The 72089-nt window shown below is 41.8% G+C and overlaps 2 protein-coding genes across 2 annotated transcripts in view; both read right to left on the bottom strand.

Moving 5' to 3' along the window:
- The window catches only part of LHX4 (LIM homeobox 4), a 59396-nt gene extending 58219 nt beyond the window's left edge, over positions 1–1177 (bottom strand). The window contains exon 1 of the mRNA XM_018569158.1: positions 1081–1177. Within this exon, the coding sequence (XP_018424660.1) occupies positions 1081–1156 (76 nt within the window). The 5' untranslated portion in view covers positions 1157–1177. The remainder of the gene's footprint in view (positions 1–1080) is intronic.
- An 18090-nt stretch (positions 1178–19267) lies between these two features.
- QSOX1 (quiescin sulfhydryl oxidase 1) lies at positions 19268–56026 on the bottom strand. The gene is made up of 11 exons (XM_018569155.1): positions 55711–56026; positions 34814–34920; positions 32486–32643; positions 30573–30663; positions 29647–29792; positions 28930–29058; positions 26716–26845; positions 24878–25000; positions 23077–23221; positions 21186–21362; positions 19268–20366 (listed from the first exon to the last, which is right to left on the bottom strand). Exons 1-11 carry the CDS (start codon positions 55949–55951, stop codon positions 19555–19557), a joined length of 2259 nt encoding a protein of 752 aa, XP_018424657.1. The 5' UTR covers positions 55952–56026; the 3' UTR covers positions 19268–19554.
- Between the last annotated feature and the right edge of the window lie 16063 nt (positions 56027–72089).

Below are 72089 nucleotides of genomic sequence, written 5' to 3'. Positions count from 1 at the left end.
ACAACAGAATACTTTAGACTCCAGCCAGAACAACTACAATTTAAGAAGAAGGAATATTAGGTATAACATCATCACAAACATTTCTGCAATGAAACCCGTGAGATCGTGCTCAGGATATAATAAAGTACATTAGCTAAAATAAACAAATTTCAGAACTCCAATGTTCTCAGAACTCCCATCAGCACCCTCTGTCCACCTACTGTATCTACCTTGAGGGGATGATGGGAGTCATGTTTTTTTGTCATCAGCTTTCCTCCGATGCTGGGGTTAATGACAAGAGAAGACAAAACCCCCGGACAGCATCCGATTCATCACCATGAAAAGTCATTCTCTAGATTGCTCTCTAAAGCTCCCTTATTCCTAAATGATGCTCCTATTACTCCAGTTACCGAGAGGCTGCAATGTACCAACAAGCAGAATTCAATTACAGCAACATGTTATGCTTTACAGGACAATAGACTTTATTGTCAACACCTTCACTTAACCCCTTCACTGCCATTGCACACAATGCCATGTCCTGACCTGCAGATTCGGTAAATCTGGTGACCACCTAAACACCGCCAGTCATTCCCCTCACATATCAATTACCCCTTCCTGGACCGATTTATCAATTCACTAAAAGAGTCATCACGAATGACAACAATAAACAGAATTTGTGAGGGTGCTATGCACACATAAGCATGTATTTCTGGCAGGATGGCTGCTTTGGGATGGAGCTGGAGAGCAGAGTACTGATGGGTGCAGCAGGTGACAGGGGACCAGGAAAGTTTGCAGTAAACTTTTTTTGTTTATGGATGGGGCAGTTGCTTTTTAGGGAGGCCCGTGCCCTTAGCCCTTGGCATCTTCCTTACCCCTAGTCCTCTCCATGATGCCCCAAGCACCCCCTGACCTCTGCCCTGTCCAGGATGTGACCCCTTCAGCTCTAATTAGAATATTGCATGTAATCTGCAGATAGGGAATTGGGAAGACTGCATCCCATCATGTCCCAGGGCTGTACATCACCCTCCCTGCACCATCCCGGCCCTCCATCCTGCCAGATCTCTTTATTATTAAATCAATGGGAGAAGAAAAACGCCTTACGTTGCATTGGCAGCCCGAGAATTTCTGGAAGCCCCTTGACAGGAGCGTCTGTGGCGAGTGCTGAGCTTTGCATCATTTTATTCGGGCGGTGTGAATAGGATGAAATTGGATGGGAAGGAATAAGATGGGATGTGGAGGGATCAGGCTGCTGTGCTAGGGATCGGTGCGGGGGACGATCGGCTGCTCCGGGCTCGGCATGAGTGGGCGGATGACAGGTGTCTGTCCCGGATGGTCCTGGAGAGGTGCTGCTGTCCCGGATCCCGGGCTCCTGCCTGGAGTGATGCTGCAGCACTTCCCAGCCTGAGTGCCGCTTACACCCCGGCCACTTTGATTCATTCACACTGCAGGAGCTGCTCTGACGTCACCGGGCGCCGGGTCACCACGCCCCCTCGCCAATCACACACCGAGAGGCGTTCTTCACATCCCCGAAAGTAAGTACTGGAGGTGGGCAGGAGCTACGTCGAGCGTGGCGGGGTTCATCAACACCACGCCCCCACGGGCTCCCAAGCGCAGCATCGGCAGCAGGTGTCAGAGATCCCGCCTTAACCCGCCGAGCCCCGACCAGCCTGTCGCTCTATGCATGGTCTCTGAGCCCCGGAACTGAGCGGATTCAGCCGTGAGGGCAGATTCATAGCGAATGGGCAGCGAATCCGAAACACTGCTTTCCATAGGTGACCCGGAGTAAACGCCATCGCACGCTTCCATGTGGTACAATGCAGCACTAAGACATGAGAATCATCTTTCCGATATGAGAATCACATTTCCGATATGAGAATCACCTTTCCGATATGAGAATTTCCCGACATCAGAATCACCTTTCTGACACCAGAATCACCTTTCCGACACCAGACATCAGAGTCACCTTCCCGACATCAGAATCACCTTTCCCACATCAGAACGAACGAATACTAAAAGTAGTAATAATGCTAAAATATTAGATACGAATACTAATAATAGAAAAATAAAATAATTTATTTGCTCATTAAAGAAAAAACATCCATTGACAAAGGCAGCATTTATATCAATTATAAAAAGTATTAATAATATCCCCCACCTAGGGTAGTATATGTGTATATATATATATACACCAATATGTATATATACTGTATGTATGTATAGAGATAGACCATGTTCATTTAGCTAGTAACTAAGTTTAAACTGTGTGTAATCCCCAACAGTGAACTTATTTGCTCCCTTTTGGTCTGTTACATACACCATTGAGTTTTGTTATATCTGTTCCATCACTGCAAACAAATACCTGCCCATCATGTCAGCAATTCAAATCTGTCCTGTGTCATCTCAAGGAGAATGATTAGCCCTCCCAGGTCTTATCTTTGGACTGCAGAATGATTAGCCTTTACCTTGTGGAGATGGCAGAGTAGGGGGGTCTGAGTAGTTTGGTGAGAGAACACTGGGCAGGGCTGACACCACTCAGTCCACAAAAATATCCTGAGTGGAATTGATCACAATAGTAGCAGAGACAATCTGGAGCAGCTATGAATAGTAACCAATCAGCTTCTCTCTTTCATTTTTAAAGATTAACTGAACAAACTGAAGAGAGAAGCTGATTGGTTACTATGGACGATTGCTCCAGATTCTGTCTGCTAAATCTCTTTAGGTTGAACTGGACAGACTTGTGTCTTTTTTTCAACCTGACTAACTATGTAACAGGACTTGGGAGCTGAGTGTATTCCTGGTAGATAAACAGGGAATTTTCTGTATACTTGCAGGATCTTTACATGGATTAAACACAGGGAAATGCGCATCTATTGCAGAGATGTACTATATATATATTTTTTTTTTATTTTGCCTTTAAAGTATAATTAAAGTAATATATCTAGAGCTAGTAAGCAGTAGATATTTGCCCCATGATTAAAAAAAATAAAGTAGGCATATACCTAACTACTTACCTGATCCAGTGCCGCTCGCTCCCGGCTGAAGAACACCTTCACCGCCTCCAAAACGTCTGTGAAGGAGGAAGTGTGGGGGCGCATGCGGAAAATTAAACTGAATGGATGCAGCTGGGTAGCAGGGAGCGCGTACGCTGGACAGTCTACGTGGGACACGAGGAGTCTGCGCTGAATCAGAGAGCGGCACCAGCGTCAGAGGGACTGTCAGAAAGGAATGGAAGGCAGAAGATGGTCGTAGCAAGAGGCATCAAATAAGGTAAGTGCTTACAGCAGCATGGAGGGGAGGGGGGTTGCCTTTCATGTCACTTTAAGCTTTGCATGAACAAGCACAATTCCTGTTTTAAAATCTAATTTGCACATGATTGGGTATACAATATGAACACAACTTCACCCCAAGTGAGCAGCCTCTACTCCTTTAGTAAATCATCATCACTAATACAAAGCACTGGGGTTAGAAGCAGAGTTTTATTACCTACATTTGCTAATCCACGTGGAAGCCACACTGTTGTGTCATGGCTCCTCTGATAAGTGTGGCCCCTAACCCTGAACTATCTGATTTTACTATGGGACCTATAAAGCAATATATACAAACAGAACAGGCTCACCCCGAGGCAGCTCCATGAAGAAGTGTGCATTTGTTCCTTTTTCCAAAAGGTGGAAATTTCCTTTAATATTAGTAATTAGTGATATTGGGGATTCTGTCCTGAAGGAATATGCAGCAAAAGCTTCAGGTGGAAGCTGCCCCATGCGGGTGCATACATGTTCCTGCTCAGTGATTCACAAAGCCAAGCCACTATTATTTTCAGAAGGTGATCAGGAATGGATTCCCCCTAAGTACAGGCTTCTGTTAAGCCCCCCTTACTGTCTTTTAATATCAGTTATTATTGATATTAGGGATTCTGTCTTGGAGTAATATGCAGCAGAAGCCTCTGATGGAAGCTGCCCCGGGTGCATACAGGTCCCAGACAGGTCCTTCTTAACTGAACTGACCGCCTCCTAGTATTAGGTGGTGGGTGGCTGGAGAGAAATATTTGATCTTGTGATGTAAATCAGGGAATAAACATTGTAAAAAGTTTCCATTGTCAATTTTGTACAGGATCTTGAAGTATACATTGTGACCACTGTAAGGGATCAGATGTTTTCATTGGGACTGTCTACAGGTGACAATGTTCTGTCACATTCACACACCATGTAATACTGCTATAATAGTGATAATGTGACTATGAATACGTCAGAAGCCTGTACAGTGAAGAAATAACTGTTCTGCATACTGGATTGTTATAAAGTGTATGTGACCTGAAAACATTTTATTTTAGCTTTTGGTAGAATGTGGAAGGGTTAGAACCTCTGTCAGCTATCTATTGTTGTCTTTGTCCATGCTGTGGAGATTCGCCCTCCTGATTGGTCCTGATGATCATTATCTCCTCTATGGAAAATGATGGGAAAGTCAACATTTTATGAGTTGTCACAAACAGGAAGTGAGGAGAAATGTTCCAATGGGGACACCGTCTAAAGGCTCTTACACACAGCAACAGAGGACCATACATGCTTGTGTTAATGCACCCAGGAGTCACGCGTCCTGTGCAGCCACGGCCAGCAGCTTGTAATAAATAAACGACAGGCTGACAGATGAGGCGTCTGTAGGAATCTTCCGGCACTTACAAACTTTATATCTGTACAAGGATGGATGCATGGCCCCGGACTCAGTCTGTCTGCTTCCCTGGCTGTGCGTCCGCCGTCCGTCCCTGTATGGATGTTAGCGGTTGGATGTGCAGTGAGATTTTTACAGCTGCTGCGTCTGTCAGTTTGACATTGAAATATTACAAGCTGCTGGCCGGGACTGCATGGGACAGATTAAAGAAGAACTCCGGGAAATGTAAAAATAAACCCTTGCAGATGGGCCACCCCTGCACTGCAAGGTTAAATGCCTCAGTAGGGGCCAGAACACAGAAGATATACTCACCTGATCCTCAGTCCTGCAGCAGAGAGAACTCCTCCCCTCTCCTCCTGCTCTCCCCCTCTACTCTAGCAGTGGTATGACCCTCTGTGTTCTCACATCTAATGCAGCTGCTTTGCGATCTTTAGATCCCTGAAGCCCAGGGGAAGAAGAGGCTGTGGGGACCAGTCTTGCAGCTAGGTGGACCGAGGATCAGGTCAGTATACCTTCTTTATTTTAGACCCCAGAGCTTCAGGAGTCTAGTTTGCACAGCACTTTACAATATAAGGAAGACATTACAATCACGATACAATTCAAGACAAGATGGTAAGAAGGGCCCTGCCCCTGAGGGCTTACAATCTAAAAGAAGCTAAGAGTATATCTTCTGTATTCCTGCAGAAAAACAAGCAGTTAACCCCTGCAGTGCGGGCGGATCACCACTGGAAGGGTTCATTTTTACATTTCCTGGAGTCCTTCTTTAATGTAAGGTGATCCCACAGATCAATGGCCCAGTGAGGACGCTTTAACAGTCTACAGTGTGTGCATCTTTCCCATTACTATAGAAATGGAAGATAACAGCTAGAACTGGCAGCATTATAAAACATTCAAGAACATCTTTCACTGATTTGACAACAAAAAATCATGAACCGTTCATTCTTATTAGCCACGATGAGTTAAAGCTTTACTGCAGGCAAATGTAAAAGACACAATTTAATGCGGCTCTGTATTCATTAGTACATTATCAGATTTAATTGTTTAATTGTAAGCAGTGTAAGTACCTAAATTTAACCTGGTATCGGCTTCCTGCAGTCCCCGTACAACCGAGCTCAGAGTGGGAGAAGGGGTAAAATCACAAGGAGCCAATCAGCTCTGAGAGCAGTGCAATGAGTAAGCTGATAGAAGGAAAGAGCAGAGTAACAGAGAGAGGAGTCTCATGATTCTCCTATCACTGTCCAATCACTGGCTGGGGTTGGACAAGACCTGTAAGTGATACTTATCTGCAGCAGAGGGAGATTTGCTCTTCCAGGCAGGGATGTGCTGTGTGTATTTCACTGCTTGCTTGGAGTTCAGCTTGGCCCATTTTTGCCCATGTGCTTTTTTTTTTACTACATAAAGGCCAATGTGTTGGCACAAAACTGTTCTATGCTTGTGGCAGCTCTGCAGACTGGCAGGAGTAGAAGTCTGTATATGATCCATGATGACAATACAACTGGCAGGTTACTATTAAACGCTGAAGCATCTAGATTCTAGGTGGATCTTCTCAGAAGAATAAAGTGTAGTTCACTTGTCAGACTTAGCTCTGCGTTTGCCTCTCTGGAAGGGTTAATGTATTCTCAAGGTCACACAATGGCAACCTTGAACTCTGGTGATTTGCCTTGTGTCAGTCTGCTGTGCAGCCTTGTCTGTCTCTTCCATCAAGTGACTGAGAAAGAACAAACGCCCCGTCCATTAACACAATTGTGTTTGGGGCGCAAAAGAGAGAGGAGGCAGAGAGATGGAAAGAGATGAAGGGAATAGACTCAGAATAGAGGAGGGAAGGGAGGAACGAGGGGACCAGGATATGAGGTGAAAAGAAGGGAAGAGAGAAAGGATTAAGAATAGGGAAAGAAAGACAATTGAGAAGTACCATTACTGGATTGACTCAGATAGATGATGGTTACAGAAGAGAGAAAGGCAGAGGGGAAGGGAAGCAGGAAAGCACAAAAAACTGGTAGAAATGGAATGAGTGTAATGTTAGTGTAATGGAATAAAAAAAGAGAAAAGGCAACTTGTTTATTGCTGCTACTTCCCAATGCTTCTGTTGAGTTCTGGAGATGTTTCATGGCCTTCCACTGAGAGCAGAAGGCTCTGTTTGGCCAGCCGGGAGAGTGCTGAAGGGTAATAGGTGACAATGGGGACTCGTCCAACAGAGCACCTTGAAATTCCTCTGAAAGTTCTAATTTCTTAAAGTCAATACTTACACAGGGCTAAGCACGCTCTACCCTGCCCCTGCGGGATAGTGTTTGAGGTTGGCCAATGGTCACTCAGGTACTGTACACTAAATTGTGTTAGTCAAGGGCGGAGTTGCATTGCAAAGAAGGAGCTCCCCTGGGAATCTAAGGCCTCAGATCGTGTATGCATAGGAGTTCCCCACAGGAAGAGTTTGAGAGGTGTGGAGACTCAAAGTAGGGACAAGTGAAGTAAGTACAGATGTTAAAATTTATAGATATTGATCCATTAAAATTTAAGTCCACGCAAAATGTATCAGCTTTTGGTTAATGCTGGAGAGTTAAACCACGTGGCACTTTCCTATCTTTCAGAGACTCTGTAGATGAGTACCTGGGTCTGCATGCCTGCTGTCCGTTACCCTAAGGAGAACTATGGGGAAAAACACTGACCCCATAGTTCTCCTGTAAGATTCTTACATTTGCATAAATGCGATGCATTTTGGTTCCACAAAGAAATGACACTAGTGATGCCAAACAGGCAATCAAGTCAAAGTTTGCTTTACTATTTTGTATGCAGGATATTTTATATGCGACTTAAAGTGAAGATAGGCATACAAAACTGTAGCTGTCCTCCCTCCCCTCCTTCCTAATCTAGGTTAATACTAAGACTGGAAATACAGAGCTTTCAGCTGCTTCAGGATTTCTTTATTTGCAAGCGGGTTGGTGTTACTGGGATAGAACCGCCATATGCAGGCAGAGACACTGATTGGCTACCTTTGCTTAATCATTGTCTTTAAGATGCCTGTTGGGGCCACAGCCGGATGGAACTTGAACCCACTAAAAGGTTAGAATTCCAGAGCTTTCTGTATAAATGCTGGTTATGGAGCAAAATGGAAAGGTCCTATCGCTGAAGCTGATTGACCTGTTTAAGATCCGCTTTAAAGAGAAGCTTGCTGTGAGATTGTACTAGCAGACTGTGATTGTGATGAATACCTAGATTCTGATGAATACATCCATATAAAATGCTGAAATTATTACATCTGGGAGCAAGAATATGGTAGTTCTAACATGATAATATATGAAATGACGGAGGGACCCCAGTGTAGAGCATAATGGCCACTCTATGTGGTCAGTGAGTATATACAGCAGCAGTTCTCCGTCACTGCTGGCCTCTGCTCCACAATAAAATCCGTATACTGCACAACAAATCGGATTGCTCCATCCAGCTCTTAATAGAGTTGATTAGCAGCCGCTCAGTTATCCCTATGTATCCACAGCAGGGCAGGAGCAGGATTACCCAGGATAACTTGTTCCATAATACCATCCAATTGGTTACATGAGGATTTAACAGATGGGCTCCTCTGTGAGTGCAAACAACGGATGCCCCCAGTACCCAGATTATCAGGGGCCAGAGATATGACTAGTGTAGACAGCTGGCACAGTGACATAAGGGGCTGCACCAGAATCACCAGCACAGATTGTAACACCAGGTAGAGTAATGCACTGCCATTCTGCTAAGTAAAATCATGTGCTGGAGCGAAGCCGACAACATGTCACCAGGAATACAGCATGTGACAGGATTACTATCTGCTGCAACACATATACACAGGAGGAGGAACACTTTACTGCACTTTCATTGTGATTATTAGATGCTATATCGTACACAAACACACCCCTGATATCATGATTTGGCTTCAATAGTACTGATTTTTAAAGCCTATCTCCAGTTAAAAAAAGCAATGGGGCTACCCCCATACTTCAAGGGTTAATTGCTCATTTAAGTCTGTGTAAAGGGCTTTTATTTACCTGCTCCCCTAGATGCACAGCCTCTTTCCCCCTCCACTGAGGTTGTTGGAGGCCCACTGATTTTAGGTGCGGACACAGAAGGACAGCCCACAAGCTGGAGCGAAGGGGCAAAGGTTGAGCGCCAAGTGCTGGGAGAGCGGCGATCAGGTAAGTAAAAGTCCTTTACACAGCTACTCTAGACATAAATGAGCAGTTAACCCTTTTAGTGCAGACGTAACTTCACAGCAAGGGGAGTTTTTTTATTTCCCTGAAGATAGGCTTTAAAGCTTATTCATAGTCCTGCTCACTAAACCCTTTGTCCTGAAATGAATTGTAAATTTTTCCCGACTTCTATTCTGCACATTTCCAGCATTCAGCTGAGGATGTCAGCAAATCTGTAAATGTGATGCTTGCATTGTAAGTTTTTTTTATTTTGTACCAGAGCTCATGTACAAACCACATCAAATTCAGGAAAGAACACAGATGTATATATGTGTACTGTACATAGTAAATCAAACTGAAGCATCATGAAGGTCATTGAGGAAGGCTTCCACTAGCACTAAATGAATCTAAACTACAATATAACCTAATTTCAGCAAAACAGGATTTCTTTTTCTCTCCCTTTTTTTTTTCTTCCTTCCTTTCTACCCATGAAATATCCATCAAACCCCTACCCTCATATTCACCAACTACCCAGCCCCCTAATAAACTACAACTAAACTTATTATTTTTCTTGGATATACATATAGCGTACACATGTATGGATAAATGTAGGCTACAGTAAAAGGTATTCATTTGATATGATGGCATACCATTGTACATAATCTGTATTTTTTGCACGTATTCAAAATATATAAGAAAACATTTTAAATGGTATACGGTAATAAACAAACCAAAAGGGAGCAAATAAAAAAAGGTAATATTTAGGGTTTATTTATACTGTAACCCAAAATTAGAACTCTTTTTATGGATGAAAGCCAATAGCCTTTATGCATAAATATTGCTAATAGCATTTCATATATTTATACACTATAATCTTTTGTGTATAATCATTGCTAATGTACTTAGAATATAAAACAGTGTGCATGATTGTTCCAGTAGTAACCATATGTGTGTATACAACATAGTCTGTGAGCATATTCATTGCCAAGAACATTGCATACTGTATTTCTATGCATACACATATATTTACAGAATAGTCTTTGTGCATATTCATCGCCAGCAGAATGGACAAAATAATGTGAACACCAGTATTATAGGGCTTTTCTTTTATATGTGTAAACTGCACTGAAAAAAAAACCCCTCAATTTATGATTGTCTTCTTTTTTCTTTTTTTTATGCTCCAGGGCATACGCAAAGCATGGCAAGTTTTTATCAATGAAGAAGAACAATGGGTGAAAACTGATATTGATTGACAGGGACCATCGAACACTAATAAGAATGGTGGTCTTATAACACAGGACTACTATAGCAAAAGTGACAGTAGAACTCAGTATTCACTTTGAAGACCCCGTTTCCTCAAATAGTCCGCAGAGTATTTTGCAGTCTGCACAGAACTTTACAAAGCCAACACCCATGGAAGAGCTGAAAGCCACACTAACAATTACTTTTGGTTTCTGTTGATAGTGCTGTCATAAGACACAAGATGGTGGAACTGGTAGCTAAGTCATCTGGACAGGTAGCAGATATTTGTCCTTCTCCTCTACTCCTCTTTAGCAGGACTAATCCTTGTCCCCAACACCAGCAGTGTCAAGTATCAACTGCCCTCCTGCATATAGCACACGCAGAGTGAATTGGTATCAAGCCATCTTTTCGTGATAAACCTGAAAAATACGCCACACAGCGTGTTTCCAGAAACAAAGTGGCTGCTAGTAATGTCCTTGTCATCTTGAAGTGGCCAACATGGCCAGCAACAATGGCCTGAACATCATAGCCACATTTGGGGGACAGACATGGGGAACCTTATGTGCCCTCCTTTGTTCTTGTACTGGATTTGGAGTAGCAGAAATATACCCAGGCCCTCCGGAAGTTTTGGTCAGGTCTTACACTGCAACCAAGGCTCTAGACACTTGCTTAAAGTAGTAGAGACTACCTACATACTGGAATTACTCCCTGCACATAACAGGCTACCTGTACAAGCAAATAAACTGTGCTCACAGCAGCAAATAAACAGTGTGTGGTAAATTTGTTTAATCTGAAGCCATGGGAGCGAATCAAGGATGCATGTCACCCCAAATTTGTCAGCAAAATGAAGGGCAGAACCAACTAATTTTGATACTAGAGCCAGTATTCCCTGAAAATATGTAGAGATGTTAAGAAAAACAACTCTCAGGTCCTACTCACCACCATGATGTTGTTAGAGATTAACAAAGGGAAGAGGAAGTAGAGGGGGCACGAGGCTCATTATCATGTCCATCTTCACCATATTTGTTAGGAAGAGAGGGAGAAGGGAAAGAGGACGATAATATGAAGTGGATACAGCATCTTGGGTGTTGACTATCAGTTATGCCTTGGGTATGCAGTGGGAATTAAGAAACACTTTGGGATATGACAGCTTGGCTAGCATAACATGTTATATGCTTGTTGCAGACTGACAGATATGTTGTGACCATGAAACAGAGGGATAACTACTGGGTAGCCACTATGTTGGACTCCTATTAAAAGGGCAAGATGGGGGTCAAAAGACTAGGGCCATTGTGCGAATTGTCAAAATTACCTTGGCCTCTGCCCATTTATCACTCCTACCTTCACCCATGTTGCCTAACATTGGGAACCAGCATTTCCCTCCAGGAGTGTGTGGCTCTCATTTGTGGAACTTCACAGAAGCTAAACGAATATGCGCCTGTCATTTCATAGACAATCTACAATGGAATTGGTAGAGCAAATCCAGGCTATGGTAGATTCTCTGTTGGAATATTGGGGAGCCCTAAAATGTCTCATAATGAGAGATCCCTTAAAGAGGAAAACTCTATCTTGAGACCTATACCACAGTTTGAAAAAATGTATCTATCGGCCAGTCCTGTTAGACATGTACTTGCCAAGGTGTTCAAATACCTAGTGGACTTGTCTACACTCCCTCCTCCTTTGTTTTAGTAGCAATAGGAACAGGATTTGGAAGTTGTGTTTAACTTGCATGAATCTGACCAAATGCTCTTTTTTGCGCACAAATCCTCTATCTCTAGTAGAATTCAAGAGGTGGGCTATAAGCTACTCATCAGGTGGTATGGGGTCCCTACACTCCTGCACAAAATGTACCATCAACATCTAAAATGTGTTGGCATTGTGCTGAATGCTCTGGTTCTCTTCTCCATATATTCTGGGGATGTTCCCATATACGTCCCTTCTGGCAACAAGTGGTCGACCTCATTTACAAAATAGTGGATGTCTGCCTTTCTCTAGACCCAGCTGCTTACCTCCTCCACCTTATTTCCTACTTGATTAAGAACCAAGAATTCTTTGTTGACCCATCTCTTAAATGCGACAAGGGCATGCGTTCCAGCTAAGTGGAAACAGTCATCACTGCCATTGTTGGCAATGTGGTTGGGTAAGATGGAGGAAATTAGACTGATGGAGGATTTGCCCGCCTTCCTTTATGATAAATGGGACAAGTACGTAGCTACATGGTATCCTTGGCTCAGATTTACTGAATCACCTAAGTACCTGTTCTTTACCAGCATAGTTGGATATGGCTGTAAAGTTTGATTCTAGGTTCATGTGTTTTAATCTGTTAGGTAATTCAAAACAAAAATAATAATACATTTAGTTACTAACGAACCAACTGGCAATTTTTTAGTGTGCATCACGCCACTGGCAAAAAATTGCCATGCTATGTCCTCAATTTTTTTTGCAGGTAGTTTGAGAGTGCCGATTGCTTAAATGCCAGATAATCGGGAGTTTACTGTGTATATATATATATATATATACCTCCCTCCTCCAGTGGGCTGTTTGTGTCTACTTGCCTTGAGTGCAGCCAGGCAGTTTTTACTCTTATCTGAGTGTCGTATGGACTATAAATGCTGTTGTAGATTTTATTGCAAAGTGTCATTTTGAACAGGCCAAGGCTGGAATTATTCATAGTTAACCTCTTGTAGATGTCGTTGAGCCTCCTTCACACTTGTCATCCGGGGATTAAGATCTCCATGGTGTAACAGATAACGACAGGACCCTGAATTACCATTACATCCACTTGTGTGCTGCGGTTTGTCTTTATTTTCATAGGTGTCAAATAAAGTCTGTTTCAGGCAAGAATTAAATAAATCCAGAAAACCACCAGAAAAAAACAAAGGAAGCATTATGGTTAAGCTCTGGAAAACATTGTTAACATGACACCTTATGGCTAAACGTGTACTGAAAATAAAGCAGCCTTTTGGCATGAAAGTACATTTTTTCTCCATTCTGTTCTCAGGAATGAAATTGTATGTATAGCTAAAACTTATTTTTTATTTTTTTTATATTGAGTAGGGAATGGTTAAACCCCTGCCAGGTTTGTCTTTGTACCATTGGTAACATTTCCCTTAATTTCCTGTCCCAAAGATGTAACAGGAATTAGAGTAAATCTCCCATAGTGAGGAGAATTCCCCTCTTAGAGAGTTGTCCCTGGAACTTCTGTGCCCAATGGAAGATTTACCTTCACCTCTTGTTTTGGGGACAACTCTAAAATTTTAGACTTTCCCTTATATTTTTTCGCGGTGACATTGTTTACCAGTACAAATAGAGGAGTAAATCTACCCAATGAGGACATAATAAGCAATAAAAGCATGGCAGAGATTCTAATCCTTTCCTGCTAAAACAAAAAAACACTTCCACTTCACAGAAAGATACACAGATACAGAAACTTAGCCCATCTTATTATTCTGGTCTCTTAACTGCTTGCATGCTTATCTGCCTGCTCATAGGCTCCATTTTTTATTATGAATTTGTTTTATACACGTATCATATGTTTAATTAGTTACCTGTGCATTCTTGTACAATAAGGTTTATTGGCTCCTACAATACAGTTACATCAGGCCTGGCTAGCTTAACCTGATCATGGCACAGAGGTAAATTATTTTAACATTTTCTAATGGTGGTGTGCCTCGTGATTTTTTTCATGAAAAAAGTGTGCCTTTGCACAAAAAAGGTTGAAAAACACTGATCTAGGGGACCAGTTAAGTTACTGCCCACTCCCGAGCTGAGCAACCCTTCACAGAAGGCATATGGACATGGCTTATGTTAAATACTGGTCTCTTAGCTGTGTGTTTATTACCAATCGGTTTCACTGTTTATTATGCCTTTTTCAATACGTTCAAAATATGTTTGAATGGTTACCTGTGTTTTCTTCTAATGCAATCATGTTTACATGTACTTATATGACTGTTCATCACCTATGATCATTACCTCCTACTAAGCTCATTGCACCATAGTTGCTACCTCAATCCCAATTTAGGAATACCCCTTGACTGGACACAACATGCTGAAGGAGATGGTGATAGCCCTCCAAACCCTTTTTCTTACTACTTACTCAACCTTTCTCCTGCCTTCACTCCGCCCTTCCCTCTTTTTCTATCCTCTTCTTTCCATATATCCCTACCCCTTATTTGTCTACGTCCTTCATCACACCTTCCTAACCTAAAACTGCAATATCCTATCTACACTTTACTTTCCCTACTTACTTACACACACCTGCTCTGCTATAAGTTTTCTCTTTTAATTTCAAAGTCTTTAACATTTCGGAGAAACCCTCTACACTTCTGCATGATCTCCGCAGGATGAAGACCCATATTACCAGCATGACATTATATTTACCAACCACAGCAGTGATTTTAACAGTAAATATTGCTATGTCCAGAGTTCTTCTTAACTAGACTGTTGTACATCTTGTGGGCCCTAACTATCAATTTTCCAACTTGTCAAATTCATATGGGAATGGAAACCCTCAATACTTTGCCATACTATCCCTCAAATTCCCCAAACCCCCAGGGGGACTGGGATTACCTGACATTTATCTGTATTATACAGATGTCCAACTGGGTAGGATGGTGAACTGGTGCAGGCACACAACTCTGTAACGCTATTCTACTTCATCTCCATCTACCATATCGGTACCCTTAAAGAACTCCATTTACAGGTCACTCAAGCCCCATCACCATTATACCCCATTATCCGTAACCCTCAGTTATAACCAGGCATGCTTGATCCAGGGTTTCATGCCTTAGCACAGGCAGAGCGGATTACAACCTCAGATTTCATCTCTTCTTCTACTTGGCTCACACTGGCAAAACTGTACGGCTACACCATTTTCTAACTTCCTTGCCCCCCTACCTCAAGAGACAACATTCCCAACCCAACACAACCCCTTCTTTTTCTACAAAAATTGGAAAGAGACTTACGAATAATTTTTTGCAGAAACACATGGACAAAATACTGTACTTTACATACAAATCCTTCAGCTATACCAATTATCAAGAAGAAATGTACAAACTCCTGACGCTCTGGTACAGGGTTTCAAGTGTCTTGAATTCCTTCTTACCATTCCTTCACCCAGATCTGTTGGCACTGCTATACTTGGCAACTGTCCAGGATTTGCTGGGACTGCCTCACTTTTGAGTTAATTGACCCATGAATGCTGTGTCTTGCCTTGAGAATCCCAAAGCATTACGGCCCATGAAACGGCTCTTGTTACTGCGTATGATGGCAGTTGCCTGGGACATCCAAAACACAAACCTCCAGCATGCATGCTATACAGTTGTGGAGTGGGGTACCCTTCCCATACTACTGTAAAAAAAGCAGCATCCTGACCACCTATGGACGTGCAGGGCGGGTGAGCGTAGTGCAGCGTATGGCCGTGTAGTCCCATAGAGAAGGACAGGGGCTGTGTACTAATCACACGCAGCACCTGTTCTCGGGAGCTGCCCGATGCGGCCGTGCACGCAGCACAGAACTGTACGTGCCTGCCGTTTCTAGTGTGAATGAAGGCTTAGAGAGTTTCCTTTGCTTTCTGTCTGGTATAATGTCAGTAGGACAGTATTTGAGGGTAAATCTTTCTAAAGGGGCCCTGAATAGCACTAAGAACCTAACCAGAGTATTAATACTTATACACTCTAAGAAAGAAAACAATTTTGGCTGGACATACACCTTAAAAATTATTGAGGTTTATTTGCATCTGTGAGATTTGAGGCACAGTAAGTAAAGCATATTTGTGGTTGCAAGGACTGTTGTATGTGTGTGTTGTGTATGTAGAGAAACCAGAGATGTGACCATGTTTCAGGTTACACCCTGAATATGTGTGTAACATGATCATGGTCAGAAAGGTAAACATGGCCTTTAATTTCCATTTTGTGAATGGCCAGGAGGAGAGGGAAGTGGAGACACGACCACAGCACTGGAGCATACGAGACCTGCAGCGTTTACATCTGAACAGGAGATGGAGGTGGAGGCACGACCACAGCACTGGAGCATACAAGACCTGCAGCGTTTACATCTGAACAGCCCAGGGGTACAGTTGGCTGTACTAATCCAGGATGTAAACATGCCGATTTGATAAGTTTAGATTAAAGCCTTCATGAAGAGAGGTTACATTTGATACAAAGGAATAAATAACTGCTACAACCTTGGTAGGTTTCTTGTCCTCGGAATTTGGCTTTAAAGTTCCCCAATCTTATTAGTAATATGGATATGTCAATTGCTGACCTTGTCCCATACATTCTAATTGCCTGGCTGTGCCGAACGGCTGCATTTGTAAATCACAGAATTAAAGCAAGTATTTAGCAAATGAGGGTGAGAGTCTTTATATCTCTTCTTTTACTCACAAGGTTCATCATTTCTATGGCCCGATTTAAACTTTTGTACACTTCGCATGTAGCATTTTTACATCGCACATTGGGCAGTTCATTCACTAGAAAGGGCGTCCCTACATGCGAAAACGCAGAAAAGAAGCTCATGTAGCTTTTCGAGCTGTGAACTTTGCGTCTTTGTGCACTCAAAACATGTGTCTTGCTTGCTGCATATGAGTTGCCATAAAGAATGGCACATCAAGTGCAAGAAGCATATTTCCAGCATTTTGCATCAAGTACAAGAAGCATATTTCCAACATTTTGCATCAAGTGCAAGAAGCATATTTGCAGCATTTTGTAAATGTGGTCAACATTGTGCGATTTTGCGCTTGTTCACAGGCTACATAAGTATGAATGGGATCTAAAATGTGTGCAAAACAATCATATGGCATCACTCACTGTGGGAGTTTTCTTAGGCTGATCAACCAGCATGTCATGGAGATAAATCAGACGTGTACATAGCGAAGGTTGAGTACTGAAGTACTGAAGCAGAAATATATTGTAAATAGATGATCAGAAATGGGAGAAATATTGTAAACAACAAAAGGCAGAAAGAATAAAAGTAAGGCTGCAGTAACTTTTGAACACTGTGATGAAAATACAATAATGGCTCACTCTTGTGGCTGTTACAAGAGGTGCACACAGTGAGGGTAATTTACTAGAGGAATTGAGAATGTTCCCACAATACATTGTGTAAAAATGCACTTTAAATATTGTGTCCAAGGCTAGGCTATGATCAGTGGAACAAAGTAACCTGGTATGATGAGTTTTTCTCCATATTTTGTACATCCAGATGGGTTTATGTGTGAAAAAAGTGAAAGCCTGCATTATAATGGCCCGAGTAATCTTCAGTATACCACTCTGACCCTTTTGACTATAGAATCCAATTGTAGCTCCCCCCATCCAGCATCACGATGGCTTCAAACAAAAGCTTCCTCTTTGTCATCCATTATTGCTCTGCTATGTTCTCAGTTTCCCCTTCTCCTTCCCACAACACTTGGTATCTGTTTGTCATTAAACATGGCCCCAGTCTCCACTGATATTCTCTGGCCCTTATCATCATACTGATTAAGCTTTAAGAAGGTCTCAGATGGCTTCCATTCAATGTGAGGTATCCATCAGCTTCAATTTGAAGGGAATTATAGAAGTCTCTAGATCCACCATTTACACTTTGGAACTTCAAGCAGAGACTTAAAAATTACAGCAGAAATAAAGGAGAATACTGCCAAGATACAGAGAAATTAAGACAAAGCAATTCAAATGTGAATGTTTTTCTAACCAGTTTCAAGATTTTCTCACTCCCAGACATATACAGGTGAAACTCGAATAATTAGAATATCGTGCAAAAGTAATTACAGTAAGTGCTGCAAAAGGGGCCCAAACCAAGTACTGAGTACATATGCATGCTTGTACTTTTCAGAGGTCCGATATTGTTCTATGTACAATCCTTGTTTTATTGATTGCATGTAATAATCTACTTTTTTGAGGTTGTGGATTTGGGGTTCTTGGGGTTTTCATGAGCTGTAAGCCATAATCATCACAATTATGACAAATCACGGCTTGAACTATCTTGCTTTGCATGTAATGAGTCTATCTCATATATTAGTTTCACCTTTTAAGTTGCATTAGTGAAATAAATGAACTTTGCACGATATTCTAATTATTCGAGTTTCACCTGTACATATGTTTGAGGCCAATTATTGGCCGGATTTGTGGGAGGAGCCCCGCACATTTAAGCCCCTCTGGTTCCACCACTCACCTGTCGGGGCGATCGTGTCATCCCACCCTCCCGTACCCCTTCCATCAGAATTACTCTGAGTATGCCCCCTTATTGCATACTGACCATATTGACCGTGGCACACCTCAGGTCAAGGTTAGGTAGGGTCATCATCTGCAATTTACAGGTAAGAATCAGTGGGGCTCTGACTACAAATATTTTTTAATAGTAGAGCTCACAGGACTACATTCTTACCTTTCCAAACTGCTGGTACCACAGCCACTGCTGTGCTGGTTAGCTGATTTGATGTCTATTAGGACATTTGTGAAATGCATTAAACCTCCCATTGTGGCCATTATATCTCTCTTAAACTGATTGCTGTGTGGTATGCTCAGATGGTTGAGACTGTAGCATTAGAGTACTCAGGTGCACACAACTGTGCATGCCTTACACAGATAATACTTGTTTTTTATTGGCAGTTGGAATAGCAGGATGGGTATAATGGCCACAAATGGTCAAGATAAGTTCCAAGAGCTTGTCCATCATCTCCATGTCATTCTAGCAGGAATTATGTCTGTCTTTGGTAGCAAGAAAACATTTGACAGATAACCCTTCCCTCTTTTTCATGTGTGAAATCAAGCACTATCATGTTATATTGCATCTAATGAATCTGGCAGACACGAGTTGCTCTCATTGACAACAAACAACTCATCTGCTGGTTTAACCCTCCCTTACCTTCTTCCTCCACCTATCTCCTGCAACTGTGCAAAACAATGAGTGAAAATGGATATAGTTTCTGCACTACCTTTCCTTAGGACCCCAGCTAAGCCTTAAGAAGACCAGGTTTGTCCATAGGGGCAACTAGAGCATGAACAGTGTCATCCCCATCCACTTCATGTTTAAGCACACACTGTGAAAAATGCAGCAGGGCAAGGAGAATTCCTGGGCCTCACTTCTCATCATGTCCTTGCCTGCAACCCATATTAGCAAAGAAGGAAGAGGAAGATAAGTTACATTGCATGTTAAAAAGGAAGAAGAGATGTTGCTGAAGGTACTGGATGGAAATAACACTGACCCTCTGTCATCAGGCTCTCTGGTAGTTTTCCCATTTCAGATCCCTCTTCACATGAGCCACACATCTGCCTTTGTCATAGAAACATATTTTATTTTGTTAAAAATGATTTGGGTTTCTTTTATTTTGTTAACACATCAGTCGGTACAGTACAACTTCAGTGTATGTAGTTTTGGTCTTACTGATTGTCTTAGGCTAGCGTAGAACTTCCACAGGTTAAAACAGGTATTTGTCACTTTGGAAAACATACAGTTCTATCTGTAACATGACAGACATCACGTCTGTCGCCCTAGTTAATGCACAACAGTATTTGAGTCATGGTTGAGCATATCTGCACCGTTGACGGAAAAAGCGTGATCTGACGTTGAGATACAGATACATGGCAAGGAGACCCATGCTGGTGAGGAAATAAAGAATAATACACAAACTGATGTCTAAGCGGGAAAACCCAACTTCCAGCATCTTCACCCATCGTCCCTTCCAGTTACTATCCCCTTCGTTCACCATCACCCCAATAAGATATTGTGTGTCAATACCCCTCTTGAGCAATCTTTCTCTCACTGCTTCTTCATTAAAATCAGCATCACTGGGATCCAGCAATATCTTTGGGTGGAGAGCACGTTTATGGAGCTTTGAGTTGGAGTCCTGCAAAGTTCTACCTTGGAAATAATGGTTTTCATAGGCATCTAAGTCCAAGATCTTCTCCTCTTTATCTCTTTTCAGACCTGTGTGGGACTTCATCTTTATAATGGTCGGCCTATGACGTGGGATCTGCTTTGCTTTGGTTGTTAGATGTGTGTCAACCTTTCCTTCCTCTTCAGCTTTAACAGGTGGGATTATATTATCATTTCTGCTTGGTGTCTCCTGTTCTTCTATCACATCTTTTGTTTCCCTTTTCTCTCTTGTGGTATTTGTGCTTGTCACTTCTCTCTGCTTTTTCAATAACTCCGTCTCATCTTCCAAATACTCATAAGCTATGTTGCTCTCAGAAAATCTCTGTTTCAGGAAACGGAGAATGTATGGACCATCCCAGATTTCTTTATCCAGGATTTTTCTCCGGCACTTTGGGCAAAGGTCTTTGGATGGCCACTGGATCTTTGGGAACAGTGGATCTTCTTGTTTATTTCCTAGGAAAACACACACATTTTAGCTACTACAGCATTAATGATTACAAAATATAGTGAAAGCCATACCTGGATCAGTGTCTCCAATAGCATTCATATGGATGGGAATTTAAGTTCTGTGCTCTCCAAATAACAAGCAGAATGCCAAACAAGCATCTGAATTTGTTAATCCTCATGTGCCCTGAGGATACTGCAGCCTAGATACCTGGGCCACATTTAGTAATGTTGCTATGTGTCTGTTAACTTAACAATAACTGTATTACTGTAATTTGCTGACCTAAATATTCTTCTTCTTTTTTAATTTTTTCTTTTTTTGAGGACATATAAGGATTTCATTTGTAATGAACTGTTTTAATAAAAATGCTACTTTGTTTTTTTCTTATAGGCTGACAAGTGGACAAAAATATATATGTAACCATTTAAATAATGTTTTAATACCGTTATTGTATAAGACAAGTACAGTGTTAGACCGAGGCACACCATCTACAGGCTGCAGTGGCCTCGGCAAGCTGAAACCATTTTTTTTAGAATGGTACCTTCAGCTTGCATGTGACTACGCATGTGACAATTTAATAAAAAGTGCTTTACTTCTTGTACGTATCATCGAGTGCTGGTGACTTCTATTAAAGACTAGCCATGCAGACTTATAAAATAGTTTATACAATATAAATGCATTTCAGCTGTGTAAGCGGTTATTTGCCTGGATTCTGCTTTAAAATTGACCTGTCATTGTGAAGCAAACCTAGATCAGATTCAGACTAGTGCTGGTCAAAGAATGATAGCTGACACCAGGTTGTCAGCTCTGAGTTGTTTGCTACTCACCTGCCAATCTTTTATTCACACGATTATGACTTGACCACAACCATCTGATGGCTTCATCATGATCCCGAATGGTGGACATTGACTCACTGGCCATTTTCTCAAACTCTATAGCACATGCCCTGCATCCGAAAAAGTAGCGTATATAATGTCGCATTGTCTGCAAAACTTCCTGTGGATCTAGAGCAGTAGAGTGGGACAAAGACACATATCATCCACAAGACTGATGATTAAACCTGAAAACTTAATCAGCAACTTCTTATATCTCTCTGTGTCTCTAGTGATTTGATTATTGTTGAAGCAAATGAAAGAACTGTTCTCTCTTTTTTGTAGGGAAACACAAATGAGCTTTAATATGCAGCAACCCCCCCACTTTGAATGGGATCGCCAGGCTAGAAGTGGACGAAGCAAAGCAGCAGCGTATGATCAAATCCATTGGATTTAAGATATTTCACCCAAAGGGACCATATTTAAAAGATTTTAAGTGGGTACAATAATACTAAAAATGCTTAGTCTGTAAATACTGCAATAACTCCAAGTCCAGAAGTTGCCAGATTTTGTGGAGATGCAGAAATGGCTAAATTCCCTCCAAAGTATAAGCGATTTAGAGTGTGTGCCATGGCCACTTGTTAAAGGGAAGGGTCTGCACTTGACCCTACTTTCTTGAGATATAGTAACCAGGAACAAGCAGCACATCAAGCACAATGTCAGATTTTTCAGGTCACTGATTCTCTAAGTAGTAGAATCAGGATGACAGCCCTGGAGCCTATTTCTATCAAAACAAAGTAATGGCAGCTTCTATATTTCAAGCCTCACAAGTGCAACTGCATCCTCTTTATATGTAATAATGGAAATAAGAAAGAGCATGAGGACGACAGAAAGGTTAAAGAGAATAAAACTGGTACCACAGTCTGACAACTCAATCCACAGATACCAGCAAATCTACAGGCTCCGAAGAGCCTCCAAATCAACCCAATTAAAAAAAGATATGGTCACAAGAGGGTCATTTTCATCTTTGCTTATAATCCTGAAAGGTAAACCCCGGGCAGGTAACATTAATTATAATTCACAAGTACCCCCTAAGTTTGTCCATAATTATTGTTCATGTTTATTCTGATCATATTTTCTCCTACAAAAATAATTGTAATGGCCTACATCAATGGCCTTTGGGCTGCAACTGAATCATGGTTTTGAGATCAGTTTGAAAAGCTTATGTAATCATTCACAATTCACTGACAGGTGAATTAGACTTGCAGATGACCTCCTTCTGATCTGCATCAAGCTGCTTCAAGCTATTTTTGGATTTCCATAAACTTTTTTTAAAAGAGAAGCAGTTCTGACACAAACAAATGCCTGTCCACTCAGGCCCTAAAGGTGACCTATTTTCTGGCAGGGACTTGGGTCACCTTTGCCCGCATTGGTTCTGATGAAGGAGGCGTGGCCTCGGAAACGTTAACCTAAACCTCAGGGAGGAAGAGTAGCCGGTGGGCTTAACTGCTCGTGTTTTTACTCATTTCATGCCTGTAAAAACTCCATTTTTGTGAGTATGATTTTATGTGTTTATTTACTTTATTAAAGCGTTTACACGCGATGGAGGCGCTCTTTGTCTTTTGTTTTTTCCACCTTTGCCTGCTGCTTATGGGATGTTTATTTTCTAACAGGTCTATTCACAAAAGGGTGAAGAGTTTGGAGAAGGCAAAAGAAGTGAACAATCTAGGACAACATAGCTGATTTTGAAACATTCTTCAATTCAGCTCACTTTCCAAATCAGCTATGTTGTCCTAGATTATTCACTTCTTCTGCCTTCTCCAAACTCTTCGCCCTTTTGTGAATAACCCTGTAAATATTTAAGATACTTCCAGCACAGAAGATTCAGGATATGTGTTTTACTAACCTGAATCAGTGTCTCTCAGTTCAAATGCTTGGACTGTCAGTAAGTGGAAGAGTGTCCAGACTGTACATGGGAAACCCCGGTATTCAGACTTTGAGCCCTGACACCAAACAAAGTTCACATGTGGCACCAGAACTGCATCCTTATCCTTAGGATAGAAAAGTAGGAAACAGAAAAGAACAAGAACACATGTTACAAATACAGTTAGCAAGAGCTGAATAATTTTAAAGTTTCAATCCATGTTATAATAATGTATGAAACAGTGAATTTTACTTTCACCAAACATTCACTGGTGATGAATCATTCCCTGTAATTCAAAATGCATGCACTAGGAAGATTCTCACGCAGTGAATGTTTGGTCAGGGTCACATTCATAAATATTCAATTTAGACTTGTACTGCATTGCTGCCAATTTGACATTTTTTTTTTTTATGATTAAACCAGTTTGGTGCAAGCTGAACTTATGATTCTTGTAAATTAGTTATAACACAAGCTTAAAAACATTTTTAGGGATATTTTATAGCTCTTAGCTCATTATTTTCATACATAATAGATATCACCCATATTACCCCATATAACCCCTAACTGACATGTTTTACAGTTTTCTTCTTCTTCAGGACTGGACTCAATCACATAAACATAATCTAGACCAGTGGTTCCCAACCTGTGTAACCCCAGGACCCGCATTTGTCCTCGGTCATTAAGTCGCTACCTAAGTCGCACTGCAATGGAACGCACTGCAGTGTGGGCTGCTGTGCTGTGATGGAGTTCCATCCATATGTGCATTGCTTGTACAGTTCTCATGCGCACCCTGTAGAGGTGCCGATAGCCATGTGATGTCACTCCAGTCCAGGCACCTCTAAAGGACATGCGACGGAGCTATAAGCAATGCAGGTATGGATGAAGCTCCCTCAGTACCATACCACCAACCCACCCCACTCCACCTCAAGCTGACACTCGGCGCCGGGCAGCATATTTTGAATGGCTGCTCGGTGTGAGAACGGACAATGCTGTACTATGGGGAGGCTAGGGAGAGGCTGAGGAGCCTCTCACCAAGAAAAGTGGAAGGCTTGCAGCGACCCACTGAACACGGGTTCCCGACCCACTTTTGGGTCCCGACCCACCAGTTGAGAATCACGGATGTAGACAAATCCTTTCTGAAACAGATATTACAAGACAAACGTTACAAGCTATTTATAGTCATTCGTCTTATAGGCATATCAATTATATGGCTGTAAAAACTAATGTTGTAAATGATTGCTAATCATTTTTGGTGCTATGTCTTATTAATGAGATTAATGAGCTGATAGCTGTGAAATATCCCTAAAAATGTTACATAGTTACATAGTATTTGAGGTTGAATAAAGAAACAGGTCCATCAAGTTCAACCTTTGTGTGTGTGCGTGCGTGTTTGTGCGCGTGTCTGTATACATGAGTCCCTGTGAGTTCTAGTCTTTAAGAGTACCTGTACCCCTGTATGTTATAGTCTCTGAGGAAGGTATCTAATTGATTTTTTAATGATTCAATACTCTCAGCTGATACCACTGCCTGTGGAAGAGAGTTCCAAAATGTAACTGCTGTGACTGAAAAGAAGCCCCTAAATCTTTTCTCGTCCAATTTTAGGTGGTGGCCTCTAGTCTTCTGTAGGGACTTTACAGTAAAACGCTTATTGCCGATGTTGCCATTACCATAAACCATTTTGTACATCAAAATATTAGCACGCATAATTACCGCATCAATGGGTAGTACGTAAAATAAAATGTGAATTTTTAATAAAATGATCAGATCTTTTAAGTTTACTTACGTTATTCCGGTTATTTAAAACATTTGCAAAGTCTTCATATGACACAGACTCTCCCTCTTTTGTAGACAGCCAGTCGCTGAGTGTTGTCAGAAGAGTGTGCAGCATGGGGCGGGCAGGAAAATACTGTCAAAAAAATAGATTAGAATAGACTGAGCCATCACGATCGACATAATAAAGTGTAAAGACAGCTGTGCTATGGAGGACTATGATGTCCTGCCAGGATTCAGATTGGGCCACAGTCTCAGCTGCTACTATCCAGCAAAGACTAGGGCTACATGGCTCATTTTAATATTAGACTAAAAAGAAAAAATCTCCTACTGTAAAAATAAAAATCTATACTGTAAAAAAATATTTTTTCTACTACTTCAAGAGACTTTTGGGGGATAGTTAGGAAATTAGTCTCATGAAATCAATCTCACATAGGTGTACATAAAGTGGACCTTTACCCCCTCACTAAAAATCACATCAATATGCAGCTCTGCATGCTGATATGAAATCACCATACATGTATTAGTTAATAAAACATTTTTTGCTTTTATTTCAATTATTGTTTTCCCCATTTCCTAGTTGAGTGAGGCCCTGGAGATGTAGTCCTGGCCTCACAGATGCATTCCAGCAGGGCTGCCACCGAATAAATAAATTATAAAGAGTGGGATAAAAGTAATTTTCGGTTTCGGCCTGACAAATTCTGCTGCAGGAGGTACATTGCAGTGCTATTCATTTCAATGGCACCCCAAATGCGGCTCACATCCACAGTAGTTTTGTCCATGTTATTAAATTGCAGCAGTCTGCAATTGAGGGAGATCAATCGGACCTTTAAAACCCGTTATGTAGCAGCCAGTGGCAGAACTATCGCCATTTAGATCACTAACAACTTGTCAGTGATCTGTGCAGCGGCACATTCCTCCTCACAGCCGCTGCTAAGTCAGTAACAGCCAGCAGCTGCGGTGGAGGAGGAGGCGGAGTCTGGTGCTGGCAGTGGAGGAGGAGGCAGGGCCTGGTGGCGGGGCCTGCCAGCGACTGTGGAGGAGAAGGCGGGGCTCAGCGGTGGAGGAGGCTGACAGCGGATCGAGTCTGACAGGTAAGAGGTGTGCAGGGGTGTGACCAGCCCAACTGAGACCCTGCAGAGCCCACCATAGAGAGTCTAAGGTGGGCTCTGCAGAGTCACTCTCAGGTGGACTGTGTGGGATCTCAGGTGGGCTTTGCAAGGGGCGTAACTAGAAATCACAGGGCCCCATACCAAATATTGCTATGGGGCCCTGTGATTTCTAGTTACGCCCCTGGTAGCAGCCCACAGTAAAATGAATGTGGTATCAAAAGATTGATGAGATTTTTGCAGAATGATTAAGCAACTACTAAAAATTAGCATGCCTCCTGCAGAGCTGATAGCATACTGAAGGAGCACACAGAGCAGGCTGACAACACTGCTGCTAGCTGTGAGGCAGTGACATTGTGTACTCAACCTGAAAAAGGAAGTGTTGCTACTGGCAGGATGACCAGGTAGGAAATAGAGTGACATGATGTCACACAAACTGACCAATAAATCTAAGGATTACATGCACTTTAAGATGATATATTATGAAATATCTCTTTGGTGGCTATAACATATATCTAGGGCTGTAGACATGTTTAAGAACCAGCTTGGTTTCATAATAATTACACATCTAGTCCTTTTATTAAACACCTCACCATCCTACATAATAGTCCGCTATCAAACAATCGGGATTCCCTTCTGTCTAATCAATCAATTATCTGTCAATAGTTGTTTGTCTACATACAATGGATGTACCCATACTGGTAAAACATTTCTGCTCTTGCTTCTGATGTGTATCACTTACCTTGGATAACATCTTGATGTAGCCACCAAGTGCTTTCAGACGCTCCCCTTCCAATGTGGTGAAGCGAGCAACTTCCACCCTCAAGGAATAATGGAGAGAAGACTCGAGGTCTGCCATGTAGATCTTGGAACTAGAAGTACAAAATAAAAATGATAACAGGCTTTCTCAAGCAGGGTGCCATCTGGCTTTCTCGGGGGTGTCTAGAACTTTTCACACAGTGTCATGCCATTCCATGGTGCAAGCAGGCTGATGTAAAAGAGGGGGACTCTGATGTGAAAGAGGGGGACTCTGAGGTAAAAGAGGGGGCTCTGAGGTAAAACAGGGGGCTCTGAGGTAAAACAGGGGTCTCTGAGGTAAAACAGGGGACTCTGATGTGAAAGAGGAGGACTCTAATGTGAAAGAGGAGGACTCTAATGTGAAAGAGGAGGACTCTAATGTGAAAGAGGAGGACTCTAATGTGAAGGAGGGGGACTCTGAAGTGAAAGGAGGAGTCTCTGATGTGAAAGAGGGAGCCACTAATGTCAAAGGAGGGGGACTCTGATGTGAAAGAGGGGGGCTCTGATGTGAATGGGTGGGACTCTGATGTGAAAGGAGGGGGCACTGATGTGAAAGATGGGGACTCTGATATGAAACAAGGGGGCTCTGATGTGAAAGAGGCTTTTGATGTGAAAGAGGGTTTCTGATGTGAAGGGGGGCTCCTTGTGTGAGAGGGGTTGACTTTGATGTGAATGGGGGCTCCTGAAGTGAAAGGGGCTCCTGATGAGAAGACTGCTAATGTGAAGGGGGACTCCAATGTGAAGGGAGGAACCCCACTTGTTTTGTTTTTTTCATGGGGTCCCCCCTTACAATCCCTACCCGACCCATATCCTGGACACGGGTCTGGTATTTCGTATTGACCACACGTCATTTTTTACATGTTTACATTTACGTTTTTGAGATTTTAGACTGAGGTACCCTGGGATTTTGCAGTTTTAAAGGGTGCCATGACTGAAACAAGGGTGAGAAAACGCTGAATTATACTATGAAAGTGAGGAATTGGTCTTTAAAAGACACCTGTCAGGACAGAAATACACAGGCCTCTATGAAAAAGCTTGTTGCCTGATTCCCATTGGCTCAAATACTTTCTCAGGCCTGGAAGAAGTTTGAAGCCAGTCAAGTCAGCACTCATGACCTCTGCATTTATTCCAAGTAAATGGCTCAGAAATCCATATAATTGGTATGACAGCCAGGCAACTAGCATTTTCCAAAGAGGACAGATATTGCAGTTTATGTATTTCCCTCAAGAAGGTTTATCTTTACCGGACAGCATTGGCTTATTTAATTCAAAGCCACACTGTTGCAGAAGATACCCTGGGCACGTCTGGTGATAAAAGTGCACTTGACTCTCTCCCCTGCACCATAAAGCAGTGTCCAGGGTGTCTGAGCACGGCAACATGGGAGGGTAGGATGGTCCTTAGCCTTGTGTGTGCCCTGTGCCAGTACACAGGGCATTGCAGTAACCCCCAACATGTGAACAGGGAGTCATGTATGCAGGTAAGTATGTGCTCCTTACCCTCCCTGTGCTCAAGTCAACCTGTTCTGTTGGCCAGAATGGACAAACTCCACATTTGCTTTAACGGGGAAGTGTAAAAGGAAAACTATATGGGGAAGAACACATGTATTTTGATTCTTCTGCTAACACTGTCTATGAACAATAAAGTTTTAAAGCCCAGCTCTAGGTCTCCCCTTGCCATATGAACCCCCCTCCCCTATTTAAGGCCTCCCTTGTGTTTTTTTGCAATTTTATTTTGTACCGAACATTTCAGATGTCTTTTGGCTGGTCATTTAAAGGGCCACATCCTCTTCAGATCTTCTTCCAGCGGTGGGTGGTCTTTGATGATTCAGAGGGCCGTGCTGGTGTCATCAAGTTGGCGCCATCAAAAACCACCTACAGCCATGAAAAGATCCAAAGAGCACACTATGCCCCACATGACCAGCCTCCCTCTGCATCAATACACTGTGGGTGCGGAGCAGTGTGTGGACACCCCCTCAGGGGCGGATCCATGATGCCCTTCAGTCACAGTATCTCCTCAACCCGAAAGACTGAGGACATCTTGTGATAAAAAGCAAATATGGCAGGGACAGTGCCAAAATGGAGGCAAGTATTGCAGCCAGAGCTTCTTCTAAGACGGCTTAAAAAAAAAATTAGCCCGGAGTTGGGCTTTATCCATTTACCTATTTGCAGGTCTCAATGTTACATTCTTCTCCTCAATCCCAGACCATCCAATGATATTAAGGTTTAGTTTATTCACCCCTGGCAGTGAACGAATGAAACTGGTGTATTCTTTTCGAGACTCCTTCTCCCTATGAGGAACAAAACAAAACATTGTTTACATTTGTTTTATATTTTGGACTACTGCAAGTTGTCTAGTAGGGAGCCTATTTCTGATATCTTGCTCATATTTCTATCAATTTATAAACAGTTTTCAGATGCACATATAGTTATGAGCTGTAAATGAAATTTTAATAAACCAGTGGCAAGAAATTAATCTGCTTTTGGCACTTATTGGCATTATTTTCAGCACAAGGTTAAAAAAAACAAAAGAACATTTCCACATTATTTAGAGCTTTGAAGTCATCAGGAATATGATGCTGCAATTCTAAATATGGCCACTAGAGGGGGCAATTGACAAAACAATTGCAAAGTGACAGTAAGCTGCATATTGAACAGTTTCTGTCTTGCTCTCCTTGAACCTGTACAGATTGACAAAATGTTTAGTTAGTAAATGAGGGCAAAGGTGTTCCAGCTGTAATTTCCCTATTGTAAGCTAGCCAATAGCATCCTGTTTGGTTATTGTAAGTCACACAATGATATACTTTTATACTCAAATTGCTTTTATAAATGTCCTCAAGTGACATAAGAAGTACTGGATTGAGCACAGGGAAACTCACAGCTTGAGTCTACTGATTGATCCATTTCTACTCAGCAAGAATCCAGATGGAAATGATGACACATTGAACCTAGAGACAAGATCATCCTGTTCATTAAGTACCCTCCGGACTGAGACACCGCCATACTGCACCATATCCAGAGAAACCTGAAAAATGGAATATTACATTATAGCACATGGGTTCCCCATCACAACTGGACCTCAGTTCAGCACTGAGATTTACACAGAGTCTGTTACCCCCAAAGACATTAGATCATAAAGCCAGAAATATTAGGCAGGGAAGTTTTTTTAATTAACCCTTGCAGTGGGGCTACCCTCACACTGCAAGGGTTAAGCGCTCCTTTTGATCTAGGGCTGAGAATAACAAAGTTATTATCTTGAGTATGCGGTTCAGTTTTGGTTACCAACCCTCAGGAAAGATGTCCTCGGATTTGAGAGAGTTCAGAAAAGGGCTTCAAAATTAATAAAGGGAATGGAAGGCCTGAGCTATAAAGATCGCCTCCAGAAATGAAACGTGTTCTTCTTAGAAAAGAAGCATTAAGAGGGGACCTAAGTACAATTTTCAAAATCATTAATGGAGTCTACAATGGCCAGTCTGATGCACAACGTTTGCAGTGTGCCTTTCCAGCCAGAGCATTCCAAGTTATTAGGAGCCGGGGACGGGGAGATGAGTAAGGACCATATACATCTCTGCCCAGCTCTTAGCAAACTGGGATGCTGTTGCCAGTGTCCCACCGAGCTCCTGGCAACCAGGGATGTTACCGGGTCGGTTTCTCTGTATGGACAGGGGCTAGAGGAAGAGTCTGCAGGAGCTGGGCCATTACACCCATGATCCACTGATGGCAGTTGCAAGGCTCTGCAGGTTCCAATGCAAAAAAAGTAATTATGCCGTTAATGGCAGGTTCATTTTTAACACTTAATTCTTACCTCTCTTGCCATGTACATATCAGGAAGTTCAAATATCAAAACTAGATATCCCTCGTCATTGTTCTGGAAAAACTGGTCAACCTCAGCAGTGCTGGAAGAGATAATATGATTAATTATATCTGCATTATCTAAGATCTGTTGGCAATATTGAATAAAATGTTTATAGCAAAGGTCATCACAATAACTAATATATCATATATGTTTTAACATTGTACAGTAATTTCAAAAGCCATTTTCAATATTTGTTAATCTGTAGCTTTTTAAAATAACACTTGGTGATCCTGCCATGCAGATCCTTACTCATGCACATCCTGTTATAGGCTGACAACACCCTGTCTCCTAACTGTACTCCTGCATTGGCACTATGTCACATGTGCTTCCAATGGAAACTACACGTGGCCATTTTGGCATACGTTACATGGCAATGGTTCATTGTTGTCACCACCTGGGAAATGCCATGCCGACCTCTCTGGAGTGCATGCAGGAGATCAGCAGCCCGGATATAAAACAAAGGTTTTAATAAAATGAAAAAAAGGTAAAAAAGTTATTTATTTAAAAAAGCCAATTGTTTATGACACATACTGTATATACAGTTTTTTGTGTATGATACATCTGGACGTCTTCACGAGTATTTGTATTCGTAAAAAATGCCCCAATACTAAGCACACACGTTCTTTAAACACAACATTCTTTTACAGCGCCGGTCCGGCTACACATCTCCTCCTCCTCCCCGCCAACCACTCCGACCCATGGGGAGACCCAGGACAGCCATGGGGAGACCCAGGACAGCCATGGGGACACCCATACCCGCCGAACAGCCATGGAGAGACCTGCACGCAGCACTGGTGACACTGCATAGCCCAATGAGACCTGCACACAGCCCTGGTGACACTGCACAGCCATGATGACACCCATACTCAACGAAGGTGAGACCGCACAGCCTTGGTGAGACCACACAGCCTTGGTGACACTGCACAGCCATGGTGAGACCCATATGCAGCCCTGGAGACACTGTACAGCCTTGGTGAGACCCATACACCGCCTTGTTAAGACCTGCACGCAGCCCTGGTGAGACCCACAGGCATCCCTGGTGAGACCCACAGGCATCCCTGGTGAGACTCGCACACAGCCTTGGTGAGACCCTGCACAGCCATGGTGAACAGCACAGGGAATGTAGCTTCATATTATTCTACATTGCTATATAATGTATTGCTGGTATTTGTAGTTCTCTATAGCTGGTGGTATTCTGCATTGCTGTATAATGTGTTGCTGGGATTTGTAGTTCTCTATAACTGGTGATATTCTGTATTGTTGTATAATATAGTGCTGGGATTTGTAGTCCCTCTACAGCTTAGCGTCAGTGGCAGAGCTACCAGGGTCGCATCAGTTGCAGCTGTGACTGGGCCCTGGAACGTGAGGGACATTCCACTGCCAGAGCGGAGGGGATGAGAGATAAGCGATCTGTGCCAGAGGATCAAGGCTCCATTGAGTATAACTTCCTTATTTTAGACCCAAGTGAAAAATAAGCAATTAACCCTTGCAGTACGCGGGTAGCTCCACTGCAAGGGTTAACTTTTAAAGTGCCCCGAGTTCTTCTTTAAAAAAATATTTTTAAAAGTAAAAAGCTGTCTCCTAGAAACATGGCGGCTGCTATGGCTGACCTCTCCTGAAAATGCGATTTGACTGGCTGACATATAAACCTTCTGGCTTCAAGTATTAAGACTTTGAATTCTTCTCCAACTTCCCAGGTCTACACGCCTGTTGTTGCAGATCAGTGGATCAGCAGGCATTAAAACCATAGGGGTCAGCATTATGCAATGCAGCTAGTACTTTCAGAAGGATGTCAACAATGGCCGCCCCTATTTCTCTAATATCAGGTTTACTTTAAGCATGTTTCCATTCCTTAGTCATACCTGATTGGTTCTAGTGGTGGACATGCAGGGGGCGGAGACTCCTTCTTCGCTTCCAATGTGTCAATAATCATTTTTTTAATCGCTTTTGGATCCCGAGCTGCAGAGATATGGTGCAAACAGATGTTTAAGTAACACCGCCATTTTCCTGCTTCCAACCCCTACAATATACTAATATAGAGTATTTAAAAAGACGTCCACTTAGGGGAAAACTGAAAGTATTTAGGATAAATTCCAGTGGCTTCCTACCAATTTTGTAGCAATTTGTCACTTTAATTTAAGTACATAGTTGATAATAAATGGTTTTACAGAAGCAACTCCAGTTGCTCACTTTGCTCACATCTATGCAATTTCCTGCAGCACAGCACAGTCAGATATGGGTTTTGCAAAGTCAGTTGTGTCCATTCCATTCTCTGCATGATAAGATAACACAACTCCAGCCAAGACATTTCGTTTTGGATAGAGTGGGATAGGATTTGCATGTCTTAGATTTGTATTGGATTTCCCATTGTAGAAAATAAAAATGCAGAATGTAGACCAACAGTGGCAGATGTGTTGGGGCGAGTGTAGACCAACCCTTTTCAGCCAGGGTTTGTTGGAATCCCAGGGTTCCTCCAGAGGTTGCCAGGGGTTCCGTGAGCTGTGGCTGATTGACCACCTGTCTGATGGTGCCTGCTGCATAATTCCAGGCCCAACGCCAATTTTTAGCTGTCCATATGTTTAAACTACCACTGTGGGGGGGTCATTCCTCCCACTAACCACCGATGTAAGATGCATTCTTCCCACTGGCCCTTGATGAATTAGTTTTAGCAAGGGTTCCCTGAGACCTGAAAATGATTTCAAGGGTTCCTCTGGGGTAAAAAGGTTGAGAAAGGCTGGGCTAAACAATGACCGTTTTTAGTAAATGCGATGAAAGTTCCAACTGGCATTCAATGGTAAAAAAAAAAACAGCAAATGACCAGCCAATTGATTGAACTGTTCTTTATAAATATCCTACTAGGTCTGAGTAAATGTTTGTATGTTGTAGATATATGGGGGCATATTCAGCAAACAATGCAATGAGAAAAGCACCAAGTGCAAAATACAGTAACCCTTGCAGCCAATTAGAATTCAGATTATTAAATTAAAGGCACTACAAGATGGATTCTGACTGGTTACTGTGGGTACTGAAAATTAAAATGATGTTGGCAATTCGCAGGATGAGTTTCAAGCACTTTCAAACAATTTAAACCACCGACCAGATCAATGTAGCCTAACAAGGGTGTATATATTTATATTGCTGGGATATAGGTTGCCTAGATCCATTCTGCAATTCAAAGTATTATTCTTCATTCCTTGAGCTAGTTTACTGAACAGGCCCAAGGAGTGTATATCTTATAACCACACTTGGTACATTGGGATCCACAATACTAACAGTACAGCAAACAGAAATGTGACATGCTGAGAATCCCAGAGGATCTAAAGAGCACATTAAGAAGAAGAGTCAATGTTTTCCCCCACCCACTAATTAAACAAAGAAGGATCAGTAATAGAAAACACTGAGAAGGGAAACTGCTCACATACATAGAAATTGGACGGCCTCTGACTTGTGCTTTGAATATGCATGGAAGTGGATGAACGGATGAGCCGACACTCCCGGCGCAGAGATGGGGGGCCCGCTGGCTGCTGGATACCGATCCGGTGCTGGGACTGTGCTAGGCCCCCCTCCCCCAGGCCGAGGCCCTGGTGCGCCCGCACCGGCGGTAGTTCCGCCACTGCTGGCAGGCATAGCTTCCTGAAAACATCACAGCACCCTCAGTACTCCTCTCAGGAACCCTCAGCCCTGACTCTGACTTTAGTACACTGGCTCTTGGAGAAGGTGTACAGATATCAAAATGCCTTGATGAGTGGAAGTAATTCTGTCCGTTCTTAGGCCAATTACAGTTGCATACAGTCTGCCCTAGGTATTGCCCACATTTCACGCTAAGCTGCCATGATTGAAAGAGCTTGAATACAATGAATAAAAGAGGTGGGCCAATGACAGTCAGGCTGGGTAGGAAAGTTGTACACCTGATTGGCGCCCAGTCCTGTCCCTCTCTTAGTGTGCAAGAGGTTAATGCCAAATGAAGGAACTTACACTAGTGGCCTTTAGATCAAAACATTGAATAATTTATTTATGAATACATGGCGGCACTTTGTATATGCCTGGAGTTCAGCTTTAATCAGACAAAAGGATAATAATAACCACAATACCCAATCAGCAATCATCTCTCACTGACTGCTCTAAGCTAATGAAAAATTAAATCTGATTGGTTGTTACTGATTGCTACATGCTAATGATTTCATAGAAACAGTTACCTTCAAGGTAGGGAATCCTTGTATTTCAAACTGCTTACAGGCTATAGAGTTGGCCTCATCTCCGCAGTCCAGGACAGCCAAGTACACCGCAGGTCTCCAGTCTGGATAAAGAAATCTAGATATCAGTATTATGTCTGTTAAATCAAACATCATTTCAAAGATTTGTTTCAGGAATCTAGAAGTCAAATTTGTTTGCTACATCATTGATATAATGAGAAATTAAAGTGTATGCTACCCCAAGATTGTATTTTTATAGGTGTGTCTGTTTTTCCATGTACACATTAGTAAATATACCATGTTCTTGTTTTTAATTGCTTGCCTTTGATTGCTGTCAAATACTTGGTCATGCTGCCATCTCTCTTCTTTGCTATTGTACATTGACTACACCAAGCATAGACACGTGATTAGTTTGCATGTCAGAGCTTCCTTCTTGGAGATACAGGATGCTGGCATGGTGCACAACATGCATGTATCTCCCATTGTCAGTATGGTCGCCCCCTCCTTCCAGTGCAGCCTTTTTCAGCTGCGGCCTGTAGGAGCGCAGTACACACAGATGGGGAATGTACTTCCCTACTATGTGTGATGTAATATTCTGCCCACCTGGTTGCTCTAGAGACATGTACCTGGCTATAAGGAAGAAGGAAGCAAAGGAGGTTGTGTGGTCACATGACCGCCAAATCAAGGATACAAGTAAGGTTTAAAAAAATTAAGACGAAATAAGAACTGCTGTGCTGGTATTGTGTTCTAGAGCAGCATTCCTCAATCTGTTGTTATAGCACCCTATAAAAGTATGCAAAATCACAAGGCACCCCAGTCTGTAAAAAAATTATATGTGGTCCTCCCAAAATCTAATATAGATTTTAAGTGGGGACCCCACACCGAAAAAAAATAAAAATGACACCAGAAGCCCCCTTAGAATCAGAATCCTCAGTCCCCCCTGCACATCAGAGTTCTACCTTACAACCTGCACCACAGCATGGCTGTGGTAGCATGGCAGAGGCGACTTCCATCCTGTTCTGAATGCTGGAGGAGGTCCTGGATGCCGTCCACCCTGGATAAGTGACATGCGTTTCTATGGTGCTGGTGGCCAGCAAGGCTGCACCATAAAACTGCATGACGCGGTACAAAAATTTGACAGCACACTTGACGAAGCCTTAAGGCACCCAGAGAGCCGCAGCAACCCTGAGAAAGGCTGTTTTAGACTCTAGTGTTCACAAATACTTTAAACCTGTAGCAGTGGAAGTGGAAATGTTGCCTGGTATCAAGTCCCAGACTTCAGGCTCTAGTTAATAATTACATAATTTTTTGACTTGCGGCAGGCCATTTAGTCAAATTTTAGATTTCAGAAGCTTTGGTTAGTCTGCTTTTGGATGATTAACTCAGCAGATGATATTTAGCTGTATGGGTGCTTTATAGTAAAGGGAGTGTGACTGTCAGCATTGTCACTGCTAATTCATAAGCCTGTAGCTTGTCAATCAACACCTGCCCACTGCTAACTAGATTGGTAGCATTATGCTGATGCTTTGGCTTCAATGCTGTGTGAGCCGCTGGCCTGGAATAAATATAGTAATATGGAATTCTGACACTTTGAGAGAGTAAATAGACACTCGAAGAAGAGAAGGGGGCTATGACTTTCATGGATAGGGGATGTATTAGGGATTGACTCTTCCTGCAACATTTTCTAGCAAGTTCAATGGCACATTGCAAGTGAATAAAAAGTAATTTCTGGAAAGGAAAAACACTGCAAGTCAGCATTTAAAATACTTGATTTGTGACAGGGTCTCTTTAAATGCCCCCTCGGTATCCCCTGTATTTAATTTGCAGAGTCATATGTATCCTGGCCCTATTCGGATATACTATATTTATATTGTTCTATGTTTTAAAATGATTAGTATTATGTTTCATTGTTTGGGTGTTCTATAAACATATCACATTGGATGGACATGGGCTTTGAGCAAATTAAAAAGCAGGACCTTGATCTTTCTTTTATTTATGAGGGACTGTTGAAGGTAAATAAATTAAATACTTGTTTCCTTAACTACTCATTTAGTATATGATATGGAAACCTATTCTATTATCCGTTAAATCACTGAGCCCTGGACTGTTCCAGTAAAGATTAGAAGTAGACAAATAACAGCGGGATGGAATGAGTCACAATGGTGCCTCTATGTACGTGTCCTCTTTTCATACTATTCTATCTCCATTGCAAACATTGACTTAATCTCAGCAGTCAAGCAACAAGACAAAATCTGCCATTAGTATTACACATTTTAAATACATGAGTTTCCATTATCTGTGACACATCTACAAGACCGGGAGCATCCTACAGTACACAGCGCAGCCCAGCATGCTCCCAGAAGGAAGCCCCAGTCAAACTACACCAGTAAGGAAAGTGGTTTTATGGGGTGATTTACTGCAAATTTTACTTAATCAGAAAATACATCACCCAATCAGCTTGAAGTGTATTTATACCATAACAATGAACTTTTGTTATTTGCTCTCTTTTTCTCTGTTAAATATACCATTAAAAGTTCCACAAAAAAAATACCTGTGGATCCTGCTGGAACATATGGCAGTCCTGTGTCATGTACACTTTTTAAAACAATGTTATCAGGAAGTATGGTTGAACTATTGTATACCCCCAGCTATACCAGATTCTGCTGGACTGTCCCGGAATTTCTACTTAATCCCAGCATCCTGCAGATCTGGGCCGTGTCCTGGAGCTGAGCATTGGAACATTTCTTCTAGCACTTGGCTCCAGCTCTATGCAGAACCTGCCCAGCTGAGTGATCTCCAGCTGGACAGCAGTCGCCTAGTTCCAGTAGCAGATGAACCTGAGAGCCAATAGTCCTATCTCCACTACACATTAGTGTTCCTCTTCTCCCACTAAGTAACAATGCCCCCCATACCCTCACTAAGCATTAGTGTTCACCCACACCCCACTGAACACCAATGCACCCTCCAACCTCTACCAAACACTAGTGTTTCCCCCACTTTGCACCAATGCCCACTGACACCATGGCCTTTTTTCTGTTTTACCCCCTTTTGATGCCAATGCCCCCCCAACACACACGCACTAACACCAATGCCCCCTCCACTGATTCACACTAACAATTTTTTCTTCCCACTGACAACTGTGACTGTCCCCCCCACCCCCGGCCATATTATGCTATTTTTTTTATACTCACCTTTTCCTAAAGTTTACAGGTCAGTCAAGAAAGGCTGCAGGGTCCCCTTCTCTCCAGATGGCTGGTGTGATGACACTGCTACTGTTCTCTACACCATTACACAGTGAATCCAAGAGACCATGATAATGTCTCCTCAGGGTCAAGTCAGTGTTCCCTTCCAAACTGAGTGACAATGGGCATCATTCAACCTGGAACACTAAGGACACCTTCTGACAAAAAGGATTCATGTGGTGAATAGCAGTGGTGAGAAGTATTGCACCCAGAGCTGATTTTTTTTTTTTTACACAGACTGGGAGCCCAATTAATTTAATTTTCTAATGTGTTTGTATTTTAAAATGGCATAAGCTTAAAGGGCAACTGTAATTATAATAACCACTGTGAACTAAGGCTGGTGAAAAACTAGTTATTGCTTAATGTGGGACTCTAGCCAAAATCTCCATTTTAGTAGGGAAGAGTTAGATTCCCTGTGAGGATGTTTTTGCATCTGTCCCCCAAATGGGGAGGTTTTCCCTCACTTCTGTTCTAGTGATGCCCAGGGCAATGCAGAAATGTGAAGTTCTCTTTCCCCCCCAATGAGAAGCATTTTCTATATAGGGACTCATGTGATTGTTACCCCTAACCAACTAGAATCATTTCCTTTTTAAACCATGGTCTGTAAAAATGATATTCTTGCTAGCACCCTTCCCATGTATGTAGAAGCCACTAAGGATTGGTCACATGGTCACTTGCTCCCTATAGGAACACTGAACAAAGCTCTTTATGAAGAATACAATCTCTGAGAAGAAAGTCTCAGCATACTACAATGCCCTCTTAAGTGGCCCTTATGGGTTTCCACACACACACAGTTACTGGGAATATAGAGTTCATTCAGCCATGAAAGGTAAGTCTCAGCTCTATTTAAACATTAATAAACAAATATTCTCTAACCTTGATTCCTGTGCTCGATAGACTGATTATAAAGGTGTGCAGCACATTCCCACACTAGTTCTTACATCTCTGCCAATTGTCTATATTGTCATTGGCCGGGAGTCAGTCCTCAGCATAGGTCCGAGTAATGGATCAGGAGTTCCATTGTTTATAGATTCAAGAGTCTTTAATCACCAAACAGTTTCTTGCTGGGAGATCTCTGCACTGGAGGTCCTGGTCTCACCTGGATTTTTATTATAGTTTAATTTATGGAAAATGCAACAGGAAAAATGGGACTGTCCCTGTCATAGCTGTTGGAGTAAGACTCCAAGGAGGGAATTCAAGTATCACAATAAAGCGGATTAACCATTTTAAGAAGATGTGGCTGTTAAAACAGTTTTGTGACTTTACTTACTTTCTTTATATCTCTTTGTTGCCAAGTCCAGACTGTGCTTTTTTACACAATTAATTTGGCTACAACTCTAATCTGCCCAACCTACAATGTTGGTCTGATTTAGTATAGATTACATAGTTGTTTATTTACATAACAATTCATGACAAAGGATTTTGCAGCAAAATTACTGATCTTGCCAATAGTTTATCCTCAAATATCACATGCGGACTGCTTAGGAAAAATGTGCTTGAAAAAGTCAAATGACTTAATTTTCGAACAAAGCCAGGCTGATGTGTGATCAATGATGTGTTGATGAACCAACTCTAATGCAAATCCTATTCCTAAAGCTGGCCATACACCTATAGATTTTCTGCAGAGTTTCTATGGTCCGATGGAAAAAGTGCAACAGATTCCTCCATCTACTCTAAACTGTGAGGATGGAGGAATCTCCCACTGGACCAAGCTTCAGTGTCTCGCTAGTCGGCCCTGCTGGCTGTCAAAATACCTGAACAATCTGATTGCATGCAGGCATTGTTCAGGTGTTTTTACAGCCAGCGGGCCCGACTAGCGAGATACTGAAGCTTGGCCCAGTGGGAGATTCCTCCATCCACACAGTTTAGTGTAGATGGAGGAATCTGTTGCACTTTTTCCATCTGGCCATAGAAAATCTGCAGATAATCTGTAGGTGTATGGCGAGCGTAACCCTTTTTTTTTTTAATAAACAGAGCCATGTGATTACCATATCAGCACCGACCCACAAAGACACAAGAACAGGTCCAGTAAAGTTTAAAGGAGCTTCTGTAAACCTCTGGAGCCAATTAAAGTCAATTGCCCCCTTCAAAACCCTAAAGTGTATCTAAAGCCAAAAATAAAAATGTCATGTATTGCAGCGTACCAGTCCTTAGATGCAGTGGATGCATTTGTTGTATTTTTTTCAGGCTTTATTTTCACCTAGTGGTCCAGCAAGTAACACACTTCCTGTCTTAGGGTGACGAGGCCCACTTATTGTACTGTATCTATGTAGGAGCAGTGTTGTCACCCCAGGCTGCTCGCTCATGATTTGGAATACCGAACATGTTCTTCTCTCCTCACCTTTATAATATGGGGGATGTGTTCTGTAGTCTACATAGGTGAACTAGGCAGGGGTGGTACTGCTTTAGATTTCAGTTCAGCAAAAGTACAGGAGGCAAAGAGTACAGGAAAATACAAGCTCACTGGATTTTTGGCAGGATCAGTGGGGGGGTTTGCACTTTTTGTACAAATATAACAAAACCCATTGAACTGTTTATTACTATACAGTACATTTTACTCTCCTAATACTTCTGCTTTAAGCCTGCTAAATGACAGCGGGAACTTGCTGAGTAATAAGACAGAAGCTGCAGCCACTGCTGTCAAAGCTTCTGAACAGTGTTTGTAAACACAGTTCAGAATTGTGATTCAGAAATACAATCGCGGCCGCGACCTCTGCGACCCTGGTAGTTCCGCCACTGTTCATTTATCTGCAGATGAAAAGGTGACATTTACTATTTTAACTTTATTTCAACTTTTTCTCCATTGTATTCATTATTTTATTTATTTAGTGCTGCATTAAACATATGCACAAAATGTAACAAAAAAGAAATAAAATATCTGCAATTCTTTGCACCAGCATTGTCATTTTAGTGTCATTATAAACAAGATGAGTTATAGAATAAAACGCATACTTTTTATCTACAGGAACACCCATTTTTTTAAAAGCAACATTGATCAAACTAGCAAAAGTGTTTTTTTAATGTTTCTACATATTTTTGTCTATAGATGACATAGAAATAAAACACATTTTGTAATATCACCCATGCAAAGTCTTGTTTGTCCAAAAGAAAAAAGACAATCTATGTATTAGCTTGCTAAGAACGACAGTTATCACCAAATAAACAGGCCCATAGTAGAAGTGTAACAATTGCTCTGGTCCGCAGTTGGTAAACAGGTGTGAGAACTGAAGTGGTTAAAATATCAAAAGGGAGCAAATAAGAGAAGTTGATTATGAGGGTTAGAAACATAAACTTTAAAGGGTTATTAAAACCTTATGTGTTTTTGCATATATCTACTGCTAGCAAGCAGTAGATATATGCAAAAACATTAAAAAAAACTTTTAAAAAAGGGTTTAAACTTACCTGTGTCTTTGCCACGCGCTCCCGTCCGAACATCTGAAGAGTCTCGGGTGGTCGCAAAGGATCTTGGGGCGGGCGCATGCGCACTTCAGATGTTCGGCCGGGAGACGAGGAGAGACACAAGGTAAGTCTATGGAGCAGCGCGCACCTGGACAGAGGTGTCAGTGCTGGAACGGAGACCCGCACCAGCGCTGGAGGGACAGCTGAAAAGGACAGAAAAGAAGAAGATGATCAGATTAAGAGGCATGATTTAAGGTAAGTCCCTACAGCAGGTTTGGGAAGGGGGGAAAAAAAGTTTGACTTTAATGTCCCTTTAATCGAACCTGCCCTACTGACTCCATTGTATTTTTACTGAAATGGCAAAATATACTGAATTTTGCTAAAGTTTTGGTGAAGTGAGGAATCCTTACTTCGCTTTTACCTACTGAAGACAAGTCAACTTCAGGCTAAACGCTCATGTTTACTTTACCATATCTCTACTGTGGATTTAGCACTTCAGCGTTACAGTACTGGGGGTCCTGGTGAGGTCTGCATGGAGTTTGCATGTTCACCCTGTTCTTGTGTGGGTTTCCTCCCACACTCCAAAGACATGCTGGCAGGGTAATTGGCTCCTATCAAAATCAGCACTTTGTATACATGTGAGAGAGAGACCTTAGATTGTAAGCTCCTTGAGAGCAGGAATTGATGTGAATGTGCAGTATGTAAAGTGCTGCATACATTGCCAGCGCTATATAAATCCCTGTGATATCTGTGACAGTTGTTCTGTGACAGAGGAGATTCCCTCTCACTTTGGAGAGAATTACACTTCCTTCCTGTTGCATTACAAATACAGGAAATAAGAGAAAGTCTCCCCAAATGGCCACAGACAGCCAAGCAAAAAAAAGTTCAGGGGTTCTATCCACTTCCTATAAAAACTGAATAAAAGAAAAGATACGGCTGGACATACATTTTAAAATGATCACTCATGTCAAGCAATATCCCCGATGTAGTGCAAAGATGCACATGCAAATCAGGCACGTAAACAGATGTTCTGTGTTTGTGTTTTTCTTCGATCCTGGTAAAACTTGTAGAAACCTCCCTGTTTTCTTACTTCCCAACAAGCAGGTCCACCCTTAGAATACACACGCTGATCACATACATAAGAGTGCAAACATTTGTCCTGTAGAGGAGTATGATAGACTTTCCGCATACAGTATGTGTACTCATAATAGAATAAGTACATAGGATAATACCTTGTGAAACACAAATTACATGAACACAAGCTAACTATACAAGAGACTATAAACAAAAAAGACATTGAGCCGCCCATAGCAATCAATCATCTGCTTTATTAAAAAAGAACTCACAAATCAGAGTTAGAAACTGGTATTCAGGAAAGGTCTTCAGTGTACTTTGTAAATAGTTTCCTGGTTTATCAAACCTGTGATCAGGTACTTTCACAAACAGGTTAAAGTCCATTTAAACATTTGTGATGTATTACCGTGATGCAATCAGACTGTTCTTTTACTGGCATTATCTAAAACAGCTCCAGTATGTATTCCTATTACAATGCTGATGTTATAACAGGATAGCCTATGCTTGGAATTTAAAATTGCTGTAGTGAAAAAAACGTACCCTTGCAGTGGGGCCCCTGTACTGCAAGGGTCAAACTCTCTTTTTGCCTAGGGGTAGAGGAATAGGCAGCCATACTTACCTTATGCCTCACTCCCTCAGAAGCCAGTGCTCCTCTCTGCTCTTGATGCACTGCCATGTGGAGGGGCCGTCGCCGTCCTCATGTACAATACAGGTCTTCTGGTCCTGCATTGTATGTGATGATGTCAGAATTCTTGTGACCGGAGGAGCCACAGGAGGAGGTAGCTTTGAGGGACCGGTTGTACAGCAAGGAGAAAGCCTGTGGAAATGAGGAATAGGGTACATGCAGTTGCTTATTCCTCTAGCGTTACACAAAAGGCGCATGTAACCATTGCAGTGTTTGGGAAGGGGCTCATTGCAAGAGTAATTTTTTCACTTAAAGTAGCATTAAGGTTTGTGCGTTTTTTACCTTAATGCATTCTCTGCATTAGGGTAAAAACAGTCCAGCACCTTTTTTTCTACCCAAGTCCCCCCCACACTTACCTGTCAGCTGCGCTCATCCTCTCCTCCGGTCCCGAAGCGATCCTCCATACCACGAACTTCCGGGTTGCGGGGGAGGATACTGATGGCAGAGAAGCCATGGGCTCCTTCTCCCATCAATCAAAGAGGGAAGGGGCGTGGCCTGCCACAGGGCCGTGTGTGTCTATGGACGCACACAGCCGCTGTGGGCAAGAGCGGGCACGGGTGCCTCCATTAGAACGATGGTGGCACCCTTGGAGGGGCGGGGGGAAGAGCATGGGACACACTAGAAAATGAGGAAAGAAGTACTGTTAAAGAAAAAACACAACAGCCTCCAGCAAAGGAGGGTCTCCTTAAAGGAGAAATAAAAACATGTTTTGGCTTTAATATCGCTTTAACCTGGAGTGCAGTTTTAATATTTATCTGGGGCGAGAAATACAGGAAAGCAAACCCAAACCACCACTTAAACTTTACTAGTTCTCTCAGTGTGCATATAGTAAAGTGCAAACACATGCCTTCTACCATAGTGCTGTCAGACCTTGACTGCTGTATGTGACCAGTTTATTCCATTCCACGTGTGCAGTCTAATCCATCACAGACAACACAGGAAATACTTTCCTTTCTTACAAAGTGATCTGTTCACACATTCCAGACTAAAGGCCATTACACCATCACCACGGTCTTTCTATAGTACAAGTCTGCTGATCATACAAAGGTACTCCTATTTTCTTCCCAGAAATGCTCATATGAATAGGTCTTCTTTAATAAAACAATGTGAAAAGCTTTGATGAAGTGCAAGGTGAAGTAGGCTAAAGAATCACTTTGCTCCAGTCTGTCCTCCAAGGCCTAGTTATTGCCCTGTTGGATGCCGCCATCTTGCCTCTCATACAGCATAAAAAAGCTATGCTGTCAATCACAGCCTTCACATCAAAGACAACTCTTTACTTCCTGCGACAGTTATGTGTCGCTCTCCTCTGCATATGTCAGCAAACAGAGGGAGTGGTGGGAGATAAAGATGAGGACTAAAACTGGCCCTGTTACTGCAGGGTTTCTTTGACCTAGTCGCCAACATATAAAAGAAGCGTAAATGCACTTACTTTTCTGTTGGGCCATGTGTTGAGACGCTTTCACTTTGCTCCCCGAGCCGGCGGAAAGAACTATGAGGGGGAGCTAGTATTTGATGAATCTAAGTCCCCGTTCACACCCAGGCGTTTTGTCGCTCAAAGCTAAGCGTGACAAAACAATCAAGACTCATTAATTTCTATGGCCTCTGTTCACACCTGAGCGTTTTGTCGCATACAGAAAAATACCTGTCGCAGGAAAAAGTACATGAGCTGCTTTTTGGCAGATTACACCGCTTTTCGGTCCCATAGACTTCAATGAGAAACTTCGTGTGACAAAGGTATTCAAGTGTGAACAGGGACCATAAAAATACATAGGAATCCTTGCCTTGAGCGTTTTGTCGCACTTAGCATTGAGTGTCAAAACACCTCGGTGCGAACGGAGTCTAACAGGTCAAATACTTGCGGTGGCTATGGACTGGAAGTGCAGCTATTGGTTAACACTTGGGCAATCTGTGACCATGCGGCAATTGTGCACGAAACTGTGCGGTCACGTAATTGCACATCACCGGCGCTTGCAGTGCCATTGGGGTGACATTATTTTATAATGGCATCCCAGTCGCCCCAGGCAGATTGTGCGGTTTCCCTCCGCAATACCGCCCGTGCAATTGTGCATGATCGCAGTTTAAAATCCCGTGTGGTGTGTGTCGCCAAAATGATACATGTACCTTTTTTCAGCGATTGCCGCATGGAAGTAACCCCATTGAAATCAATGAGGACGCGCGGCAACCGATGTGTGCACCTGCAGACGATCGCATGATCTTCGAAGTCTACACCAGTCCTAAGGTTGAACTACTGGCCACCCCCTCTATCCACTCCCACAATTACCGTATTTTTCGCTCCATAAGACGCACTTTTTTCCCCCCAAAAGGAGGGGGAAAAAGTGCCTGCGTCTTATGGAGCGAATCCCGACGCCCGAGACATGCAGTTTCGGGCGCCGGGCGAGTAGCAGGAGCCACTGCTCGTTTAATACGAGTGATCTAATGAGATCACTCGTATTAAAACCGAGCAGCGGCGACGATCGAGATAACCATAGAGCAGACGAAGAATAGACGTTCTTCGCCTGCTCTGTGTCATCACTGAGACCGTGGCGCTGTAACCACAGCGCCACCTGTCTCAGCGGTCACTAACTGCAGCTTCTGTCACAGCTTCTGTCATAGAAGCTGTGACAGAAGCTTCAGTCTCGAGTGCTCCATAAGGCGCGCCGGACCTCCCTGCGTCCTATGGTCCCGTGCGTCTTATGGACCGCAAAATACGGTAATCGCTGAGTTAGTTATAAAAATAAATTAAATGATCCCTTTCACTCACCTTACCGAAATATAGATGTTCTTTAATCAATATTTTCATGACTATGTAAGAAAAGAATTAATTAAAGCGGACCTTTACCCGTATCTTTAAAAGAACAACAAACACACTTTTAAAAATGTAATGACAATCTACAAGCACATACTTCTAGATAATTGCCGGCTTTGTATTCTTTGCATACCTTATTTCTCTTTTCTTTCCCAGTCTTCTGGCAATGGCCATGTTTACTAAGGGCAGATTACTAGCTCTCCTTTTACTTCCTGGATCTCTGGCACGTGACTAGATATGTGACTAGGACATGTGACCATGCACATCATCTCAGGGGAGGAAAATGACTTTCCCTGAGATCTTGTGAGATTACAGATGAGATTTCCCAGCAATGCTTAGCTGATTACAAGGCAATCCCAGTGTGCATTGCTTTTGCAAACTCAAGTCATTTAGCTCTTTAAATCAGGAAGTGAATGCTCTGCAAGTGTAAGTATTTCAAAATCACAGCATTTTACACCTGACATGTCTATGTTGTTATTAATCATCATCTGAACTTTATTCAGATTCTTAACTGCTTCTGTTCCATAGATATTGATGGAGGTCTTGCACTGCTCTTTGCTTAACTTACTGCTAAATTTTTAACTGAGTCCGATTTTCAAAACAATTACAGGGTTATTCACTAAAGCGTGAAGAGTTTGGAGAAGGCAGGAGAAGTGAACAATCTAGGACAACATAGCTTAACTGGAAAGTGAGCTGATTTGGAAAATTTTTCCAAATCAGCTATAATGGCTTAGATTGTTCACTTCTCCTGTCGTCTCCAAACTCTTCACCCTTTTGTGAATAGAACTGCTAAACTTTTCTTCAAAATGTGCAGACTAAATAAAAAAAAAACCATATATGATGCAGCCTTTTAGTAGCATTAATACTACAGTTTTGTTTTTCTGATCTTCTTGCTGTCCTAGAAAGAGATTTTAAAACATCTTAGGAAACGTATTTATCACTGATAAAGACTGTTAACTTTTCTATGGATAAAAAATAAATAAAAATAACACCCTTCAGCTGAATCTGATAGAAGATCACGGAGAGTCCAAGATATATATCTCTCAATATTGGTGGGTTGTCTTCTACTCATTCATGGGGAGAATATTAAAGAGTCCCAGAGATATATCTCTCCATATTGGTGGGATGTCTTCTACCCATTCATGTGGAGAATAATAAAGAGGGTCCCAGAGATATATCTTTCAATATTAGTGGGATGTCTTCTACCCATTCATGGGGAGAATATTAAAAAGGGTCCCAGAGATGTATCTCTCAATATTGGTGGGATGTCTTCTACCCATTTATTGGGAGAGTTAACCTGTCATTTATAGGCAGCAATAAACTCATTACAAAATTAATATGTTGTTAATTAAAAGAGAAAACTGATTAACATTAATTGCCCAGGGATATTTTTCTTTGGCATTGCGCCTGGGTGTAGGAGTAGTAACAAGGGCAGTTGCATCATGGTTTCTGTACAGCATTTCCAAGATAACACAAGACTTGTGTATGGACACACAGGTCACCCCAGTCCTCAATTAGGTGTTCCTCTGACTACAACCTACGCTGTCAGCTACATTCTTTTTTCTTTTTTTTTTTAGTCAGGCCAGCTTTAGGGTTTGTTCACACCAGATGCATTGCATCTGGTGTGAACGTACCCTCTTAGATAACGTTAATCCCCTCTTATTTTCCCCACCAAGTAAATTGCAAGCAATGCAACATGTGAGTTTGTGAAGGAGCCCATATCTAATCATGCTGGGTTTGCTAGGAAGCCAAAACTCACCGTATTTTAAATATTTTGAATATCCTTTGTAAAATTAAAATACATATATATTTTTAGAATCATGGTTCATGTTCACTGTGATCCATCCAGTACCTATTGTTAAAATGAACCTATACTTTGTACATAGCAGGCAAAACAACAGACTGACTTCACTGCAAGGGCTCTTAAGAGCATTTACTTACCCTTGTGCCAACAAATCTACCTCTAAAGCCTAGAGAAATACTCGGTGTGTGAGATCATGTGATACTTCCTATCCCCCCCCCCCCCCAACAATGCACTTCTTTCTTAGTTCACAGCCCTGTATAGGTTTGACATGCTCAGCAAGTAATCACAGGCAGCCTGATGGCAGATTGGGGTGGCAGGGGAGCAGGCAGCAGGTAACTAAATTCTCTGAAGGGTCCTTAGAGTAAATTAAGTAAAGTTAAACTCATTCACTTTAAGCTTTGGCCCCATTCAAACTTAGGCGTGAACCTTTTTAGGTGATTTTGAAGCTTCTTTTTACACGTGAAGCATGTTCAGATGTTGTCAAGCTTCAGGTGTTTTGTTTTGCCCAATGAAAAGCAGGACCATCTGTGACATTGTATGCTTTCCTTTTCCTTGTATCTGCTTCTTGTTTTTTTCGGAACTCCTAATGCAGGAAAAAGTTTTCTTCCCGGGCCCTCTGCTGTATGCCACTGTTCTTGTAATGGGCATCACTGGGGTTTCAGAGGTTCTTGTGGGCCCTCACTAGGTTGATGAAAGTCTCCACTTCGAGCATAGACACTCCTGACCCCTCCATTTTGTTCACATGCCTGAGGATACTATGAGGAGACCCATTGTTATTCCCAAAACCGGAGTATAAACAGGCTAAAACGATTGTGTGACATGTTTTCAGGCACTCCAATTGAGGTCTATGGAGCCAGAAATGCACACTTCTGCCTGATAAAAGCTCATGTACTTTCTTGTGTGGCAAGCTGCAGAACGATGGTCAGTGAGCACAACACACTACACATACTGCCACCTTTACTGTGTTTTAAGTAGACACTATCAAATGTTTATATTCTTTCTTGTTTAGTTTGGCCATCCGCTTTCCAGCTTCTGTCACACAAAGCTTTTACTATGTGAACATGCAGAGAAATTTCCTGTGTCTTTATGGGAAGCAGATGTTCATTCATCACTATTTTTCAAGACACAGAGCAACCTAAAATACACACAGTGCTGACCATGAACAAACTTCACCATTTAATGACAGGCTACAAAGTACAGCTATGTTATAGCACTAAGTACCCAATCAGAAAGGAAACTTTGAAAGGGAAAGTGCAACTGGATAATAAGGGACACTGTCGCTACATTATTACTATCAGTACATCATTGTTCTTTCCCTGAGTTATTAAGGCTTCAAGATTTGACAAGAAATGGCAGAATACTATTGAGTTTATCCTCTTTTTTCACTTTAACACTTTAAAGATGCCCCTGCTCGACTTTCTGTGCCAACACTGGAGCACAGTATAGTTGCAGGGACTGACGTCTTGAGGGACAGTGTCAACGAGGTTTTGTTCCCTTCTCTCCCCATGCAAGTCAATAGGAGCTTGAAGCAGATTAATGTCAATGAACTCTGAATAGTCTAAGAAGCCTCAAACTCAAATGCAAGCTGAATGCACCTGCAAGCAACCTGCATTTACCCATCAACACAAATCCTCAAAAAGAGATGTAGGATGGAGGTTCCTCAGTCTACGTAAACAAATCCTATCTTACTTAATAGAAAGAAGTGATGTTGCTGTGATGTCACTTCATCCTCTGTTAGATGCCAACACATTCAAAAGGAAGTGTGGAGTTTTGTAACTTCCTGTACACAGGAGTCTATCCTACATAACTCAATCCATTTAATTAAATTAATTACAAAATAAATATGTTTTTAAAGTGAAACTCCAACCTCCTATCACTTATAGCCAAGGAAGGTGCCACATTAGCCTCTATTTGGATTGCACTTGCAAGGTGCTGCACATGTGATCAGCTATGACACCAGCCATTTGAGGAAATTACAGTTTGGTGGAGAGCTGAAACAAGGAAACAATGGCAACCATAACAGTTGGCATGCCTCAAAAGTAACTGTTAAATTGGTGGGTAAAGTTCCTCTTAAAATTAAAGGGAAAATATTAATGGATTAACATTAATTAATTAACATTAACTCCCCCAGGATATTTCTCTTTGGCATCGCGCCTGTGTGTAGGAGTATCAAAATGGGCGGTCATGGTTTCTGTACAGTATTTCCGGAATAACACAAGATTGGCGTATGCAAACACAGGTCACCCAAGTCATTGGTTAGGCGTTCCTTTGACTACAACCTACGCTGATGGCTATGGGACTAATCATATCCAAGTTTTATAATTGTGCAACAATTTAATCACCTGTTAAATGTGAGATTGCAAATCAGACCAGTGAAAACCATCAGCTTTAGAGATATTGATAATCATACCTTATGTCTATTATGTCCAGGTCCACCAGAACAGCCGACGCACCAAGTGAATTGCAAGCAATAGGACATGTGAGTTTGTGAAGGGCACGTAACAACACATCCTAAAGGAAGTGCAGACTTCTCTGACTTCCTGTCCACAGGAGCATGTCCTACATAACTCAATCTCCACTGAGACTGCTCATATCTACACAAAAGCAAATTTCACATCTTCTCTCATCCTTCTTTTTCATCTATCATGATGTTTTGAGGGCTGTGATTCCCTAAGCAACATGTCACTACTTGTTCATAGTCCCTGACTGTCCCTATTTTGAACAGACTGTCCCTCTTTGAGAACCAAATTACATCTATCCTAAGTTGTCCCTTTTTTGGTCTGATAAATTGATCTAAATAATAAAAAATATTATTTAACTACACTAAAAAATTTATCTAACCTCCACATTTTTGCATTGTCAATCAATCAATATAAAGAGAAGAGGACTTAAAGTAAGCAATTTTTGGTTTAACCAGTCATGTTTTGCGTATTCATTTTTTTGCATAGCTGTTGGTGTAGCACAGTTGTGTCCTTTGCCTACCTACTTTTTCTCACTTTTGACACAATTCTAATATAATTTTTGGTACTGAAAATTGCAGTTTACGCAGAGCATTCAGCTGTACAATAAAGGTGCCACAGAACCAAAGGCTGTGAGCTCACGAGGCAGCAGTTGGCGTGAGATCCTCCGAGGTGCGGAGTCTAAAGACCAGTGGGTATTCTGCCAGGGATTCTCTCATGGAAATTTGGAGTTGTGTGCTGACTCCAGGTCATGACCACGGACGCTCAACATGTGGACACTACCTGTATAAACAGGAGAAGGTGAACAGAGAAACATTCATACAGTACTGGTGAAGACAGAGTCGGCAAATGGGAAGAACGACATCTGGAAGACAGGCCAAAGGTCAGGGCAGGTATTAAAGAAGTCCAGAAATAAAAGTGGGTCTGGAGCAAAGTCACAGGTGGGATCTGAGATGCATACATAAACACTGCTCAGAACGCTAGGGCAGTGGGGTTTTTTCTGGGGTTTTTTCAGCTTTTGGATACAGTGGAGAAGGATTAGAAAAAAAAAAACATGAAACATGCTCTGCCCAGGGTTGGACTTTAAGCCTATCATAATAGCAGTCCAACTGCCAACTGAAGGCGCTCTCACAGCAGGCCGACAATGCTACTGCTAATCGGGAGGCAGGGGCTTAGCATTGTCAGCCTGTAACAGGAAGTTATGTTACTAACAGGTTCTCCAGGCAAGAAACTTTGTAATAAATTCACAGAAAATGATTTGCCTAAAGTTCACCTAAAGACAAGTCCCAAATTCAGTTACTATGTAATACAGAAGCCTCATGAAGGAAACAATAATTCCTTTACCTTCCGATACTGAGCTACATCCTCCTTTTGTGTTGCACACACTCCCCCTCCCAAACACTGCAGCTTACAGTGGGAAGGTTTCAGGAACAGAGGCAGATCCAGACAGCAGTGGGCAGGGCTAGGTGTGGCCAAGTACTGACTGACAAGCTACAGACTTATGAATCAGTACTGATAGTCATACCCCCTACAATATCTTCTCATCTTGCTGTATAACAAGCAGACACAGCCTACATGAGAGTGGCAACTCTGCTCTGAGTTCAAGAGGCAGTGCAGCATTGTTGCCACCCCATCATAGGCACCTGCATAAGTGTAGGTGGACTTCACTGGCAGGATCAACAGGTATTTGTGGGACTTTGCAGGGGGACAAAGAGAAAACTGTAAGGTGCAGCTGTACTTATAATTATGGGAGGCCATAGTTCTACTTTACAAAAACTGTATACAGTGAGATATGATCCCAAATAGATTGGAAATTAGATTTGGGGTTTACATACACTTTGAGAACAACGATACAACAGCTCCAACTGTTGCTCACGTTTACTACCGTACAAGAAATATTTCAGCCCCAAAGTTACCTCGAACATACCTTCCAACTGTTCTATCATGTCATCACTCAATATCCTGATCAAAGCTATGAACAGTCAACCCATGTAGGATTCTTTACTTTTTTTTTAATTGAATTAATGAAGAAGCAATCAGACAAGTGAGTACATGTCTGATTGTTTTACATGTAGTTTTCAAATGTTGATTCATCAAAAAATTATTTTTGAATCAGTTCTTTTCCATTCAAATCTCATGTCAACCGAACGCTTATTGAACAGTATTTCAACATCATGAAAACATTGAAGGAAATTTATCAAAACTGGAGCAGTTGGTAATGGAAACCAATCAGCTTCTCTCTTTCATTTTCAAAGCTTAACTAAACAAACTGAAGAGAGAAGCTGATTGGTTACTATGAGCAACTGATTCAGATTCTGTCTGCTCCAGTTTTAAAAAATATCCCCCATTATGTTTTTAAAATGTATTCATTCATATAAGCACATGCATGGCTGATCACAACTGTTCACGTGTGAACATTTTATTTGGATGAGAAAATATCTTAGCAAATATACGCATGTTTGACAAGCTCATAAAAAAATATTGTCATTTTGCCCACACATTGTGCAACTTTTCCAAAGATAGTCACAAATAAAAGGGACACATACACTAATTAAGGTAGCATATGGGTTAAAGGCCCACTATTGTTAAAAAGTTGTATTCTGATAACTGATAATGTATGTAAGTAATACATGTAATGCCAGTATTTTTTCATATGTCTTTATCTATACTTTCTCTGCATGTACAAGCAGACCAAGCTGTCCAGCAGAAGAGACAGTGACATGGCCTGGGGTCCTGGGACATACTATAACAATGACAGGGGTGCTTACAACAGTCACACAATATTGCCATAGTTTAAATCTTCCTTAAAAAAAAAACTGCAACTTGTCAGTCAGTGGCTATTAACTGGCCACACACGTTTTAGGATCTCTGTGAAATTCCTCTTTGCGCTCTTATTTAGCAAAAATGATTTATTGCAAGAGTCTATGCTAAAGTGAATGTCCAGAAGTCCAGAATGTCCAGCCATACGCTTTTGTTTTTATTAATTTTCGGATTAATGTTCTGCTGATCTGCGGCATGTATTATCCCAGAAACGATCATGTGCCTATTTGTCTTAAAGGAGAACTATGAGGTGAGTGCTTTTCACTCACCTCATAGTTCTAGCCGACCTGTGACAGTGAGACTGTCACAGGCCGGCTCAGTAGATCGGGAGGTGAGCGAACACATACCGGCGTTCACTCACTTCTCGATCCTGTCACGGCTCTCTGCCGTGACAGGGGAGGGGATGGATTCCCCTCTCCCCGCTCCGATCTGCCAGCGCTGACTGGCGGAACGGACGGGGAGAGGGCGGGTACAGCTGGCTCTGCCTCTACATAGGCAGAGCCAGCTGTCACTCACGCAGCTGGGCGGATCTCGACATCGATGTCGGGAATCCGCTCCTGCTGTGGCGTCTCAGTATACCGCGAGCTGCAGCTCGCGGTATACTGAGTCTAGGGTGACGGGAGGACGCTAGTTTGTGTCCTCCCGTTACCCTAAGGAGAACTATGGGGAAAAGCCCTGACCCCATAGTTCTCCTTAAATTTTTTTTAGGTGTATCTTTTTGCTTTTGATTACTGCATTTCAATATTAAAATGAATTCAATACAGAGTTTATGATATGGTGTAGTATGGGGTATGTCATTAGTTAGACCTATTTTTATTAGTATCTCTCAAGCAACCAGAAACCATATTTATCCAGAATCTACCAATCCCTGTGGATGCCGGATAACAGTGAGTTTACTGTGTATAGTTTATTTATGTAGTAGAGTAGAAGTAAAGGGAAAGCTCGTTTATTAAACACAGACAGAAAAAAACCTCTACTCTATCCAAAATCAAAAAGTTTTGGCTCATACTGACATGTACAATGAATATTCAGATACTAAATATTATTGTTACATTTATTAACCACATACAGTTATCAGAATACAAGTTTTATTCCTGCAGTGTCCCTAAACAAACAAATAAAAACCAAATATGAACTTTGTTTTCCTTACTGGAAGGCTTCTTAGTGTATAAAACAAAATCTGTACTGAGAAAAGAGAACTTTATGAAGCTGACTGGGCAGTCATCATATCTACAAAGATCTGCCCATGGGCACAATACATGTGTATCCCTGTAGAATTCCTGTATCAGAGAAGTGCCTGGCACAAGACAGACTGGGATATGGCATAATACATGTACTGTATATCCCTGTGCAATTACTCTACCAGATGAATGCCTGGCACAGAACATACTGAGAGTGGCACATTACATGTACAGCATGGTACAATTCCTCTACCAGAACAGTGCCTGGCACAGAACAGACTGGAACAACAATTATATAAAACAGACTTGGTAGCTATCATATCTTTCATGGTAATCTACAAACAATCTGCTCGTGGGCTCAATATATGTACATCCCTGTAGAGTACATGGCACAATACATGTACATTACTATACAATTCCTGGACCAAAGAAGACCCTGGTATAGGACAGGGTGGAAGATGGCACAATACACGTACATCACTGTACAGTACATGTACAGTCTGGCACAGGACATGCTGGAAGATGGCACAATACATCAACATCACTGTACTAGAAAAAAGCCTGGCACAGGCAGACTGGAAGATGGTGCAATGCATGTACATCCCTGTACCAGAAAAATGCCTGGCACAGGAATGACTGGAAGATGGCACAATACATCAATATCACTGTACTAGAAAAAAAGCCTGGCACAGGACAGACTGGAAGATGGCACAATGCATGTACATCCCTGTACAATTCGTGTACCAGAAGAATGCCTGGCACAGGACAGACTAGAAACTGGTACAATACATGTACATCCCTGCACCAGAAGAATGACTGGCACAGGACAGACTAGAAGCTGGTACAATACATGAACATCCCTGCACAATTCCTGTACCAGAAGAATGCCTGGCACAGGACAGACTAGAAGCTGGTACAATACATGTACATCCCTACATCCCTGCACAATTTCCGTACCAGAAGAATGCCTGGCACAGGACAGACTAGAAGCTGGTACAATACATGTACATCCCTGCACAATTCCTGTACCAGAAGAATGCCTGGCACAGGACAGACTGGAAGATTGTACAATATATGTACATCCTTGTACAATTCGTGTACCAGAAGAATGCCTGGCACAGGACAGACTAGAAGATGGTTCAATACATGTACATCCTTGTACAATTCGTGTACCAGAAGAATGCCTGGCACAGGACAGACTAGAAGATGGTACAATACATGTACATCCCTGCACAATTCGTGTACCAGAAGAATGCCTGGCACAGGACAGACTAGAAGATGGTACAATACATGTACATCCCTGCACAATTCTTGTACCAGAAGAATGCCTGGCACAGAACAGACTGGAAGATTGTACAATTGCATTTCCTCTCCTCTGATATGCAGCCCCATCGGGGATCAGTGTAATAAGTAGTTTCTCTCACCCTTTATTTCCTGGGCCAGTGCTTGAAAGGTCGGCTTGAAATGTTGGCAGTGCCCACACCAGCTGGCAAAGAACTGGGCAAACCAGGCGCTGGACGAGTTCAGCAGGATGGAATCAGCTCCGTTAGCCAGGGACACCACCAAATCATTCGGGCCATACAAGTGAGCCTGTGCCGGGGCCACAGCCAGCAGCACAAAGCTCAGCAATCCAGGGACACAGAGCCAGCTCAGACCCGGCATCATCACTGCTCTGAGAAGAACTGTGCCAGGGACGAGACACTGACATCCCGGGGGTGGAGGAGACACACTGAACCTGCCCACATCGGGAGAAGTCGATCCTGCCTACTGATACATCATCATCATCCCTGGAGAGAAACATCCACAGAGCACACACCACAGCAGACACAGCCAGACACAGCTAGACTGACAGCTTTACATTGTATATACTTCATTCCAGGAGAGACAGCTCCAGAGACAGACATCACCTATAGGGATCATATATATATATATGGGAGGAGAGACACAGCTGGGACATAGACCGACAGCTTTACATACTTCATCCCAGGAGAGACAGCTCCAGAGACAGACATCACCTATAGGGATGCTATATATGAGAGGGGAGACACAGCTGTGTCATAGACCGACAGCTTTAGATTCTATATACTTCATTCCAGGAGATACAGCTCCAGAGACAGACATCACCTATAGGGATCTTATATATGAGAGGGGGGACACAGCTAGACAGAGCTAGACTGACAGCTTTACATTGTATTTACATAGCAGGGAGGGGAGAAATAGTTGGCTTTGCAAATAAGAAATAAGCCACTCCAGAGGGATTGTGAATAAGAAACAGGACCTCTTTCAAAATCAATAGGGCCACTTATTATAAGGCTAGAAACCAAAGTCTGCACGGCACTACAATCTGCACTACTGTATGTGTCAACCAACAATGAAAGTAAGGCAGGAGGTTCTTTAGAAAAGAGGTTCCTTTACCCCCGAAATGAAGAATGCCTTTGCCTCCTCTCTCTTTTCACCAGGGTCTGACTCTGCTCTCTCTCATCATTCTATATTGGGTACTGTATGTATTTATGAACATCAGCTGCTATGTGACTAAGTGCTGCTCGTCTCACATATGTACATGCATGTATTCTTTTGAATATAGATTGATAATAACAGTGTAGCAAATACTTTTGCTGTATTATGCCTGATGTGATATGACATATCTGGATATTTGTACCGATTGTACTGTAGTACTTATACCATGGATACAACTGTATTGCAAAATCATTCTTTGTATGTGGTGTGCTCACTCTATATATTTACAATGATTCCACTTTATGATGGCTGGGATACCTTATACCGTATCAGTTACAATGTGATTTTACAAGCTCAGCAGAAATTCCTTTGGAGTTACTAAAACTATGCAATGTGACAATCTACCCAAACAATCTATTTGTCTTGTTTTCAGGCAGTCTCATGCACTGCAATTGTACAAAACGAAAATAGTCCATATCTCCCAACATTCTGAGATGAGAAAGAGGGACAACTTTCAGCACAATGTATTTAGGTAATGGACACATCCCTGCTATGCCCCGAGATATGTGGACCATTAAGAATTTATATGCCAAAAATGATTCCTATATGCCAGAATTGTTTTTTTTCCACCATTACTTTTCCTTTATATTGGCTTTTCAAAATAGCAAACTTTGTTCTTTGGATGAAGGGGAGATTTTTGATTTGCTTCCTTTCTGCTAATGCAGATATAGCTACTACTATAGGCATGAAAATGGGGGGAGGAAAATCACACGTAGCCTTAGTAGAAAAAGAGAGCAGAGGGAGAAAACTGGACCAACCCTGTACATATTGCTGGAAATTATCTCTTGCCTGCACTGTATTAGTGCCAAGTGTTTACACCCTGCATAATACATAAATGTTTATACCACGTATTGGAAAGACAACTCCTCAATTATGTTTCTACCTTAATGGCCACCTTTGGTTTCCAGATCTGCAAGCAACACATTAAAATCTGCACAAGATGCTGACCTCACCCTATATATTAATTATCATTATTATTAACAATAATTACTTGGTATTGCTGGCAGGACTTGCTGGAACTTCTAGGTCAACCAGAACCCGAAATAGGTAGATGTGAGAAGGTTTTTATTTTGTCACTTATACAGTAGGTCATAGATTTTCACATCTGACACCCCAGCTCTGGCAAACTCAGACACACATACCCACTAAAGCTGCTGGGTGTCTGTAAAGTTGATGCATAATAAGGAATGTGCAGCACAGTGTACAAAATAAGGCAGTGTGGAATAGGGAATGTACAAGCATGATAAACAAAATGAGGCAGTGAGGAATAAGGAATGTACAGCATGGCATATGGCATGAGTCGATGTGGAATAGTGAACATATAGCAAGGAAATTGGCATTAGGTGGTATGAAATAGCATTAATTAAGTGAAATAATGATCATACAACATGACATACGGAATGAGGCGGTGTGGAATAGGGAACGTATATCATGGCATATGGTGCGTACTAGCAGAAATATTTTTGTACCTTAAAAGAATGATCCCGGTCCCAGATCTCCATCAGCATGCACCCATGATTGATTGCAGTGACAGCTTAGCTGATCAGTCCACTGTTTGGGGCCCCAAGAATGAGAAGAGGTTTGCGCCTCTTTAGTTATAATGTGCCCCATTCAGCTGATGGCTGAGGTCACATTTAAACAAAGAGCCAGGGCTGTGGAATGCTTATACCACTCACTTCCCCTGCCAAACTTTACATTAGATGATGTCTTCAGACAGAGCCTGGCAAACGAAGTGAGTAGTGTAACTTGCTCTGCTCTGGTTCTTTGTTTACACTTTTATAACACGAGCGATAGGTGCACTGTTGGTCACTGTGCTGACAAGAGGTCTGAACGGAGCAAAGCTTAACTAAAGGGACACACTGCACCACCATCCCAGAGTGGCACAGTGGCACACTCCCCCATCACATGGCGCCCAGGGCATATGCCCTGCCCGTCATACCCTAGATACACCACTGGGGTAAACATGAGACAGAGCTGTATTTAGGCATCATACAGCCTGGGGAACCCCTAAATGATGGCACCCCATTGAAAGCCCCTCTCCCACTTTGTGTGTTGTGATTGTATACTACATACTAGATAATTGGGCTCTCTTAGCTGTAAATAATACAGTAATTAGAAAAGGTTATGGTGCACATATTTACTTACAGCACTGTGACTCAGTTAGCTCTATTGCCTATCAGCACAGCGGCCTTGGATTCTCTCCTTAGTAGGGATATTATTGGAATGGAGTTTCTGTGTTTCTTCTGCTTTCTTCCCAAATCACACTAGAAGGCTGACTGGCTTCCATCCAGGAATGGGTGTGATGCGCCTTTGCACTGCATAGTAAGGCACTGCATAATTTGTTGGCACATTGTAAATACAAAAAAATAATAATTAGATATATTACTAGATACTGGTGTGAATCCATCTTGCATGTTTACATACTGTATATAAACTGGTTCTACAAGCATCTTCAGAGCCGGCTGGTTCCCATCCATGAATTACTGTACAGTGAAAAACTAACAAAACAGTATATATGAAAAACCATTTTTGTTATGTTTATCCTTTTTCTGCTTGTGGTGGAACAAAAAAAAGAGAGATTTTCATTTTGAAGCAAATGTATAAATAATTACATGAGCAAATCTTGTACAGACTAACATGTTTCTGATTATTATTGCTGTAAGAATCCAATGACCTCAGGACACAATGACGTTACTGGTTCTCTGTGATATTGTTTGTGTTCTTTCCATTGTCTTTAGGTGATCATGTTGTTTATTTGTAGAGGGTTCCTGCTTTTTTCTGTCTTGCTGTGTATGTCCTAAGGGGGGAAAGGTCCAGGGTTGATTGTGCTCTGTAATGTTTTCACAAGAACAAAGTCCTTTTAACTGCATTGGGCAAGCTGTGTCATTAATGCTGATGCTGAGTACAGATGAGCAAACCAAATTGTGTGAAGCGAAATTCAACATGGATTGTGCCATTTAGCTTGATGTGGATATATAGAAACTTTTGGAGCTTTACAGCAGAAAAGTTTAAACCATTTTTAGTTTTTGGTTTCAGCTGGTACCCCGTGTTACTTTCTTTGCCATGCTAACCCCCCTTGCGCCGACCTATCAGTTTCCACAGTCAATGAGGAGGGACTGTGCCATCCAACAAATCCACCATATCAGAGTGATGCAAGAATAAAGCAGTCACTGTTTTCTGAATGCACTGGAGCTGCACACTTTGGGGTTGATTTACTGAAGGGAAATAGACTGTTCACTTTGCAAGGGAAATTCCTCTTATCTTAGTGAATGTGTTGAAAATTCACTTTGCAAAGAATACTCAATTATGTGTGACGGAAATCCTCATTCATTTAACTAAGTGAAAATTCCCTTGCAAAGTAAGGGAATTTTAGTAAATCAACCCCTTCTTCTCAGTGTCATTAGGTGTCAGTACATTAAGATTTTCTGTGCTCTCACTAAAGTTGGCCATACACCATTGAAACTATTTGTTTTCTAAAGGTTCGTCCGATTTTGTTATAGTTGATGGGGTTTAAAGCAATGATCAACTTTGACCGTAGTGACAAAAATCAGAACAGGATGAAAACATTTTCTTAATTGAAATAAAATTCTAACAGTGAATGTGGTTTTTGTTTGAGAAACTCCATTCATTCCAAAATCGATTGCTAAAATCAAATGAAATTTCGTATGACTTTCGTCAAGTCTCTGATGGCATTATTGTATGTTCTGACCAGATTTTCCATATGAAATCTACCAGTGTGTGGCCAGCTTAAGAGACATAACATCATCGTCCTTTATCACAGTTGAAGGCATCCATTGTATTTGTTAATTGCCAATGCTCAGTCCTTGCTGTCAGTAGAGCTCCTTACTGAGTGGCCCATGGTGGTGAGTGAGATTCAGGTCCAGTCAGCGACTTAGGGTCAGAGTTAGCAGATGTAAATGGGACAGAGTCCTCAGATTAAAGTGTATCTCTAGCTAAACGATGTATGGATAGAGTAGGAAATGGTTAAAATCTATGTAAGTTGTGTTTTTTTTTTTTTACTGTATTTTGTGTACTGATGGGGCAATTTCCCTTTACTTCATGCCCCCAAGACACAATATGAAGTTAGCCGAAATGTATTTATTACAGGCATTTATATAGTACCATCAATTGACACAGTACTTTACATACTATTTAAAAGTAAACATTGCACAGAACACAGCCCTGGCACATGAGTAAGTAACATGCTGGGGTGGAGGTGTTCGTACAGGTTAGTTCAGGAGGATTGGGGGGCAGATTAGAGGAGCTTAGTATAAATTTATAGTTATCCTTAAAAGATTGGATCATGTGATGTTTGGAATAAGTATCATAATCTGCACATCTACTGTAATTTTAAAATATGACTGTTAGAATCACAAGAACAGGTAATTTAGGGTTGACAATAGCGGGGCATATGATTTTTTCAACAACAAAAAACAACAACTAAATTAGCTTTAGTGGACATGTGGAGAAGGGTTAATAGGACTCCTGGCCTTAATGATGCCATACACTATGCCCAATTTTTTTATTGAAATCCTTCATATTTTTTTTATTTTTGATTCCAGTAATTCTTCAAGGAGCTACTCATTGCTGATTGCTTTTAACTGAGTTTGTTACACTTGGGATGCTCTAACGATGCCTTCAGGCAACACACATCACCGGGATCTACTTGTTGCATACAAGCACATTCTTCTTTTCCCTGATCACTGCCTGAATACTCCTTGTATGAGTTCCCCTGCTCTTAGTACCATTCATTTGGACTACCAGAGATATGCAGGGTTATTCACAAAAGGGTGAATGGTTTGGAGAAGGCCGGAGAAGTGAACAATCAGTGAAGGTCAAAATAGCTGATTTGGAAAAATCCTCCAATTCAGCTCACTTTCCAGTTCAGCTATGTTGTCCTAGATTGTTCCCTTCTCCTGCCTTCTCCAAACTCTTCACCCTTTTGTGAATAACCCTGATGGACTCAAATGGATAGTATATAGACCTTTGCTGTTTAATCCAGAATATCGGTAAGATTGATCAAACATGGCCATTTTTATGCTAATTTTATGCCCAGATGTGGGGCTTATATTCTAGGTAACTACCAGCAGACAGCGCCTTCTATTTCTCAACAAACATAATTTTGTTCTTTATTGATATCTGGCTGTATTGCATCTGAATTTGTCCCAGTGGCCATAACCTTTACACTGGGTAAATTAACAAACTATGAGTTACATATGACAAACTCATGGTTTGCCTTTGATTCATACAGGATGGCATTCAATGCTGTTTGGAAACAAGCATCTTTAGGTGAATTTGAGCTATGACATTTGGAGGCACAATGTGCACAATTTGGGAAGTCATTTTAATCCCATCTTTGATGAGTGACACTACTTGAAAGATACCGAACTTACTCATAAAATTACAAGTGTCTGGGATTATATTCAGCAATCCATATACTCCTAACAAGGCGACACTTTACATATTTTTAGGATTTATTTGTCATCGTATTATTATTACTATTATTCTAGATAATAGAACAAGTACTTGCTCTTTGTTGGACATTTCAGCGAACTGCCTTTTTACACTTTGGATTTATCAAGAAAACAAAGTTATTTCTATGAAAATCCTCTATCTTTATATTTTCTATTTTGAAATTAACATTATGGTTTCCATATCAGGTCCGCACAATGTTTAAAGATACAAGCTTGTTTTAGTGTTGTCTTTTTAGTGTTGGTGATGACAACTCATAAGAAATCCTATTTGTCTAAGTCCTTATATTTTTAGGAATTTATAAAGATGTAATAAAGGTTTGTCTATGTTGTTGCTCTAGACCAAACTCTGTGAAATGTCTTGGTTTATCTAATTTCTTTACCCCATCTTGATATATGAGTCCTAATCATAATATGACTTTAGTGTATTTCATCTTCTACACAGTCATGTGTACACGTGTTTTCTCAGCTGTTTGGTTTCTGAGATCAGTCAGTTCTCTGCCCTGCTGAGAGTTTGCTCTGCACTGCTTACATAAGCTTGCATTAGAGTTTTTTTCTACTTGTTCAGTTCATAATTTTTCACAACGGGCACCTAGTTAGCAAGCACATAACCAAATATGTTCAGTAAGTCTAATTCCTAAAGTGGACCTAGCATCAGATATAATTTTTCTTGTTAGAACTCAAACCCAAACTTTTTTTTAGATTTGGATAGAGTATGGTGGGTATAACCCCTGTCAATTATTATTGTTTTGCCTTCTGTGTCCCATCAGAGAGATTTTACTTCCTGCCTTATAGCCACAACAGGAAGTAAGAGGAAATCCCTCCAAGGATTGGGAAGTCACTTTGGGTCAGCAGGTTCACCAGAACTAGTATTCCTATTGGAAGATTTCCCATCTATTCTAATGACAACCCAAAATTTTGGATTTCACCTTTACTTTCAGTGATAATGGTTACCAAGACAATAGAGAGGGTGAATCTCCCTGATGGCGATACATACTGGAATAAAATCATGACAAATGTTCTAATCTCTTTCTACTCTATCCAAAACAAAAAAAAAGTTCTAAAAATAGCAGACAGGGAAAGATTTATAATTTACTGGCAGAATGTTCCCATAGAAGAAGCCCTCCACATACAGTGTAGTGGTTTTCATATCATATCTATGGTAGCTGAAAGGAAATCTATAATAGTATTGGTTTTAATGGCATTTTATTTATTTTGTACATTTATACACTGATGTTTCATATTTGTTCACAGAGCGTTATTAATTTTCTAAAGGGACAGCACAGCAGAAACTGCTGGCCTTCACGTTCTCTCTCTCTCCCTGATTTGAAGGTATACACACAGCCCTCTAAACAGAGCAGGCACAGAGGATGGGGAGATAAGTCACTGCTCTGAATTATTCAGCTGGCTCTGGGTAGTCCACATTGAGTTTGGGAGTAATAGTAGTACAATTTAAATGGGAGATGTGGTTTAACCTAATGCTAAAGTTCCCTTGAGATAAGAAGCAACAAACATTGCTGGCCTGATCCTACAGTACACACTCGTCCCCTTCTCCTCCCCATTCAGGTAAACAAGTGTGCTTGGGCAAGCTTGGCATACAGTGCATATTCCAGGAAACATTGACCATTACACCAGCTTCCCACCTCTTGGATCATGTGTTTGTGATTGACCAACTTTGCTTGTCTATTACCATCTTGTGTGCGCCGGCATTTACAGGATAGAAATCAATATGACTACAGTGCAGCTCAAAGCAAGCCAGAAGTAGCCCTAAGCAACTCATAAGCTAATCATAATAACTTAAGAAATAAGTAAAGAGCAAAGTCAAACCACCCAAAGCAACAACAAAGCTTACTATGTTCAACACAAGCCCTAAGGCTGGCTCTGCATGAAAGTTCCCTTTTTAATAAGGACAGCTAAATAGAAAAATACCAGCTGCAAACTTGTCTTGTTATTGTTCCCCTGAGCACTATTTAGGTAGGTTTGATGATATTCTAAGAGGGAAGTTATTGGACCATATCCAGAGTAGTCTATTATCTGCCAGTCAGTGCTCATTATTCAGTCATAAACTTAAGCATTTTCAACCTCCTGTTAGGCCACCCTAGATAAAGGTAAATCATTCGCAGTAATTGACCTAACTTATTGAAGGTCTAGGGGTTCCATTACACTGCAGCTGGAAGTCATCTCTTAGAAGCCAGTTCTGACTGCTGACAGTTGCCCAGCACACACCATTTCAGGCAGCCGGGGTGTTTCAAGCTAGTGTCTAGAATGTCATCAGTAGAGTTTGGCTGTAGCTGTCATTCATTATTTATTGCCTCTCTACCACTTTGGTGCTCTATCTATAATGCCTCTCATATCAGGCTCTAAGGCCCATGTTTCCCAGTTCCATCTTGGCTTTCACCCAGCGTCATTTTGGAAAAGGAAATGGAAATTCTGATTGTTTACTGTAAGCAAAATAACATATTTAATTTTAAGGGTTTGGAGAAGGCCGGAGAAGTGAACAATCAGTGAAGGTCAAAATAGCTGATTTGGAAAAATCCTCCAATTCAGCTCACTTTCCAATTCAGCTATGTTGTCCTAGATTGTTCCCTACTCCTGCCTTCTCCAAACTCTTCACCCTTTTGTGACTAGACCCCTAAGTTTGTGAACACCCTGTGCATAATAACTGTTTGCAAATCCTTGTGGCACTCATTTTCAATGTACATATGTGTGGGTACCTCTTGCAATGGCCGGCTCTGATGTACATATGTGTGTGCCCTCTTGCAGAATTGATGTTCATATGTGTGTGCCCTCTTGCAGAATTGATGTTCATATGTGTGTGCTCTCTTGCAATGGCCACAGTTGTACATATGTGCATGCCCTCTTGCAATGGCCAGAGTTGATGTGTATATGTGTGTGACTTCTTGCAATAGCCACAGTTGATGTACATATGTGTGTGCCCTCTTGCAATAGCGACAGTTGATGTACATATGTTCATGACCTTGGTTCCATTACACTGCAGCTGGAAGTCATCTCTTAGAAGCCAGTTCTGACTGCTGACAGTTGCCCAGCACACACCATTTCAGGCAGCCGGGGTGTTTCAAGCTAGTGTCTAGAATGTCATCAGTAGAGTTTGGCTGTAGCTGTCATTCATTATTTATTGCCTCTCTACCACTTTGGTGCTCTATCTATAATGCCTCTCATATCAGGCTCTAAGGCCCATGTTTCCCAGTTCCATCTTGGCTTTCACCCAGCGTCATTTTGGAAAAGGAAATGGAAATTCTGATTGTTTACTGTAAGCAAAATAACATATTTAATTTTAAGGGTTTGGAGAAGGCCGGAGAAGTGAACAATCAGTGAAGGTCAAAATAGCTGATTTGGAAAAATCCTCCAATTCAGCTCACTTTCCAATTCAGCTATGTTGTCCTAGATTGTTCCCTACTCCTGCCTTCTCCAAACTCTTCACCCTTTTGTGACTAGACCCCTAAGTTTGTGAACACCCTGTGCATAATAACTGTTTGCAAATCCTTGTGGCACTCATTTTCAATGTACATATGTGTGGGTACCTCTTGCAATGGCCGGCTCTGATGTACATATGTGTGTGCCCTCTTGCAGAATTGATGTTCATATGTGTGTGCCCTCTTGCAGAATTGATGTTCATATGTGTGTGCTCTCTTGCAATGGCCACAGTTGTACATATGTGCATGCCCTCTTGCAATGGCCAGAGTTGATGTGTATATGTGTGTGACTTCTTGCAATAGCCACAGTTGATGTACATATGTGTGTGCCCTCTTGCAATAGCGACAGTTGATGTACATATGTTCATGACCTCTTGCAATGGCCAGAGCTGATGTACATACAGTATGTGTGTGTCCTCTTGCAATGGCCAGCACTGATGTACATATGTGTGCTCCGCAGTGGCGTAACAACCGGGGGTGCAGCAGGGGCGCGGGCCCCGGGCGAAAAGTGAAGGGGGGGCGGCGGCAGAAAAGGGGACTCTTAAGTTTCCAAAAAAATAAAATATTAAAATTTGAAAAATTAAAATAAAAACATGTGTGTGTGGGGGGGAGGTGCAGGGTACAGTTCCAGTGGTTGTTTATATAATGGGGGGGGGGGGGCAAAAAAATTTCTGCCCCGGGCGCCCAGAACTCTGGTTACGCCACTGGTGCTCCGTTGCAATGGCCAGAGTTAATGTACATATGTGCGTGCCCTCTTGCAATGGCCAGAGTTGATGTACACATGTGTGTGCCCTCTTCCAATGGCCAGAGTTAATGTCTGACATATTTTTTAAAGGACTCTCATAGATATTGATGCACCTGCATGTGCAGCTGTCCTGATTGCTGCTCTTCAATTCTGCATGTCACAATTCACCCCAATTTACTGTGGCTGTACCCAATTGGCAATGACTTCCTCTTGCCAGTGCTCGATCCCAATGAGCACATGTTCTCAAAAATATAAAATGTGAACACTCCCTGCATGTCTAACCAATCAGCAACTCATTACAGTTGTAATCAAAATGATTCTATCCCCATTACAAATCAGGTTTATTGGCAAAATGTACAAATTTTCAGCTGTTTGCAATGAATAAATCAAACAAAAGCAATTGAAATAGGTCAACACAACGAATGTTTCAATCGTTTTCCCCAAATTTAACTGAAAATGCAACTTTTAATGACTAAAGTCTCAAAATTATTAAATCCCTTCATGGCAAGCATCTTTAGTAGTCAGTAGAGCACCCTTTTTCTGTTATGACCTGCGGCAAACGAGATGCTTTAGCCAGACACCAGCTTTTGACAGCATTTCTGAGAAATCATAGCCCATTCCTCATGAGCAATGGCCTCCAGTTCACTAATATTTTTTAGATTTTCTATGGGGTTCAAATCAGGTGACTGTGATGACCATTGTACAATCTACCAGGACGTCTTCCACAACCAAGCCTTGGTGGAATTAGAGGTATGCTTGGGATCATTGTCCTTTTGGAAGGTCCAGTGACGCCCAAGCTTCAGCTTCCTGATACTTCAATAAATCCATCTTGCCTTCCACATGCTGCAGGTTTCCAGTGCCAGAGGATGCAAAGTAGCCCCAGAGCATCACAAAGTCACCACCGTGCTTAACTGTGGGCAGAATGTCTTTTCTGCATATGCTTCATTCTTCTTCCTCCAGACATACCACTGATCCATATGGCCGAACAGTTCCAGTTTTGTTTCATTGCTCCACAGAACAGAATCACAAAACTTCTGTGGGTTATGTATATGTTTTTGAGCACATTCGAAGCGACTTGTCTTGTGCTTTTCGGTCAGTAGTGGTGTACGTCTTGGAGATCTGGCATGGAAACCTGCGTTTAGTACGCGCCTTATTGTGCAAGCTAAAACCTCAGTGCCTGTTGCCACCAAGTCTTCCTGCAGGTCTTTTGCAGTCGCTAAGGGGTTTTTTTAACCTGCCTTCTCAGAAATCTCAGAATTGTGCTCTTGTGAGAGAATCTATAGTATTCAGGGGTTGAATAATTCTGAGGCTGCACAGGTCATTAAAAGCTGCATTTTCCGCTGAATTTGCGGAAACCACTTGAAACATTTGTTTTGCTGGCCTATTTCAATTGCTTTTGTTTGATTTGTTCATTGCAAACAACTGTAAATTTTGCCAATACACCTGTTTTGCAATGGTGGTTGAATCATTTTGATTACATCTACGGAACTGATATGAACAAAGGCAGGCATGTTTGAAGACCAGCTTGGGTGGCAACATGACTCCTTCCATTGTGCCACGAAGTACTGTATTTGCTGGATTACTAGGGGAAAATAAAGCAAAAAAAAAGCCAGAAAATAGAAAACAAATGCTCATCTAAGTACAGGTAAGCGGCAATATATTAAAATCTAGTTTGTGGGTTTATATACACTTTATTCATAGGGTTCCCACCAGTACAGTGTAAGTGCCTTACTGGTCATAAGCAGTTTTGCTTGTACATCACCAGCAACAATATATTTTATCTAAAGTATTACAAGCTGTGTTATCACATATAAGTTAGACATAGCGATATCCTGATCAGCTTAATCTCCCTTGTTATTTTTCTATTTAAGAATGACACACCTATTTGTATTTCTAAGGCAAATCCAATAATTAGTGGGGCCTTTAGGCAAGAACAGGGAATGCTGATTAAATAATGTAACTGATCTTTTTTAGCTTTCAGGATGGCTCTGGAACTAAACGATCACCTTTCCCTTGTGCAAACACAGCAAGCAAAACAAGAGCCAAAGTACACAAGCTTGCAGATGAAGGAAACTAAGACACTTTATCCCATACAGAACAGCAGTGGAATTTTGTCTGTGAAGCTGGACATACACAGTTAGAATTTCATTCCAATGTTTGTTTGAAATCTTGCATCAGAGCATTCCATCTTGTCATCATTAAGTCAACTCATTTCAATCAAAAGCCCTTAAAGCGGACCTTTACCCCCTTTGATTAAAAATCACATCAGCATACAGCTCTGCATGCTAATATGAAATCATCTTAAATTCATTAGCTAAACACATTTTAATTTTACTTACAATTTCCTTTTTTCCACTTCCTGGTCCACTTTGGCACAAATGATGAAATGTGCCTAAGCATTGCATCCGGGGAAGATTACATCAGCAGTGCATTGCTCTGGGAATCTCATCTGTAATCTCACGAGATCTCAGGGAAAGGCATTTTCCTCCCCTAAGAAGATGTGCATGGTCACATGTACTAGTCACATGTGCTAGAGTTCCAGGAAGTAAAAGGAGATCTAGTAACCTGTCCTTAGTAAACATGGCCACCGTCAGAAGACTGGGGAAGAAAATTAAAATGAGGCATCAGCTTATGATGGGCGCGCTTCAGGGAACGCATGTGCCTTGCCGTTATGGTTCTGGGGATTGGGGCAGTCATGTAACTACAGTATGATGCTGCAGGGGTGTTTTCTTTTATTCTGGACAGGGCCTGAGGTTGCATCAAAAGGAAGGGACCATATGTTAAGCTGATTTTGGCGTGCCATGCATGGATGTACAATTAATGGGATGAGGGACCTTACGTGGAAGTCATGTGACTTCCATGGTGCGCGCTCCCCACATTTACTGTCCTCACTTACTAGAACTTCAAGGTAGCGGCTTTGATGTATAAGCAGCAACTGAGAGAAAAAGTAAGAGAATGGTGACAGTCTCCAAAAATAAGTTATACTGATAGTTGCCTTGATATAAGCAAATACTTTACCATGAAGAAAGAGGAGTGTGTAATGCTACTTTAAAATTCCCTCCAAACCTGCTAATATTGTAATATTATAATATTGTATTGCGCATGTTCTAGGAATAAAAGAAACTTGTTTAATACATCTGGGATTCCATTCAACAGGTTTCTTTTGTTCCTTGAACATGCATATTACAATATGCACAATTTTTCTTGAACAAAAATCACATTCACACTTACAATTTTCTTCCGTTTGCTGGAATTTGTTCATCAAAGCCTTCAATCTCGTCATCAATAAGTTAACCAATTTCATTCGAAAAGCCATGGAATGGAATGGCATGCCAGATGTATTAAACAGTTTTCTTTTGTTCCTGGCACATGCACATTACCATATGTACAATTTTTCCCAGGCGAAAATCGTAATCGCGGTTAGAATTTCATTTGTTCAGATAAGAAACAATCAAAATTCTCCATCTTGCTCTTTCGATTTTCCTTGTCACGAATGTTAAAGGAGAACTATGAGGTGAGTGCTTTTCACTCACCTCATAGTTCTAGCCGACCTGTGACAATGAGACTGTCACAGGTCGGCTTAGTAGATCGGGAGGTGAGCGAACACATACCGGCGTTCGCTCACTTCTAGATCCTGTCACGGCAGAGAGACGTGACAGGGGAGGGGCTGGATTCCCCCCTACCCGCTCCTATCCGCCAGCGCTGACTGGCAGAACGGGGGAGGGGGCGGGCACAGCTGGCTCTGCCTCTAGATAGGCAGAGCCAGCTGTCAGTCACGCAGCTGGGCGCATCCAGACATAATTGTCGGGATCCGCTTCAGCTGCGGCGTCTCAGTATACCGCGGCGTCTCAGTATACCGTGAGCTACAGTTTGCGGTATACTGAGCCTAGGGTGACGGGATGTCACGCCTTCTATAGGGTTGAGGTGATGGATCACAACTGCAGAGGCTTCTCAGGCAGGAGTCCCTGGCGTCACTCTTGATGTTAGTGGAGAGTTAGGGACTCAAGCATCACAGCCAACAGTAAAACAAATGATATTTGCAGGCAGGGATATTGCGTCATACCCTCATAGCCAAAATAAACGGTAGTTGATCTCTAGGCGGTACTTCTATCAAGGCAACCACTGCAAGTTAATCTTACTCCTAGCACACAGTCACTAAGAATTAGGTCTAGCAAGTAATAAGTAAGGCGAGCATAAACTGGAGGTATAGCGGCAGTCCAAGAAGGTATATATGGCAATGTAACAGTCAATTAAGCCTGTAAACCAGGTTACTTGCGGTTTGTAAGATAGAGCATGAGAAGGTCTCTCCCAGGGGTGTAGCCGGTTCCAGAGTGCTGGCCAAGTGTGGAGCTGGTTAGGGTCCCTGGAGATAGCAGGCGTTCTGACTTCAATAGTGGAGCGCCATGCTATCTCAGCTGGGGCTTTAAATAGGGCCAGGATGTGGGAGGTGCTGCTGGTCGGACCGAAGTGACTTCCGCGTTCCAGCGTGGAACGCAGAGAGCCCTCACAAACCGGAAGCCGAGCGGCTTCCGCGTTCCACAGTGGAACGCAGATCGTCTGGTGCTGAAAGCGTAGGAGCCACAATGGTAAGGGGGATCGCCGGCCTGATGTCTACTGCTACGGAAACCGTTACACTGGAGGACGCTAGTTTGTGTCCTCCCGTTACCCTAAGGAGAACTATTGGGAAAAGCCTTAACCTCATAGTTCTCCTTTAATACCAAACGTCGATTAGACCCCCACTAACCATCAGAAAACTGAACTAATGCTCTGAAAATTAAAATGTTCAGACAGAATTCTACTGGTGTGGTGACTTTATTTGCAGAAATAAAATATGAAAACACAGCTGTAGATCCGATGTCTATGGGCAGCTGTATACAGACCAGGGCTCACAGATCTCCAAGGAAAAAAAAAAAACAACTGGACAGCTTAAACAAAAACCTAGATCAGCATGTATGGCTTTCCTTTAAAGTGGAAGTTAAACAAAAAAATCACTACCAGATTGGGATTTTTTGGTAGAGGAGACATGCAAAGTCAAATTCTACCTCTCTCCCCCAGTGATTTTTATTTTATTTTCTGTGCCATGAAAAGGCGGGGTAATGGGGAGGATGTAACTAGACAAGTGACGTATAAGCTGCTGAAAAATTCGGTTCGGATATTTTGTTGTTTACTTTTTCCCAGTTTTTTGTGGTAAAATTAGGTACCTCGGCTTATATTCGGGACGGCTTATACTTGAGTATATACGGTACATATATTAATACTAAAGTATGGGAGCCATATACCGTATATGGCTCCCATGTTGTCGTAGCGAAAATTAGTGTTCAAACCCATTGTATCATTAAACCGAAAAACACATCCGATTGGCCAGAAAAGTTGCATGTCCAATTCAGAAGTACATTAGTAAAGTAATCATGTGACCCAAAAGCAAAGTAAAGCCAAAAAAAAGGTTTTCCTTTACTTCTCTTTTAAACAGTAAACACCATTCACAATATGTATATCTTTTCACTGACGTGAACACTTTCCTGTAAGAAAAAAAAACCCTTTTTGGAACTGGTGGTTCTCTACACTAATCCTAGGTGTTCTGCAGGATTATTCATTGTTGTAGCGATCCTGCAGAGAATAGATTTGTAGGTCTGACA

This window comes from Nanorana parkeri, unplaced genomic scaffold (genome assembly GCF_000935625.1).
Source record: "Nanorana parkeri isolate BGI_ZX_2015 unplaced genomic scaffold, ASM93562v1 scaffold1293, whole genome shotgun sequence".
NCBI classification, from domain to species: domain Eukaryota; kingdom Metazoa; phylum Chordata; class Amphibia; order Anura; family Dicroglossidae; genus Nanorana; species Nanorana parkeri.
Note: the sequence above shows the minus strand (reverse complement) of the source record. Positions and strands in the feature narration are given on the sequence as shown.

Coding starts and splice junctions, on each gene's coding strand:
- QSOX1 (XM_018569155.1), bottom strand. CDS start 55,951: ATGATGCCGGGTCTGAGCTGGCTCTGTGTCCCTGGATTGCTGAGCTTT. Junction 34,921..55,710: donor ACTGGCCCAGGAAATAAAGG/GTGAGAGAAACT, acceptor TTCTTTATCCAG/ACTGGAGACCTGCGGTGTAC. Junction 23,222..24,877: donor TTTTAAATAACCGGAATAAC/GTAAGTAAACTT, acceptor TTCTATCCTAAG/GATAAGGATGCAGTTCTGGT.